The 55422-nt window shown below is 48.2% G+C and overlaps 1 protein-coding gene across 1 annotated transcript; it reads left to right on the top strand.

The window, feature by feature from the left end:
• Positions 1-12598: 12598 nt before the first annotated feature.
• On the top strand, positions 12599-44221 carry LOC144669927 (AT-rich interactive domain-containing protein 3A-like). Its single transcript, XM_078532209.1, has 6 exons — positions 12599-12668; positions 21062-21245; positions 25447-25691; positions 29736-29981; positions 42471-42560; positions 43981-44221. Exons 1-6 carry the CDS (start codon positions 12599-12601, stop codon positions 44118-44120), a joined length of 975 nt encoding a protein of 324 aa, XP_078388335.1. The 3' UTR covers positions 44121-44221.
• Positions 44222-55422: the final 11201 nt, after the last annotated feature.

The raw sequence follows: 55422 nt of genomic DNA, 5'->3' as shown, positions 1-55422 counted from the left end.
CACCCACAGTGCTTTTAGGAAAGGAGTTCCTGGATTTTGACCCAGTGACAATAAAGGATCGGTGATATATTTCCAAGTCAGGATGGTGAGAGACTTGAAGGGAAGCTTCCAGGTGGTGGTGTTCCCATCTACCTGCTGCCCTTGTCCTTCTAGATGGTAGTGGTTGTGGGTTAAGAAGGTGCTGTCAAAGGAGCCTTGGTGAATTCCTGCAGTGCATCTTGTAGATGGTACACACTGCTGCTACTGTGCGTCGGTGTGGAAGGAGTGAATGTTTGTGGATGTGGTGCCAATCAAGCGGGCTGCTTTGTCCTGGATGGTGTCAAGCTTCTTGAGTGTTGTGGGAGCTGCACTCATCCAGGCAATTGGGAGGTATTCCATCACACTCCTGACTTGTGCCTTGTAGATGGTGGACAGGCTTTGGGGAGTCAGGAGATGAGTTACTCGTTGCACGATTCCTAGCCTCTGATTTGCTCTTGTAGCCACAGCATTTGTATGGCTAGTCCAGTTCAGTTTTTGGTCAATGGTAACCCCCAGGATGTTGATAGTGGGGATTCAGTGGTGGTAATGCCACGGAAAGTCAAGGGACAATAGTTGGATTCTCTCCTGTTGGACATGGTCATTGCCTGACACTTGTGTGGCATGAATGTAGATTCCTGTTTTCTACTTCCCTCCCTTCTTAAATAGAGGGGTTATGTTTGCTACTTTCCAGTCTAATGGAACCTTTCTAGAATTTCTAGAACCTTTCTGGCGAATTTTGAAAAATTAACTCCAACGCATCTATTCATTAGCCACCTCTTTTAAGATCCTCGGGTGAAGTCCACCCGGACCCGGAGACTTGTCAGTCTCCGTAGCTCCATCAGTTTGCTCAGCACCGCTTCCCTAGTGATTGTAATTTCACCAAGTCCCCCTCCCCCTGCACAGAATTTATATATTCCTTTCTCCAGATAGGCTTGACTCTGCAGGCAGGGGTTATGCCTCTGGTGCCTTTCCTGAATAGGCGTTTTTCATTTGTAAGTATTGCTTCGCTGTTTGACTGTCAAAGGCATCACAGATGAGCCAATGAGTGCACGTTTTCCTTAAGTGTTGGTGGTCATAATGTTAAAGCCCCCAGTCCAAAGAAGTGAGCACACAGTCCAGGCTGATACCTCTAAAGTGGCACTGAGCCAGGGCTGCACCGCTAGTGGTGCCACCTTTCAGATGAGGTCCTGTCTAACCTCCCAGCATCGCATGGCATGATTTTGAAGAAGGGCAGGGGATTCCACCCTGATGCCCAGGGCACTATTTGCCCCTCAACCAATCCAAGCAAAAGCAGATTATCTGGCCATTATCACAATGCTGTGTGTGGGATCTTACTTTGTGCAAATTGGCTGCTGCCTTTCCTACAATACAACAGTGACTGTACTTCAAAAGGTACTTCATTGGCTGTGAAGCACTTGGGGACATCCTGAGGCTGCAAAAAAGCACTATACAGATGCAACTCAAAATCATTGAAAGGTAGAGCACAGAAGGAGGCCACTTGGCCCTTCATGCCTGTGCTGGCCTTTTGAAAGAGCAATCCAATTAGTGTCACTCCCCTGGTCTTTCCCTGGAATTCTTTTCCCCTCCTTTTCAATGTATATACCCGATACCCTTTTGAAAAGTTACAATGGAAGCTCAGGCAGTGAGTTCCACATTATAAGATGAAATTCTTTCCTTCTGCCACATCGGTTGGGTGTTGCAAGACTTCCGATATATGGCTTGTTGCCCCCTACGTGTTTGATGGCGCCCAAATCTCTTCCATTTGGAATGGATTCTATCTCATTTTCCCACTAACACTGGGTGACCATCACAAGAGCCTACTTGGGAGCCAATGACTAAATATTCAGGGAACCCGACTAACCCTGATTTATTTTGACACTGTCAGGATGACTCCTGTTCAAAGTAATTACCAAGCGGTTTGGTGTTTCGGGAATTCTCGGGTTTCGCTGTACGTTCCCGTTTTAATTTCCCGGCGTCTGTGTTGGAGGGGAGAGCAGAGGAGATCTCCCACTGAAACGAAAACAGTGCTTCACTCTATCACACTTCCTCTGTTATAATCTGGACAATACACAGCGCAAAGAGAGGATACCACAGGGACAAAGGACTTTGATCTCCCCCTCTGCACTTCTAATGATATTCCGTGATCCCAGTGAGGGTTATTTACGTCTGAACCAAGTCTGGAGAAGGGGCTTCCTGGACATGTCATGTGTGATTTGGAAAAGTGAAGGGATTTAATGGTGACTGCTTCTCCTTCTAATGAGGACATTCGTGGTTATAATATTTAAGGGGGTAATCATCGTACCAAAGAAGCCTTTTAAAGGTAAATTTGGCCATCCTGCCCTTCCCATAAGGAGCCATGCTCAAGTGGAGTGTGACGTGGGGAGTTCAATATGACACTGCCTCTCCCCGCTACCCCCCAGGTCAACTTAGCATTATCTTTCATCTGCCCCCTGCCCTTATTCAACTAGGCGCTTTCAGGACGACCCAGAGTGCTTTGCAACAAATTTTTTGGAGTGTAACCGCTCCTGTACTGTGGGCGACCAATTGCGCACAGCAAGCTCCCACAAACAGCAAGGAGGTCGTGATATAAAAACAGAAGGTGTTGGAAATACTCAGCAGGTCTGCGGAGGGAATGGGAGAAGAGTCGTATTGGAATTCAAATGTTGACTCTGTTCATCCCTCCACGGACACTGCCAGACCTGCTGAGTTTTTCCAGCACTTGCTGTTTATATTTCAGATTCCCAGCATCTGCAGCATTTTGCTTTTATTTTAAGGAGGTAATGACATGATCAGGCAATCTGTTTTTTTAATGATGCCGGTTGTGGGTTAAGCATTGGCCCAGGACACAGGGGGAGAACTCCCTTGGTCTTCATCGGAATAGTGCCATGGGATATTTCACGTCCACCTGTCAGCTGTGGCCCAGTTGGCTGCACTCTTGCCTCTGAGTCACAAGGTTCTGGGTTCAAGTCCCGCTCCAGGACTCGAACGCAAAAATCAAAGCTGACGCTCCAAGTGCAGTACTGATTGAATGCTGCACTGTTAGAGGTGCCATCTTTCAGATGAGCTGCTAAACTGTGTGTCCCTTCTGACCCCTCAGGTAGACGTAAAAGATCCCATGGCACTATTGTGAAGAAGGGCAGGGGATTCTTCCCTGGCGTCCTGGCCGATATTTATACCTCAATCAGCATCACGAAAACAGATTATCTGGTTATTATCACATTGCTGTTTGTGGGATCTTGCTGTGTGCCCATTTGGCTGCCATATTTCCTACATTCCAACAGTGTCAGCACTTCAAAATGTCCTTCACTGGTTGTAAAGTTTTGAGACATCTACTGGTGGTGAAAGGCGCTAGGTAAATTAAGCCTTTCTTTGCTTCTTTTGCTGAGGGGCAGACGGGGCCTCGGATGGAGGTCTCATCCAGAAGGCGGCACCTCCGACAATGCAGTACTCCCTCAGCACTGCACTGGGCCTCAGCGTGGATTCTGTGCTCAAGCCTCTGAAGTGGGACTTGAACTCACAACCTCCTGGCTCAGAGGGAGAGTGCCACTGTGGCTTCTCTGGAACAGTCCCAAACAATTAGAGCCTCTAACTCGATGCCTGCCATCCACTGTATTTTGCATCTATTCTGTACTAATGAAGCCTATCGATTGCAAACGCTCTTGTTGCAACAGGGAATGGATTTGTATTCGGCCTGGGTCAAAGTTCAAGGCGGTGGACAGTTTAATTGAGGGATGCTTGTCATTTGTATCTTCGTAGGATGCTGAGCTGTGTTGTCACCCGAACTGGATGGTTATCAGCATGATAAGCTAGTGTTAATATTTAATCGGAAGCGGCATTTCTCTGACGTTATTGTGATGCTCCTTTAAAGATAACTCGTCCGCACAACAACATTCAGAAGCCAAATTCATTTTGTGAAACTCTTAGAAACTTTTCATCTTGATAAGCGGTTATAGCAATGCAAGCGTTTGTTAACTTAATTCGGTGGATTGATGTGCTGGATCCCATATGAAGCTGGCTCAGGTGATCGCCAACCAGATCACGTCCAGCAGTCTTTGATGCAGCAACGTAAACGCGATTTAAAAATCCACAAGAAGGACAGTAACTTGCGTTTACGCCACGTGTAGTAAAATGTTCCCAGGTGTTTCCACAGGGTTGGAATTGTAAAGAATTTGACGCTGAGCCGCACAAGGAGATATTAGGACAGGCAGCCAAAAACTTGATCAGAGAGAGAGAGAGGTTTTTTAAGAAGCAACTTGAAGGAGGAGAGAGGTGGAGAGTTTGAGGGAGGGAATTTCAGAACTTAGGGCCCAGGCAGCTGAAGGCACGGCCACCAGGGGTGGTGGTGCAATTTAAACTGGGGATGCTCAACAGGCCAGAATTACAGAAGCGGAGGGACCTCGGAGAGTTGTAGGGCTGGAGGAGGCGACAGAGACAGGGAGGGGCGAGGCCATCGACAAACAGCATTTTCGGGGTCATTGTGGGGGAGCCTCCTCCTAGACTCCGTGTTATTTTGTACCAAGCTGAGGCATTGCGCAGGGCTTTTAAAGGGTGCACGGTGATTATTAACAGTGAGGATATTGCCACTTTAATTTCTCCTCCTTCCGCACGCCAGAGGGAGTGCTGCATGGGCAGAGGTGCCATCTTTCGGTGAGGTGTTAAACCAAGGGCCTCGTCTGCCACCTCAGCTCAATGTAAAAGATCCCACGGCACTGGAAGGAGGGCAGGGGAGTTATCCCTGGCGTCCTGGCCAATATTTACACTGAGCCTCCCGCCAACACAAGATGGCCACAGTGAAGGCCGCTGAAACATTTCTGTGTAGGTGCGTTGGTCCGCACATGCACAGAAAACCAGTGACACTGGCCCCCCCGGTGTACGGATTTATATAACTGCGGCCTGCGACCTTAATTACAGAGATAAAAGCAAACAGTTCTGTTGAAGGGTCATGAGGACTCGAAACGTCAACTGTGCTCTCCTCCGCCGATGCTGCCAGACCTGCTGAGTTTTTCCAGGTATTTCTGTTTTTGTTTTGTGACCTTAATGACAGGGCTGATTCTGATCTGCAGTCCTGGTTAAAAACTTTTATTTTGCTGTGTGAAATTTTGATATGGGAGAGAAATAGGATCAGGATTCGCCTTATACTCGGGACACTGATCTGAGGTTAGGATGTAATATCCGGATGAGCGGATCACCCGAGCGCTCTTCGTTTCTCCGCAGCGATCGGGCTAGACCAAACTAAAACGAAGATATCAGTTAAACGCTAAGATAAAAGATATTAAAAGATAGCCTTCGTAATTCAAGCGTCATAGGGATGTGGCAGATGTGATGGTTCAAATGATCTTCTAAACAAGCTTTGCCAAAATATTTCTAAGAAAATGATTTTTTAGCTATGTCAACGAGCGATTAGGTTCACTGTGGCATCACAGAGTAGAACATTACAACTGTACATGCATGGTGTGGGCAGCAATCGCAGCTCAATACTTATCCCTCAATCAACATCACAAAAAATATATATTATCTGGTCACTATCGCATTGCTGCTGGTGGGAACTTACCATGTGCAAATTGGCTGCCACATCTCCTACATTACAACAGTGACTGCATTTCAAAAGTACTTCATTGGCTGTACAGAGCTTTGGGAAATCCTGAGGGCGTGAAAGGCGCTTATATAAACGCGAGCTTTTCTTTCTTTCAAAGTTGCTCTTTCGCTGGAAGCACGCTCAGCTCAGCTCAGCGTCCAGCCAACCCGAGCGGGCTCTCAGTATTTACAACAGTGAACCCTGCTCCATCAGTCTCGAATTCACTAAGCACTAAGTCAGGAGATCTGGCACTGGGGTTAGGGAGCCAGCGTCTGTGGAGTAAACAGTGGGTGCCGGTTAATGGACTTAGTTTTCTTGGAAGCTCACACTTTAGTTTTAATGGAAAAATTGCCTGTCAAGCGCCAGTATCTGAACAGGATTTTCTGCACTCTCAGTAATATCACAGGAGCCTTTTCAGTACTTTCTCTTGTTTGCTTCGGAAGTGGTTGTATTCGACCTGTCACTACGGCCAGTAGTAGGTTATTCGAGAAGCAGACTAAAGCCTCCCCAAACATCACGTTCTGCCCCCAGCTATCACTAGATTGATTATCCAGCTTCACGGGGCACTTATTGATGATGTTAACAAATAATGGAAATTCTAACCTTCAAATCAAACTGTCAGACCATCTGATTAATTGCGAGTTTAACTTGTTGCTCAGTATAATGGCCTTTTCAGCTACTGGCTTTGGGTTAGCATTTGATCATTAAACACTACAATGTGAAAATTAACAAGAAATGTCTGCACACAAAAGATCTGGCCCTGCAGCATCGATCTCCTAAAGTACAATAACAACTTGCGTTTGCTTAGCACCGTTGACATAATGAAGCATCTCAAGCTGGTTAACAGTGACGTTATTAAAACAAAATTTGACACTGAGCCACATAAGTCATGTAACCAAAAGTTTATTCAAGGAGGCAGGTTTTAAGAAGTATTGTAAAGAAGGAAAGAGAGACAGAGGGGCTGAGAGGTTTTGTAAGGGGTGGGAGGGGCGGGTAGGGGGAGGAATGGGATCCCAGAACTTATCACCTATGCAGCTGAAGACAGGGCCACCAGTGTTGGAGAAATTAAAATCAGGGTGTTCGAGAGGCCCGAATTGGAGGAACACAGAAATCCCAGAAGGTTGTGGGGCTGGAGGAAGTTACAGAGATAAGGAATGATTTGAAAACAAGGAAGAGAATTCCAAAATTGAGGTGTTGCTTAACTGGGAGGCAAAGCAGGTCAGCAAGCACAGGGGTGAGAGGCGAACAGGGTTTGGTGTCAGTTCGGAAAGGGGTAGCAGAGCTTTGGGTGGCAAGTTCAAAGGGAGCATGCGTCCGGGCATCAAGTTTACACAGACCAGGATGTGGGAGGCAGGCCTGGGGTGCATGAGAACAATTAAGTTTGGAGGTAACAAAGACATGGATGAGGAACGTCCATTCAGCAAATCAAACCGTACGCCTGCAGAGTCGGTGCACCCCTGCCACCACTATTTCAGAAGCATTAATATCCACCAGTCCCACACTCAACAGAAACACAGGTCAGACAAGGGATGGTGCAGGCACCCGGATGCATGCTCCCTTTGAACGTGACTTGCTACTGGGAGTGGGAGATCAGGGAATTTAAACATATGTTCATTCCCCCTGCCCCCCCCTTCAAATACTCAATAAACCCTGTAATCCTCAAAATCCCAGCTCAGCAGATATTAATCCGGTTTGTTCCTAAAGATATCAATTGACCTCAAATCAGCTGCCATCTTTGGGCGTTGGACCATGTTACCCGCTGTACCATGAGGAGGATAAACCTTGTACCAACACTGAGTTTAACACTTGTGTCCTCTATTGCTTGGCTCATTGTCCACATTCAGTAGCTTGTGGACTTTTTTCTTGGTTGGGAAATCAGGATGGGCCAACCTCTACTTTATTCTGAGATGGGCCAGGTTGGGTGGACAATTCTCCCATGATTACTCGTAACGTGTGGCTGGTGGTTCTGCGGCAGTGTGAACTCACTGACCAGCCTTCGCAGCCCCAACCCAAACTCTAGAATCTCCTCAGCCTTTCTCCATAATCTAATCTTGGAATTCCCTCGTTCCACTCCTTCCTCTTCAAATAAAAGACAAACGTTCCGACTTCTAAACTTCATACTATTGAGATCTGTTCACCACAACTGTCTTCGTTTGTCTCCTTCCCTGAAGAAGCTGACTACTGCTGGGATGCCTGCCGTTTGAGCACTCTACCCCAAGTGGCCTTTCTTAACGTGTGAGCCTTGGCCAAGGATTCTTCAACAAGATCTTCTCACGTTTCTCCAATTCTGGCCTCTGGCGTATCCCCGATTTCCATCACTCCACCATTGGTGGCCGTTCCGTCAACTGCCTGAGCCCTAATCTCTGGAATTCCCTCCCTCAACCTCTTCATCTCTATACCTCTTTGACAAAGTCTCCAGCCCCACCTACCCTGATACCTCCTTATTCAGCTTGGAGTCAGTGCCTCGGAATACTTCACTACATTAAGGAGGCTACGTGAAAGCAAATTGTAGTTGTTGGAATGACCCAAAATCCCCTCATCAGACTCGAGAGGAGGCGTCACAGGACAACTGAGCACAAATATGAAGTTGTTTGGTTGCTGTTTGTATGTTGAACCCTTCATGAAAAATGATTTCACCTTTATAGATGTTTTAAAGAGGCTGAATGTGAGTGATCAGATACCCCAAGCTCTAGCAAACACCATTTTATTTTTAAAGTCTCGCCTTGGTTTTGTGCAAAAGGATTTATTCTCTCTCTCTCTCTCCCTCTCTCTCTTTCTCTCAAAAGAAGGGCAAAATGAGTCCAATAAAAGGAACACTGTGTCCCTGATATTGTCGCTGATGAATGGGCTCCCAAGTCCAGCAGCATTACAAAGTGTTAAACAGGGCCATCTGAGTTTGATTTTCCCCTTTGAAGGAGGGGGGTTATTAGTGTGTACCTGTATTAGATTACACACAGCCCCAAGCCAGCACCTCTCAGCCACAAGAAGCCCATGGAAATTGGTGCCAGTGTGGACGGCTTTGATTTCTTATCAGATGAAGGGAGGTTGTGGGGGGTGGGAGCGGAGGGAGAGAAAAAAGAGCCCTTTGCAATTTGGCGTGCTGGATAAATTATTCCTGACCGTTTCAAAAAAAAAGGCTGGAAGGGGATTGGACAGCTCATTTGGTATTGGGAGGTCCTATCTTGGAACTCAAGCTGGGCTTGGCTGAAAGGTCTACAACCTTTCCCCTCTGGAATTCTGCCCTACGACCCACAGCATCATTAATCATGATGTGCCAAATGACAATCATTCATCATGGAGGTGACAGGATGTGAAAACAGCAGTGAAAAGCTCAAATCACTGGTGTTAACTGAGACCACTCTCAGATCTTCAGGCTCCTGGACAGCGCTTTTTCTGCCTGTTTTTAAAATAAAAGGCACATTATTGGACTTTCTTCCTTTTTTGTTTTGAAACTGCTTCAGTTTTTTTTTCAACTTCCCCACTCCAGTTTCCGCACTTTATCTTTGCCTCATTCGTCTTTGCCATCTCTCCCCTCCACCCCACAGCTTGAGGATTGCTACTGTACAGGTCCGCAGCTGTCAGCATCCATTTAGTATCCCCCTCGCTTGTCTATTCGTCATCTGTAAGTTAGATAGCGAATGTCTCCTTTCCTCTGCTTTAAGATGCTCCCTAAAACCATCTCCTCTGACCAAGCCCCTGTCCTAATGTCTCTCTATGTGGCTCGGTATCAATTTTTGTCTGATAATGTCTCCTTTGAAGCGCTCTGGGAATGTTTCTAATTGTGTCAGAGGGGTTATATAAATGCAAGTTGTTGTTGGCAGGCCATAAGAATGCAGAGGATGTCACAGCCCCAACTTGAATATCTAATTCTGGCCCCTTGCTTACCCCTGATTTTTGACTGTTCCATCATTGGTGGCCGTGCCTTCAGTTGCTTGGGCCCTGAGCTCTGGAATTCCCTCCCTACACCTCTCTGCCTCTCTACCTCAAGCTTTTTCTTCAAGACACTGTTTAAAACCTATCCCTTTGACCAAGCTTTTGTTATCTGATGTAATAGCTCCTCATGTGACGCAGTGGAATATTTTGATTTATCATGCTCTTGCGAAGTACCTTGGGACCTTTCATTATGTTAAAGGCGCTATATAAATATAGGTTGTTGGTCTTGTTGAAATCACCCTTCCCCACCCCACCCCAATCGTGACTTGATATCCACAGATTTTCTGTAAGAGGTCAGTCAGCTGCCATTGAGAGGAAGAGTTGTAGGGAGGGAACTCCAGCGCTTAGGAGCCCGGGCCAACGAAGGCGCAGCTACCACTGGTGGAGCAATTATAACTGGAAATGCACAAGAGGCCAAAATTCGGAGGAGTGCGGATATCTCAGAGGGTTGTTGGAGACTACAGAGAGATGTAGGGGTGAGGCCGTGGAGCGATTCTCATCTTTCTGCTCTTGCGCAGCAGTATTCACCTCCACGGTGAGCATTATGTAAATACGCGTTGACTCCCAAAGGCACCCACTCAGTAACACGCTGCCCTGAGTCAGCTCCCTCAGGAGAGGAGGACGAAAACCCGGAAAGCAGCTCAATGTAAAGGAAAATAGTAATTATGTGTTTATTTTAGAGAGTGTGTTATCCAACAGATAGAGTGACATTTATCACGACAATCCTGGCATTAGCATACTCTCTTGTCCTATTTAACCCTTGTACATAGATCCTTCTTCAAGAAAAGACTAGAGCCTCCCCATCAAGATAATCGTTCTTAATGACTTGCCTACAAGGTCACACTCTGAACTTTTCATGTTTCTGTGATGATTACGTGAAGAAAGCTGAGACAGTTAAGGCTGGGATGGGCAGATTTTTTGGTCTGTCGGGGGAATCGAGGGATAGGGTGGGAAAGTGGAGTTGAGGAAGATCAGCCATGATCGTGTTGAATGGTGAAGCAGGCCCAAGGTCTACACCTGCTCCCCTTTCTTGCGTTCTCCGACGGTGGACCTCCTGAGGCATTGTTCGTGGTGAACCAAGGATAATGGTCCAATTTTGGGGCAGAAGTAAGGGGTTGATGGTCAGCTGGTCAGCCATTGATTTCCGGTTGGCAAATGGGTGGCCCCCAGCTGTTGGAAGTCAGTCGACCCACCTCAGCCGCCCCAGTAACATCGATGCAATTTTCAGTCAGGCCTGTAAATGCCCGAGTGTAAACCTCACACAACGGCCGGGATTTTCCGGCCCTGTTGTGGGTGGGACCTGCCCCGGGGCGAGGTGGCACCCCAGCGGCGAGACCGGAAGATCCCAGCGGCGGGCGGGCGCGGAAAACCCCGCCCTAGAGCTCACCCGAAATCGGACAGTTACTCCCCAGTCACCATGAACAGCACCGTAGGGTAAAGGGTTAACATCAGGGGCACCCGATACTGATGTAACTGTGGTGCAATGTCACACGGTTAAGTAACCGAGATCTGGATGAAAGCAGAAGTCGATTCTAGTGTGTAATGCTGAGATGTTCCTATAAAGCTGCAAGTGAACAAGAACCTTCCTTTCAAATAACAGCCTGTAGTAGCATTCTTAGGGTACCAAACAAACCCTAAAGAAACTCCACCCAAGACCTGGACCCAGGACGAAAAACGCCACAGGAAATCTACCGATTTAATCACTTCCTCAAACAGTCACATGAGAACCTGAGATACAGGAGGAGGTGGAGTGGACCACTCGGCCCTCGAAGCTGCTCTGTCGTTCAGCGACGCCATTCATGGCTGATCCGACTGGGGTCTTAATTCTACTTCCCTGCCTGGCCCCCAGCCCTTGGGGGGAATGTTACAGCCCTGTCCACAGCAGGGGGCGGGGCTGTAAATGCGGCGAGCTGTTCAAAAGTCCATGGATTTTGGCGGGACCGATAAAATCCCGCCGGCATAAAATTCCACCCTGGTCAACCAAAAACCCCGTCTAACCCAACCTTTAATATATTCAATGGCCCAGCCTCCGCTGCTCGCTGGGGCAGGGAATTCCAAACACTAATGACCCTCGGAGAGAGGAAATTCCTCCTCCTCTCCGTCTGAAATGGGAGACCCCTTATTTTTAAACTATGCCCTCCCCCACCCCAGTTCTAGATTCTCCCACAAGAGGAAACATCCTCCCAGCATCTCAGTCCCCTCAGAATGTCACCATGGAGACCTGAAAAAAAGAATGGGGTTCAAGTTCCGATCACAGCGCGTGGGAAAAGCATTAATAATTATCATTAGCTCGCAGGCTCAAATCTTTTCTTGGGAGTTGGGGGTGAGGCAAGGGTTAACTAGGACAGTGCTATGAAAATGGGAATGTTTCTTATGCACATTGGGGCCCTTACCTAGTTTCAGTTTTCAGGCCCAAATGTGCCCTGTGCTAATTTTTTTTTAATACGTCTTAACTTATTGCAATATAGAAAGGGCCTTTGACTCGCTGAATAGGTCAAGTTCCATTTTAACCAAGTGAATTCCTGGATTTTATTTTTCTGCCCCCTTTGCCCATGTTTACGACGCCCGTTGCCCTGCCTGGACCACGGTTGTCCACGGCGACGGGCTCCCGCGCTCAGCCAAGGGGTCGCCCTGTTTAATAGGGAGGCTCCTTTCACCATTCCTGCGGTAGGTCGCTCCAGAGTTTTCAATCACTTCCTGCCTCCTCGCATGTGGCAGCACAGATGTTTATCAGCTGCGAAAGGCTGAGGGATTTGTCCCTGATTCAACATTTGCAACAGCTCTGCCTGACAGGCCTATTACTTTCCATTCAATCTCTGTAAATTCAATCAACATTTTCAACATGACAAAGCAGCCTGGCTAATATAAACCATTGGAAGTGTGCTCCGAGACCGAGCATAATTAAATTTCCTCCCTTCCAAGTACATCTAAACCGCAAATCTGTTGACAAATTTTTTTACACCGCCGGACTAATTTTTATACTTACTTTGCGGTGACTTACGCAAGGGGCGTAGGTCACGGGCACTTTTTTTTGTGGGCGCATCATTTCCCATTGGCTGCCCACCGCGCACGATGAGAATACGGATGGGCCCTGCCACCGCACAGTGCGATCCCATCTCACCTAATGTTCTAATGGAGAAAGGTGGGAGAATGGGGTTGAGAAAATTATCAGCCCTGATTGAATGGCGGAGCAGACTCCATGGGCCGAATGGGCCTAATTTCTGCTCCTATGTCTTATGGCCTAATGCATGTACTTGACCGTTGACGACCTGAGATGACCTCTTGCCGGTCACCTTTGGTGAGGTGAGGTGCCCATGGTATGATGGCACAGCCGCGCGCAACACGACAACACGTTGGTTGAGGCTTAAGCATTTGCCGAGGACAGCAGACAGAGCTCTGCTGCTCTTCACACAGGGTCTTCTGCATCTACCTGAGAGAAAGGATGTGGCCCCACGATTTTACATCTAATCTGGACGTAGCACCTTCCACAGTGCAGCACTCCCTCAGCACCGCACTGGAGCCATCAGCCTGGAATTTTGTGCTCCTATCCTGAGGTGGGACTTGAACCTGCAACCTTCTGGGTCCAGAGGCAAGACGGCTATCCACTGAGCCACAGCTGACAAATAGCTGGTCTTCCTGTACCACCAGGAGCAGTGGGGTTTGGCCTGATGTTTGATCATGTAGGCCACAGTGGCAGTGGCCAGTCAAAGCTCACCTCTGCGTACAGACCAGCATCGAACAAGATCCTTTTCATACAAACTGGGACGCTCAAATACAACAACAACATTCATTTATATAGCACCTTTAACAAACAAATATGTCCCAAGACACGTCATGGAAGACTTATTGAACAAAGTGTGACACTTGAGCCACAAAAGAAGGCACTAGGATGGGCGACCAAATGTTTTACTGAGCGCAGTAGAGGCTAGATCATTGAATATATTCAAGGCTGAATTAGACAGATTTTTTGATTGACATGGGAGTTAAGCGTTATGGGAGACGGGCAGGAAAGCGACGTTAAGGCCAGAATCAGATTAGCCATGGTCTTATTGGATAGAGGACCAGGCTCGATGGGCCGAATGGGCTACTCCTGCTCCTATTTCTTACAATCTTATGGTTTTGATGAGCATATTGAAGGAGGAAAGAGGGAGAGGCAGCGAGGTTTAAGAATGGAATTCTAGAGCTGAGGACCCAGACAGCTGAAGGCACGGCCACGAATGTTGGAGTAATGGAAACCCGGGAGGCCAGAATTGGAGGTGTTCCGAGATCTCGGAGGGCATGGAGGAAGTTATGGAGATTGGGGGGTGGGGTGAGACCATGGAGGGATTTGAAAACAAGGCTGAGAATTTTTAAGTTGCTATGTTGCTAGACCAGGAACCAATGTAGGTGAATGAGTATAGGGTGAGCAGGCCCTGATACAAGTTAGGGTATGGGCAGCAGTGGTTTATTACAGATCGAGACACTTCACCTGAATCAATCTATTCCACCAGTGTGCTGATGTAGCCATATTAAACCAGAGCTAAAGGCAGGGCAAGCATCGAAAATCTGAAGATTATAGATTCTGGCTGGCAGTCTGTGCTGACTAGGGACTTGGCTACCTCTCCTAGCCTAAAGTTCTCCAACTGCTTTTTAAACCAAGAGCTGGGAGTTTGTTAAAGCAATGAACTGCCATGTTTCATTGATAATTGGGATTCGAGAGCACTGTAACCTGTGAGGTCACGAGAGTTCTGTGCGACATCTCTTCAGTTAATGAGGAAAATGATCATTAGCTACACTTTGTGATTAAATGTGAAGTCCTGATGTATGTGAGGTCTATAAATCAAGAAATTTAATAAGGGCAGTTTGAGTTGCAGTGTTAAACTCAGTGTGATCCTAGGCCATTGTGTATTGATCCAGGCAACTCTGAATTGTACAGTTAATATGCCGTAACTCGTGGTTTCTTGCTTCTGTATTTTTCTGCCCTCCCTTCCCTCACTTTCAGGGCTGTGACGTGCCCGCACCACAGAACCAATGTCACAAGCCGCTTGCGCTGAAAATGCACCTAATATCAGGCAGTGGCCTCTGTCCTCTGAGGCAGCACCTGCTGTGAGAATGGCGAGAACTCCCCGACCAGCCCAGTACATTCTCGTGGTCGGGTCCCGTCCACCTTGTCCCTGGACTAGTTTCGATCGACCTGCGTTTACTTAGTGCCGTCAAGCGTCCCAAGGAGCGATTATCAAACAAAATGCGACACCGAGCCTCGTACGAAGGTGTTAGGCCGCGCGACCAAAGGTTTGACCAAAGAGGAACGCTTTTTAGGATGAGAGAGAGAGAGGAGGAGAAGTTTAGGGAGGGAATTCTAGAGCCTGGGACCTCAGCAGATGAAAGTGCGGCCGCCAATGGGGGAAGGATTAAAAACCAGGGGGGGTGCTCAAGGGGCTGGAATTGGAGGAGAGTCGTAGGACTGGAGGAGTTTACAGAGACAGGGAAGGGTGAGGTGTTGGAGGGATTTGAAAACAGAGGAGAGAATGGTAAAAACAAGGTGTTGTTACAGCGGGAGCCGAGATCGTTCGTTGAGCTCTTGGCTGACAGGCGAACGGGACTTGTTGCGGGGTTAGACACAGCCGCAGCACTTTGGGCGAGTTTAAGCTTATAGGGGATGGAAGGTGGGACGCCCGAAGACGGGGGGCTGGCCAGGAGTTGGAATGGTCAAGTGTAGAGGTAACAAAGGAATGGATGAGGGTTTCAAGAGCAAATGAACTAAGGTTGGGCTGGTGCGGGAGAGGAATTTCCCAGATTTCCCCCCCACCCCAATCCCAACCCCAGAATGGCCCTGGCTTTACCCAGTTAGTCGCCTCTCTCAGGGGATCACATGGTGCTGCTTTGGTGGGGAGTGGGTCATAGTGCAGGCCTCACAAATCAACCCGGACAGGCTGGACAATCCCGTTGGCCTTTTCCTGTCAGCCATTATTTGTTCATTCCTAGTGTGGAAGGTGGCTTAGTGGGAAGAATCATACAACCTTACAGCCCAGAAGGAGGCCATTTAGCCCATCATGCCTGTGCTAGCTCATTGAAAGAGCTGTCCAATTGGTCTCACTGTACTTTCCTCATAGCCCTTTCCGTTCTTTATGAGATTTTTAAAAATTCATTCACGGGATGTAGGCTTTGCTGGCTGGGCCAGCATTTATTGCCCATCTCTGGTTGCCCTTGAGAAGGTGGTGGTGAGCCGTCTCCTTGAACCACTCCACTCCGTGTATATCCAATTCCAGAATCACAGAATTGTCACAGAACCAGGGGGCCATTTGGCCCGTCGTTGACCGTACTGGCTCTCCGAATGAGCAATACACCCGGTGCCGTTCCCCCACCTTCTCCCCTTAACCCTGCACATTCTTCCTTTTCAGGTAATAATCCAATTCCTTCTCGAATGCCTCGACTGAATCTGCCTCCCACACTCTCTCAGGCAGGGCATTCCAGATCCTAACCACTCGCTGTGTGCAAAAGTTTCTCCTCATGTCTCCAATGCTTCTTTTGCCAATCATCTTAAATCTGTGCCCCTCTCGTTCTCGATCCTCCCACCAGTGGGAACAGTTTCACCCTATCTACTCTGTTCAGGCCCCTCATGGTTTTGAAAACCTCTATCAACCTTCCCCTCAATTCTCTATTCCCCATGGATAACAGTCCAAACTTCTCCAATCTATCCACGTAACTGAAGTTCCTGATCCCTGGAGCCATTCTTGTGAATCTTTTCTGCACTCTCTCTAATGCCTTCACATCCTTCTTAAAGTGTGGCGCCCGGAACTGGACGCAATATTTCACTTGAGGCCGAACTGGCATTTTATGATAGAACCTTATTCCTTTTTGAAAGGTGCTGGTAAATGTATCTCTACGTGTGTTACTGAACTATCCAGATCAGAAGGCCCAGGGGGCGCTCGCGCATGTGTGGATAAGGACAGGCTTAGCTGTGATGCCTTCTGCAGTCAAATAGCTGAGGCACGCTCGCTGTCCAGGCCTAAGCATAAAAACTGGGCACTTGGCTCTGTCCGTGGAAGCAGCCAGAGTCCGCACTTCTTGGAAAGAAAGGAGGAAAACTAAAAATAAACTGTTAAAACAGCTCATCTCCCTCAGAGTTTATTAATTCTCTCTGAGCTTCTCTTCATGATGGGAGTGATTCGTTGGGGAGGCCTCTCTGCTTTTTCTCTCCTCGTTTAAATTTAATTTTTCACTCTGCTTTCCTTTTTATCTCCATTTCCACTTTCACATTTTCTCATCTCCTATTCTCCCTGTGTTTTCTCATTCTGTCTCTTCACAGCTGACGTGGCTGCAGTTACTGCAACACACCTGATGGGCAGACAGTTCCCTTTAGTTTTAATAGCCTGGTCTGGGGCGCTAGTTATATGTGGTATTAATAGAGAGCTTGGTTTGGGGCGCTAGTTATATGTGGTATTAATAGAGAGCTTGGTTTGGGGCGCTAGTTATGTGTGATATTAATAGGGAGCTTGGTTTGGGGCGCTAGTTATGTGTGGTTCTATTAGGGAGCCTGGTTTGGCATGCGAGTTATGTGTGGTTTTAATGTAAAAGCTTCACCACCAGTATGACTCCTGCAATAGTTCCACTTCGATGACAGTTTTATTGCGTTCTTGAAAAGAGAGAGAGTGAGAGAGAGAGAGAGATGTGTGTGGAAATATAATCCTGGCAAACACAGATTGCGATCTTCATGTCCAAAGATGTCTGAGATGAACCACCATGTCAGAGATGAGCTTCCTCATTGGAACTGACTGAGACTTTGCTGCTATTAATTTCACAGTAATTATCGTTTTCTTAGAGCGGCAGTGATTTAGTTTTCAAAATCAAGCTGTGTTTGCAGCTGTTGTGAATGAGCATCTCCAACCTTCAGAAACATTAAAATGAAGGATCAGAGTTTAAAGGGGAGGCAGTGTGGGACAGCGCAGAGCAGGATGTGTCCTGTCGACACCTGTTTAGAGAGCCCAACACCACCCATTTGCTTTATTTTTTTGAAGCTGGTAGTGTGTCCAAAAATAATCAGCAGCAACTGCACAGCTCATGTCCCTGGGATTTCTAACCCTGAGGAAGTCTAATGCTCTCCTCTTTGTTTAAAAATCAATCTGTGGCTTTCCTGTCCCTGCCCTGCCCCCTTCTTATCCGTTCCCTATCTCTGTCATGACCTCCAGCCTCACAACCCGCCCGGATCTCTCTGTTCCGCCAATGCTGGTCTCCTGCAAATCCCCAGGTTAAGTGTCCGCCGTTGACAGCCGTGCTTTCAGCTTCATGGGCCCCAAGTTCAAGACTTCCGTCCCTAACCCTCTCCGCGCCTCTCTCTCTCTCCTCCTTTAACACGCTCCTCAACACCTGCAACTTCGGCCAAACTTTTGACCACCTGCCCTGATATCTCCTTACGTGGCTCGGTCAGTTTCAAACGTAGGCTGATTTTACGTCTGTGTTGCGCCTCGGGACATTTTAATACGTTAAAGGCACTTTATAAATGCAGGTCGTTGCAGGATGAAGACAGCCCTGTACACAGCCCAGCTAGACATTTTTCCCATTCCCTCTTGTCGGCTCCTTTCAGAGTCCAAAGACTGGGAGCTGGAGTCCCCTGCCTGGCACCCAAGTGCATTTTTTGGGCTGAGTAGGGGGGTCGAGCGGGTGGTCTTGCGCCGCCGTGGGTAGCGACCCTGCCTCTAAGGCAGAAGTCTCCAGGTTCAAGTCTCACCCCAGGACTTGAAGGCTAAGGAAGGTACGTTCGTAACGTGCCAAGAGATTCCCGGTCAGTCAGTCATGTGATGGAAAGAAAGTTGGGGCCTCTATCATCACCATCCATAGCTCCAGACTACAACGTGCATGTTGCCACAGCAACTCAGACTCCCTGAGCGAACTGTAACACTCCAACGCCAGAGGCTGAATATGGGGCCTGTTTGTCTCTGAGAACAGTGCAGCTCCAAATGGAGCCACCGATGGTGCTATTTCCTCCTCTCTGAGCAAAATAAGAGCCAAAGTGTGAGAAAAATGATTTGGTCTCCTTGCAAGCTGTGCAAAATTCAACATCTCAGAGTCTCAGCCAGTGCTGGATGCGGATGGGCTGAAATGACTGAAGGCAACATGGTGCTAGTGATCAAAATCAATTTTAATGGCGTACGCCTCAACTCCTTGGCCCAGTTCTTCATAGTGGTATCGTTATCCTGCAGTGCCCTCTAACCTGTGAGGATCTGTGCCACGACCTGATGCAATTAACTGCGTTTGAGGGGCACTTTACAGATTTGAAGCTGTGGCTCACTGGGTAAACAAGCTTGTCTCCCAGTCAGAAGTTTGTGAGTTCTAGACACACCCCAGGTGGCTTGAGCACAGAGCCAAGGTTGTGAGACTCCAGTGCAGTACCGAGGGAGTGCTGCTCTGTCGCTGGTGGCATCTTTCGGATTTGACATTAAACCAAGTCTGCCCCCTCAGGCTGGAGGTAAAGATCCAGTGGAGTCACTGTGAAATAGAACAGTGAAGCTCTCCTTGGGGAACTGGGTAATGTTTGTCTCTGAAAAACCTAGAAAAATAGATGATCTCATTATTGTTTGTGGAATCTTGCTGTGTGAAGATTGACTACTGCGTTTCTAATATTACAAACCGTGACTACAGTTTTGCAATACTCCATTGGTGCTTTTGGATGTCCAGCTGTTGTGAATGATGCTAGTATAAATGCAAGCTTTTTCATTTCTCCTTGTATTTAGTACTTGCCGCCGCACTATTTCACCGTGTTGCTGAGGTGTTCTAGATTTTAGTTGGTTTTATTGGCAGCTCTCACTGGAGCTCCAGGCTTTGTTTTTCACTGAAACCAGAAACCCAAAAAAAAACACCAGCAAAGCCAAGGAAAGTCGATGAGTTGGGTCAGGAAGCAACGATGAGATGATGTCAAAGTTGAGTATTAAAGGCGTGATGATTGCCTGAGAGATGGAAGACTGCAGAAGGGATATAAGGAGTTCTGCAGCTATGAGGGCCCAAGAAAAAAGCTAGCAATGATTGAATCCTGATTTTAACATGGCGACAGCGTGAGGATGAGGAGGAATGGGTGGTACTTGTATCTCTGTGTGGATGACACTGTTTCACTATATCGTATCTGTTAACAGACTTTTCTGTTGTGAATTTTAATGATTGATTTTCCTCAGAGCAATGCAGAGATGACACGAGATTCTAAATGTGCAACAGGTTTTATCTGTTTTTAAAATATCTTTGCAATCACACAATGTCTGCACTCGTGCTTATCCCAGTTCTAGCTTCTAGTAGCTTCCGTGGTGTCTGTTTACTTTGCTCTGAGTCAACACCCAGGCTTAACCAATCAAGCACAGTGAGGATTGAGCGGTTACCAAACTCGCATAATCAAACATGAAATATTTGAACAATTAATCATTGCACATTCTTAATTTTTTATAAATATAATAATTAAAATACGACGTAGTTGGTTAAATTATGATGTCAGTTTTCAGAAACTTGGTTTGTATTCCCTGAGTATAGAAGATTGAGGGGTGACCTGATGGAGATGTAAAAAACATTAAAGGGGTTCGATAAAGCAGATACAGTGAAACTGTTCCCTCCAGTGGGGGAATTAAGAACACAGGGAGGTAATCTTAAAATTAGAGGTTAGGCCATTTAGGATTGAAATCAGGGAAAGCTTATTCACATAAAAGATGCTCCGTCAGTCGAGACTGAGATCGATAGATTTTGTTAGGTCGGCTTTCAAGTGATTTGGAACAAAGGCAGGAAAATGGAGTTGAAGCACTGGTCAGCCATAATCTTGCTCAATGACAGAGTATGCTCAAAGGGCTGAATGCCCATCTTTCCCCTTTTATATTCCTAATGCTTCATACGTGATTTTCCCCTTTGATTCTTAAAGCTGATTGTCAAAGCATTTTCTAAGAACCAGTCCGAGTTCGTGTTTACTTAACGGAGTGAGACCCCATGATGACCTGTTCAACCCATCTACTGCCCGCCCTCCAGCTCAGTGCCCCACACGGAGGTGCCCTTCCTGAACAAGATCTGCCCGCAGAAATCCTTTGGATCGAGGAATGGGCAACACGGGAAGTCACTAACTAACAGGTTCCTTGTGACAGACCCCACCTGTTGAATGACAGGCTTTGAACTGCCATGGTGACAGTGGCCCTTAGAACAGGTTCAGGTCAGGCCAAGGCCCCTGTGCAGCCAACCTCCCACCACTGGGGCCTCAGTACAAACCCCTTATGTAAAGACACAAACAATGCTGTACATGGAGACTAAGTGGTGGACTAATAACCTTAAACTCAGCAAATGAGGAGGCTACCACTTGGCTTTGGGGATTTGCCTTCACTAAATAAATAAATAACAGAGTGAGAGCAGATAAACATTGTTGAAAACTGTGGAAGCCCTTTCATTCCTTTCCTCCTTAATTCTTCATGCCGTTAAAACCGGAGCTTGTCACCTCCTAACAAGGTGAGAGAGAAACATGCCCTCTGTTCAGACTAGGGTAGGGATTGGGGAGACATTATTCCTGATGGAAACGCTTCTGCCTCTTTTGTGTTACAGGAACGCCAGTGAACCGGATTCCCATAATGGCAAAGCAAGTGTTAGACTTGTACATGTTGTATAAGCTCGTCACAGAGAAGGGCGGACTAGTGGAAGTTATCAATAAGAAGATTTGGCGAGAAATCACTAAAGGCCTCAACTTACCTACCTCAATTACCAGCGCAGCCTTTACACTCAGGACTCAGTAAGTAGCAGCCATTGTGTTAGACCACAGCCAACCCTGCCGGTGTGGGATTTTCAGTCACATGCTACCTGTTGGATGAGTCCCCTTCAACCAAAGACAGAGTGACCAGCTGGATCTGTCACGTGGCCATAGGGGGGCAGTTGAGACAAGGGCAGCAGGCACAAGGGAGCAACATCAGCTCCAAGTTCCTCTTGCCAAGCGGCACATCATCCCAACTTGCATATGCATTGGCCTTCATAGAAACTGGGACAAAATCCTGGAACTCCCTAACAGCACTGTGGGAGTGCCTTCACCCTGAAGGACAGCAGCACATTCAAGAAGGCAGCTCACCACCTCCCTCTCAAGGGCAACTTGGGATAGGCTATAAAGGTTGACTTTGCTTGCAACGCTCATGTCCCAATCATTTTTTTAAGTGGTTTCTAGAAAGAGAAATGTTGAGAATTGAGCATCCACCAGCAGACAACGGTGGAAGGTTGGAGTGTGTGAAATGGATAGGCTCCAACCTGTGACTCCTGCCCAACACAGGGGAACTGGGCTTGTTAATGAAACTTCCATTCTCTCATATGGTGCATGTTCTTGACTTAAAAAGAAGGGGTTTTTATTTCTGAGAAACCATTCAAGGGGTGATTCCATGAGCCAGCACTTCCACTGAGGGAGTGACATTCACAGTGAGTGTTTAACAGGCCCCCAACAAGAAGGTAGCATCTTGAAGAGAAGAGGGAAGAAATCAGCCAATGGGAAGGCATGCAGGAGATCAAAAGAGAGGATACGCAGGAGATTTACAAGGTTGTTGCCAGGACTGGAAAATTGCGGCTATGGAGAAAGGTTGGAGAGGCTGGGGGTGTTCTCCTTGGAACAGAGGAGGCTGAGGGGAGATTTGACTAAGATGTACAAAATTGTGAGGGACCTGGATGGAGTTTTTAAAAATTCATTCACGGGATGTGGGCGTCACTGGCTAGGCCAGCATTTATTGCCCATCCCTAATTGTCCTTGTTCAGAGGGCAGTTAAGAGTCAACCACATTGCTGTGGGTCTGGAATCACATGTAGGCCAGACCAGGTAAGGACGGCAGATTTCCTTCCTTAAAGGGCATCAGTGAACCAGATGGGTTTTTACAATAATTGATATTGGTTTCATGGTCATCATTTTTAATTCCAGATTTTTATTGATTTAAATTCCACCATCTGCCTTGGCAGGATTTGAACCCAGGTCCACAGAGCTTTCCTCCAGTGAAGCTCAACGCAAACTGGAGGAACAGCACCTCATCTTCCGACTAGGCATTTTACAGCCTTCCGGACTGAATATTGAGTTCAACAATTTTAGATCATGAACTCTCTCCTCCATCCCCACCCCCTTTCCGATCCCCCCCTTTTTTTCCCAAAAATTTATATAGATTTTTCTTTTCCCACCTATTTCCATTATTTTTAAATGTATTTCCATCCATTGTTTTATCTCTACCTTTTAGCCTTTTTTGATTCCTTTACCACACCCCACCCCCACTAGGGCTATCTGTACCTTGCTTGTCCTGCTTTCTACCCTTAATTAGCACATTCCTCAGATAATATCACCACCTTCAACACCTCCTTGTCCTTTTGTCTGTGATATCTTTTGGTTATCTCCACCTATCACTGGCCCTCTATCCAGCTCTACTTGATAACCCCCCCTTAAACCAGCTTATATTTCACCTCTCTTCTATTTTTACTTAGTTCTGTTGAAGGGTCATTCGAACTCGAAACATTAACTGTGTTCCTCTCCGCAGATGCTGCCAGACCTGCTGAGTTTTTCCAGGTATTTTTGTTTTTGTTTTGGATTTCCAGCATCCGCAGTTTTTTTGCTTTTACCACAGAGCTTTCCCTGGGTCTTTGGATTACTAGTTGAGTGGCAATACCACTCCACTGGGATAGGAAGGGCCTATTTACTTTAGCAGAGCAGTCAGTGACTAGGGGGCATAGATTTAAAGTGATTTGTAGACAGATTAAAGGAGAGGTTGCCCAGGGTGGGGTATGTAGGGGTCTGGAATTCATTGCCTGAAAGAGGCAGAAACCCTCAACTCAATTAAAAGGTGTCTGGATGTGCACCTCAAGTGCCGTAACCTGCAGGACTATGGACCAAATGCTGGAAAGTGGGATTAGGGTGGGTGGCCTGTTTTTCAGCCAGCGCAGACATAAAAACATATGGAATAGAAGCAGAAATAGGCCATTCGGCCCCTCGAGCCTGCTCCGCCATTCAATAAGATCATGGCTGATCTGTTTATGTTTCGAGTTCCACATTCCCACCTATCCCTGATAGGCTTTGATTCCCTTGCCTAACAAGAATCTATCTACCTCTGCCTTAAAAATTTCCAGTGATCACCTTGGGGCGGTGGCAGGGTGGTATTGTCACTGAGTCCCAGGGTAATGCTCCGGGGACCCGGGTTCAAATCCTGCCACAGCAGATGGTGAAATTTGAATTCAATAAAAATCTGGAATTAAAAGTCTGATGATGACCATGAAACCATTGCCGATTGTCAGTAAAAACCCATCTGGTTCGCTAATGCCCTTTAAGGAAAGAAAATCTGATGTCCTTACCTGTATGTGATTCCAGACCCACAACAGTGTGGTTGACTCTTAAAATGCACTCTACACAAGGGTAATTAGGGAGGGGCAATAAATGCTGGCCTAGCCAGTGATGCCCACATCCCATGAATGAATTTTAGCAAAGTCACACAACCCTCAGAGAAAGGAATTCCCCTCATCTCTGCCCCATAAGGTTTACCCCTAATTTTAAAACAGTGCCCCCCTAGTTCTGGACTCACACACAAGAGTTCCACCTCCACCTTGTCTGTGCCGTAAATTTTCTATGATTCAAAGACAATTGTGATACATTTTTCCATTCCCTAATTGGCCGTGTTTTTTTTGGGGGGTTTTCTACCTCTGCCAGGAAATGACCTGGCTATGGGAGGGAGGTGAGGAGTGTCCGGTCATGATGATGCTGCAGATATAGTGAGTTTCGGGGAAGATTTTGATGGACCAACCAGCCTTACCATGGCTAAAAGCAAAATACTGCGGATGCTGGAAATCTGAAATAAAAACGGAAAATGCTGGGGAAAAAATACTCAGCAGGTCTGGCAGCATCTGTGGAGAGAGAAACAGAGTTAACGTTTCGAGTCCGTACGACTCTTCTTCAGAGCTAAACAGAAGTGGAAATGTGATGAATTACCTGGACTGTTATTTTCAGCTGTCCGTATAGTTGAGGGGGTTTGAGGTGAGGGGACACAGATAAGAGATAACATATTGTCATCAGAGAACCGGAAAAATTAATTTTACACAGAGGGTGGGGAATCCATGATGTGCGGTCCCAGAGATTATGCCCACATTTCCAAATTGGTAAGGTAGGGCAAGAAAGGGGTGTGGGGAGCAGCACCGGGACTAGTGGAGGATAAACACCAACATGGAAGTGGTTGGGCCAAACTGTCCGTTTCCCTGGAAAAACTCAGCAGGTCTGGCAGCATCGGCGGAGAAGAAAAGAATTGACGTTTCGAGTCCTCATGACCCTTCAGCAGAACCAGTTCTGTTGAAGGGTCATGAGGACTCGAAACGTCAACTGTGCTCCTCTCCGCCGATGCTGCCAGACCTGCTGAGTTTTTCCAGGTATTTCTGTTTCTGTTTTTGTTTTGGATTTCCAGCATCCGCAGTTCTTTGCTTTTACTTCTGTTTCCCTGTTGTAAGTAATACTTGCGCATTCAGATAACCAACTGAGATGAGTGCATTTCAATGCTTTAGCCTTTGTACGTGTTTGACCTTAGTACATAACCTCGAGGCTATGGCGGTGCCCCAGAGATGATCCAGAGACCGCAAACCACAGTTTCGGCACTTTGCCCTTAAGTCATGGGAAATTGGCAGCATGCTGACTGAGTCTCGCTGCTCTTGTGGGCTCTCTGCCAATGTAGATCCAGTTTTATTTTATTATGCCTTGGGCATTGATGGCATGGCTGGTGTTTATTGCCTGTCCAGAATTGCCCAGAATAGCTGGTTGGGCCACTTCAGAGGGCAGTTAAGAGCCAATCGCATTGGAAGTATTAATATCACACTCTTTGTATCCTTTGTCTGCCACCTATATTGGCAAAGGGGTGAGCTACTGTGTATTATTGATTACAAAGTACGGTGTAACGGTAGCTCAGTGTGCAGAAGGCCATATAACATGTGTCCTTTGTCCATCTGCAGATACATGAAATACCTCTACCCTTATGAATGTGAAAAGCAATCACTTAGCTCACCCACAGAGCTCCAGGCAGCGATTGACAGCAACAGGCGGGAGGGCAGGAGACCCAGCTACAGCTCGGCTCTCTTTGGCTACACTCCGAGCTCAACAACCACCCTTCTATCCCCTGCCAAGGTCCATCTGTCATCGATGAATGTTCCTACCTCCAATGGTACCCACCTCTCACCAGGGCTGCTCATCAAAAAAGGTAAGTGACATTTCATGACCTAGTGATCTCTTCCCACGTTTAGATCACTCCCGCAATGGGTCAGTTGCACCTAAAGCCAGCCCTTGAGAGACTTGGCTCCCCTATCATTCTAACCTCCTCCAGCCCTACATCCCGATCTCCCCCAATTCTAGCATCTTACACATCTGCACATTTCATCGCTGCACAATTGGTGGCCATGTCAGCAGCTGCCTGAGGCCCAAGCTCTAGAGTGGCCTCTCTAAATCTCTCTGTTCCTCCATCTGTTTCTGCACCTCTCTCTCCTCCTTTAAGATTCTTCTTAAAACCTACCAAGTTTTTGGTCGCCTGTCCCAATATTTCCTTGGTGTCGAATTTTGTCTGCTTCATGCTCCAGTGAAGCACCTTGGAGTATTTTGTGATGTTAAAGGTGCTACAAAAATATAAGTCATGTTGTTGTTGAATAGTCGCTATTGAAGTCCCACTGTCCTTTTATCTTTCATGTTTACAGTTATCCATGAATTGGGTCATTTGGGGCTTTAATGAATGTTTCATGTGCCTTTCGAGTTGAGTTGAGGAATTGGATTGGGTCATGTCTTGTGAAGTTGCCCAGGGTCCTCCAGGTCAGGGTCCTTCAACCTCAGGGCAGAGTTGGTTAGCTGCTTCTTCGAGGTCACGTTGGATTGGATCTTCAGCAGCACTGGAGTTGTGACTCTGTTATCCACCACTCCGAGCTGTGAGGACAGGGACTCCTCCACGGTAACTCCACAGTGGTATTAACTCTTATTAAGGAAAGACAGGTTTGCATTTATATAATATTTACACCTTTCATAATGTCACAAAGCACTTGACCAATGAAGTATTTTTTGAGGTCTGGTAGCTGTTGTAACGTAAGGAACGCAGCGACCAATTTGCGCACAGCAAGCTCCCGCAAACTTTTTGTGATGTTGGTTAAGGGATAAATGTTGACCCAGGACAAGGGGGGAGAACTCCCCCGGCTCTTCTTTGAAGTAAATGACACGGGATGTCCACTCGAGAGGACAGACGGGGGCCTCTGTTTAACATCTCATCTGAAAGACAGCCCCTCTGACGGCATAGCACTCCTTCAGTAGAGCCCTGAATATTACACTCAAGCCTTTGGAGTGGAATCCAAACCCATAACCTCTGACTCAAAGGTGAGCATGTTAACAGAGCTAGACTGCAGACTTTAGGGCTGATGCCACGAGGAATGTAGTTCCTGACTTGCAGATATTTGGAATAAAATCAGCACCAAAGCTTTCCTGTCATGTCCAGCTCCGAGATGCGGTATTGTAATCTTTCGCAATCACTCTGTTCTAATTATTATTGTCTGCTGTTCCATTTGTGTGTGTTATTCTAGTCTTGGTTCATAAAATCCACTGCCCTCAGCAGTCTGCAGAACATTTATCTACATCGGAATAAAGTGCATTTTTAAAGAAAAGGGCATGAAGGAATGTACCCTGTTCTGTGGAAATGTTAGGAATGTATCCATTGACCCTTGAGTGAAGGTGCTGGTATATTGTCTATGAGTGGTTCTGGAGTCGGTGTAATAACATCGAGGTAAATAAGAGGAAGAGAGTGTCATGGGTAGCACTGAACCAATCAGACCGGAGCATTCCAGGCATTACTGACTGAGCCAATCAGACTAGAGGGTTCTATATGATACTGAGCCAATCAGACTGGAAGACTCCAGGTGAAAAATAAGCCAATCAGACTGGAAAATTTCAGTGAAAATAAGCCGATCAGACTGGAGAATTCCAGGTCAAAATGAGCCAGTCAGACTAGAGCGTCCCAGATGTACTGAGTCACGTGAGGTTGGAGGTGAGGTAGGGGTTTGGCGGGGTAGGGGAGGGGTTAGTAGTTTTCCTAGCCCTACACATGGGCACAGCGGATTCCCTGCTGCAGGGAACAGAATACACTGGGCAGGGGTGGAGTGTGTATGGCTGTTGAAGAACCTGTCACGTTTTCCGGTGGATGGTTGGTGTGCAGGGCTCCGGTGGTCCACCACCTGTGCACCTCCCGTCAGCCCTTCACAATGCTTTCTGAAAGTGCCGGGCACTATCAACCCTGCAGGGTATAAATCCAGCGATCCCAGGGATTTCCCATTCGGCAAGTGAGGTTCAAATCCCCCTCACTTTCTTCCTCTGGCTTGGTTCCTATCCAAAACGTATTTTTCATATCTGGTCTGAGTGGGTTTCGCAAGTATTTGCAGATCAATTCCAGCTGTACTTTTCTTTGATCTTTCTGATAATCCCCTTAATTCCCCTTTTGTCTCCTATTTATCTTCGGTTATTTTAGAGCCTTTTTATCTGATCAAATGCATTGGTCCTTTTAACCCTGGTTACAGACGAGATAAATGTCTGTAACAGAGCAGGGATAGGTCCATTAAGCTTTGTTTAAGAAAAGAGTAGAGCACAGAGGAGGCCATTCGGTCCATCAAGTCTGCATTGGCTCTTTTGAAGGGTAACCCAGAAAGTCCCACTCCCCCTGCTCTTTTCCTGTATTCCTACAGCTTTTGATCCTTCAAGTATTTATCCAATTCCCCTTTCGGAAGCTAATATGGAATCTATTTCCACCACCCTATCAAGAAGTGGGTTCTAGATCACGACAGCTCACTGTATTAGAAGCTTTCCTCGCACAGTGGCAGCAGTGTGTACCATCTACAAGATGCACTGCAGGAGCTCACCAAGACTCCTTCGACAGCACCTTCCAAACCCACGACCACTACCATCTAGAAGGACAAGGGCAGCAGACACATGGGGACACCACCACCTGGAAGTTCCCCTCCAAGCCACTCACTATCCTGACTTGGAAATATATCGCCGTTCCTTCACTGTCGCTGGGTCAAAGTCCTGGAACTCCCTCCCTAACAGCACTGTGGGTGTACCTACACCACATGGACTGCAGCAGTTCAAGAAGGCAGCTCACCACCACCTTCTCAAGCTAAACAGACAGAAATCTGGATATGAGGATAGTAGGAGAAAATGGCATTGAGGTAAAACGATCAGCCATGATCTGTTTGAATATCAGAACGGGCTTGATGGGCTGAATGGCCTACTCCTGCTCCTATGTTCTTATGTTCCTGTAGACGCAGAATAAAACTCTGCCTGTCGAGGTTAGGAGGTGCATGCTTGTAATGTGTAATTCTGTAACTAAATAAACGTTGCCTGCAGTTCTACCCTTCACCAACAGGCTGTCTGGAGTGGAACAGCAACTCCCAATCCTGCTCAGTGTCTGCTGTGCTAGAACGAGGTCTAATTTGACTGTGATTCTTCCTCTGGGTAGAGAGCCAACCTCCTCAGAATGCCTCGAAATTAAATTGCTTTCAAATCCTTCCATGGACCTGCCTATCTCTGTAACCTCCTCTGGCCCTACAACCCTCTGAGATCTGTGCGCTCCTCCAACTCTGGTGTCTTCCTAAGCCCTTCACTCCACCTCCAACTGTCCGGGCCCTAAACTTTGGAATTCCTTCCCTCGACCCGTCCACCTCTCTAACTCACCAATGATCATGGCTGATCATCCAACTCAATAGCCTGCTCCCGCTTTCTCCCCATACCCTTTGATCCCTTTCGCCCCAAGAGCTATATCTAACTCCTTCTTGAAAGCATACAATGTTTTGGCCTCAGCTACTTTCTGTGGTAGCGAATTCCACAGGCTCACCACTCTCTGGGTGAAGAAGTTTCTCCTCATCTCAGTCCTAAATGGTCTACCCCGTATCCTCAGACTGTGACCCCTGGTTCTGGACTCCCCCACCATCGGGAACATCCTTCCTGCGTCTACCCTGTTAGAATTTTATAGGTTTCTATGAGATCCCCCTCCCTCATTCTTCTGAATATAATCCTAACCGACTCAATCTCTCCTCATATGTCAGTCCTGCCATCCCAGGTATCAGTCGGGTAAACCTTGGCCGCCCTCCCTCAATAGCAAGTAGAGAGTGACACCCGCGGAGCCAGGGCTGATAACCGAATGCCGCTGTGTGGATTGAGGGCGGATTGCCGTTTATCCCGAATTCCGTACCGCCCTGACTCTTACCCGTTTATTTTCCTCCAGAGGATGCAGCCTGCTCTTTGACGCCCGGCCGAATCCACATCCCGTTGGCCCAGGGCGGTCACCATCCCTCTGCCCAGGCCGTCACCCTGGAGCAGCTGAGGGAGAAGCTGGAGAGCGGGGAGCCGCCCGAGAAGAGGATGGCCCGGTTTGCCGAGGGCCAACAGCGCCTGATGCAGCAGGCCCTGCAGCAGAACCTCTTCGCCATGGCAACCCACGTGCCCATGAGCATCAAAATCAACGGGAAAGGTGAGGCCTGATTGGGAAGTGGTGCCGGGCGCTCCCCTCCCCCCCGGCCCCTTGGGGGGTGGGGGAGACAGTGGTCTCGTGGTGATCTCACTGGAGGGTTGGGGGGGGGGGGGTGGCCAGGCTGATGCTCTGGGGACGCGGGTTCAAATCCCACGACAGCAGCTGGTCGGGGTTTAAATTCCATTTATCATTTAAAATTCATTTGATAAATCCAGAATTCAAAGCTCGTCTCTGTAATGGTGACCGTGACAACTAACCGTGTTAAAAACTTATCTGGCTCACTCAGGAAACCTGCCGCCCTCACCCGGTCTGGCCTACATGTGACTCCAGGCCCACAGCAACGTGGTTGATCTCTTAACTGCCCCTCCAAAATGGCCGAGCGAGACATTCAGCTCAAGGGCGATAAATGCTGGACTTCCCAGCGACACACACACAAAAACGCCCCAGGGATGTGGCAGTCAATTTTCCCACTGCCCCTTCTCCAAATTGTGCCCCCACCCCCCACAAAAAAAATGTTACCCCCCCACACTGCACGCCCCCCCCCAAATTATTGCCCACACCTTGCACTATACTGAATCAAGTGTTGTGTTTGGTGTCCTGTGCCGATTGATATTGACGTAATTCCTCTCTAACCTTTGCCTGAAAGTGGCCTGACCCCAGGACCTTGGCCTGGTCAGTCTCGACCATGACCACAGGCAAGCTTTTCGACCACCGAGACCCATTTCCTCACTCCCTCCGCTCATCCATCAAATTAGCAACTTAGATGGAGGTGTTTTGGTTAAAATTCTCCCCTTCCCCCGAGTGTCCGTAAGATATTCAGCCGTGGGCAGCCTTACCACTGAGCTGAGTTCTATATCTCTCCAACGTCCCTTTGACTGCAGGGGTCACTGTGCTGCAAGCAGGAGCAGAATGTTCCCCGTTAAACACTTGTTCTCCTCCAGCCCCGACAGACATCAGTTAAATCAGTTACACACGGGGGAAATAGAGGTTTCAGTCTGGAACGGTATCTTTTTAAAAATTCATTTATGGGATGTGGGTGCCGTTGGCTAGGCCAGCATTTATTGCCCGTCCCTAATTGCCCTTGATTGTGTGTGTCTGAGTCTCTATATGCATGGCTCTTCATGTCTCTGTGTACATGTCTCTGCGTTTGGGTGTCTACGTGTGCATGTTGTGTGCTTTTGGCCAGGGCAAGACCAGAAATTCCCACCAAAAAAGTCAATGGGCTTTTTGCTGGATCAACAAATTTTCAGTCCCACCTGCGATGGGTCCTGCCTTCTGCATGCGTGTCTACACGTATGTCTCTGTACATGTGTTATGTGTGACTCTGTGTGTTTCTGAGTTGTGTATGTTTTGTGTGTGTGTGTGGTGTGTGTGTGTTATGTCTGTGTTTGTGTGAGCATGTGTTGTGTAATGTATGTGTGTGGGTGTGTGTTGTGTGTGTGCATTTGTGTGGGGGGGTGTGTGTGTCTGAGTACATGTGTGTGCGTTGTGTCATGGGTGTGTGTTGTGGGTGTGTGTGTTGTGGATGTGTGTCTGAGTGCATGTGTGGCGTGTGTGTATGTTGGTGTGCGCCTGTGTGTGTGCTGTGTTGTGTGTGTGCACATGCGTGTCTGTGTGTGTGTGTGTATCTGAGTGCACCTGTGTGTGTGTGTTGTGTTGTGGGTGGGTGTGTGCTGTGTTGTGTGTGTGCGCTGTGTGTGTGTGTTTGTGTGTGTATGTGTGTGTGCGTATGCATGTAAACATGCGCATGTGTGTGTTCTGTATTTGCAGGCCCTGTGCTGGAGTATTAGATGCCCTAGGTGAACCTTCAGCCTTGCACCCCCGCCTCACCCCTCCACAATTAACCTGTGAAAATGAATATTGTGCATTTGTGCAAATAAAAATTGTGCATTTATAGTTCCGGATTGATTTTACATGAGAAAGGGGAACATTGTGATACTGATTGCGAATTCTCATTGTTCTACACTTTCCACAGGATATGCACTAGAAGGAACATGATAATGTGTGATATGACTCACATGATGTAATACTGTGTGTTCCTGCAACAGTTACCAGATAATTTTATGATCAATTTACACAATAAATAATCATTACGATAGATTAAATTACTTTCTTTGATATTATTTACAGGCTCACAGTTTTGGAAGTCATTTAGATGTTCAGATTTGTAAAACTGTCACAAACCGAATGAGGAGTGTAATAGGAAATTTTAGGAAAGACTCAGTGTAAATACATGGAAATTGATATGTATGTCAGTGGATGTATATCAGGAAACCCAGACCTTTCATTCCCACTGCTAAAGCCGGTTTGTTTACTTACGTAGTTTCATGAATAGTTCTTTCAGTTTTTTGCCAACACCCCCCAAATTCTGCCCCTCTAGGCGACCACCTAGTTTGCTGAATGGTTCCACCGGTCCCTGTGTGAGGGATCTGGGTTTTCTTTCTACCTGCCCAGCTTTAAGTAGCTGTGCCACCCTGCCAACTCCCTCCCAGTCACAGGTTTCCTCTTCTGCAGCTCCCTGATCCTGGTCCGACTCCCATTCTTGCTTTGTCCGAGCCCAGACAGGAGAAGGGGAGCGATCTAGAACCTGCTCTCCGGGGTAGGGAACCTGAGGAGCACAGCGTGCGGGAGAGAGAGAGACATGGAGAGTGGGGGAGAGAGAGAGAGATATGGAGAGTGGGGGAGAGAGAGAGACATGGAGAGTGGGGGAGAGAGAGAGAGAGACATGGAGAGTGCGGGAGAGAGAGAGAGAGAGAGAGGCATGGGGAGTGGGGGAGAGAGAGCGAGAGAGACATGGAGAGTGGGGGAGAGAGAGAGAGACATGGAGAGTGGAGGAGAGAGAGAGAGAGAGACATGGAGAGTGGGGCGGAGAGAGAGAGAGAGACATGGAGAGTGGGGGAGAGAGAGAGAGAGACATGAAGAGTGGGAGAGAGAGAGAGACATGGAGAGTGGGGGAAAGAGAGAGAGAGAGACATGGAGAGTGGGGGAAAGAGAGAGAGAGAGACATGGAGAGTGGAGGAGAGAGAGAGAGACATGGAGAGTGGAGGAGAGAGAGAGAGACATGGAGAGTGGGAGAGAGAGAGAGACATGGAGAGTGGAGGAGAGAGAGAGAGACATGGAGAGTGGGGCGGAGAGAGAGAGACATGGAGAGTGGGGGAGAGAGAGAGAGAGACATGGAGAGAGAGAGAGAGACATGGAGAGAGAGAGAGAGACATGGAGAGAGAGAGAGAGACATGGAGAGTGGGGGAGAGAGAGAGAGACATGGAGAGTGGGAGAGAGAGAGAGAGACATGGAGAGTGGGGGAAAGAGAGAGAGAGAGAGACATGGAGAGTGGGGCAGAGAGAGAGAGAGAGAGAGACATGGAGAGTGGGGGAGAGAGAGAGAGAAAGAGAGAGACATGGAGAGTGGGGGAGAGAGAGCGAGAGAGAGTCATGGAGAGTGGGGGAGAGAGAGAGAGAGAGAGAGACATGGAGAGTGGGGGAGAGAGAGAGAGAGAGAGACATGGAGAGTGGGAGAGAGAGAGACATGGAGAGTGGGAGAGAGAGAGACATGGAGAGTGGGAGAGAGAGAGACATGGAGAGTGGGAGAGAGAGAGACATGGAGAGTGGGAGAGAGAGAGACATGGAGAGTGGGAGAGAGAGAGACATGGAGAGTGGGGGAGAGAGAGAGAGACATGGAGAGTGGGAGAGAGAGAGACATGGAGAGTGGGAGAGAGAGAGACATGGAGAGTGGGAGAGAGAGAGACATGGAGAGTGGGAGAGAGAGAGACATGGAGAGTGGGAGAGAGAGAGACATGGAGAGTGGGAGAGAGAGAGACATGGAGAGTGGGAGAGAGAGAGACATGGAGAGTGGGAGAGAGAGAGACATGGAGAGTGGGAGAGAGAGAGAGACATGGAGAGTGGGAGAGAGAGAGAGACATGGAGAGTGGGAGAGAGAGAGACATGGAGAGTGGGAGAGAGAGAGACATGGAGAGTGGGGGAGAGTGGGAGAGAGAGAGACATGGAGAGTGGGAGAGAGAGAGACATGGAGAGTGGGAGAGAGAGAGACATGGAGAGTGGGAGAGAGAGAGACATGGAGAGTGGGAGAGAGAGAGACATGGAGAGTGGGAGAGAGAGAGACATGGAGAGTGGGAGAGAGAGAGACATGGAGAGTGGGGGAGAGAGAGAGAGACATGGAGAGTGGGAGAGAGAGAGACATGGAGAGTGGGAGAGAGAGAGACATGGAGAGTGGGAGAGAGAGAGACATGGAGAGTGGGAGAGAGAGAGACATGGAGAGTGGGAGAGAGAGAGACATGGAGAGTGGGAGAGAGAGAGACATGGAGAGTGGGAGAGAGAGAGACATGGAGAGTGGGAGAGAGAGAGAGACATGGAGAGTGGGAGAGAGAGAGAGACATGGAGAGTGGGAGAGAGAGAGACATGGAGAGTGGGAGAGAGAGAGACATGGAGAGTGGGGGAGAGAGAGAGAGAGAGACATGGAGAGTGGGGGAGAGAGAGAGAGAGAGCAACATTGAGATGGGGAGATAAAGAGAGACATTGGTGGGGAGAGAGTGACATTGGTGGAGAGAAAGAGACATTGGTGGGGAGAGAGTGACATTGGTGGAGAGAAAGAGACATTGGTGGGGCAGAGAAAGGACATTGAGTGAGGGAAATAGCAGAAGACGAGAGACATTGAGAGGGGGAGGGAAAGAAAAACACAGTGATAGAGAGATACATTGAGAGGAGGAGGGAGAGAGACAGATACGGAGAGGGAGAGGGGCGAGAGAGGGAGAGAAAGAGAGACATTGGGAGACAGAAGAGAGATAGCGAGCAAGAGAGATATGGCAAGAAACACTGAGTGTTGGGGAGAGAGAAACCAGCAGACGAAGTTTGCAAGAGGTGTGCAGAAGCATTAAGCATGTAGGGGATGGAGAAAGGAAGGAATATTGGAAGGAGTGAGATAAGGAATGAAGATATGGAGATGGATACAGAGAGAGAGTGTATGTGAAATAGAGAGGAACCAAGCAGAGTGAGAGTGGGGAACAAATGGTTACAGGAAACAGAGGTAGGATTCGTCGAACCCCAGGAGACTAACTGGGGTTAATAGAGATGGTTTCTCATAGAGACTATCAGTAAAGGGTAAACAGACCCTTTGTGTCCTGGCCACAGGGAGAGGAAGGCCCCTGGTGAGGTGGGCAATCAGTGAGTGGGGAGTCAGTCACATGTCCTTACAGAAGAACAATCTTTATTAACACGCGGCATTTAGAAGATAAAGGAATTGGGCCCCATTTCGACGGATATTTGATATAATCTGAGTGACAGTTAGTTCTATGATTCAGCATAAAGCGGATTAAAGCAGAAGGTTATTCAGTGTACCCTCACCGTCGCAGTGCTCATACTCACTGCATTGCAGCAGGCTCCAATCTCTGGATGAAATGGTGACAGCCAGTGAACACGGTAGGTCTTAAACCCAAGTCTGTTGGCTTTGCGAACGGACCGGGGCTTCCCATCCCTTATACTATCCGAGAGTGGGACAAATTGTTCCCAAGAACCAGCACAGGCTCGATGGGCTGAATGGCCTCTTTTCTTTTGGCAGTTTCACTTCTGTGATAAATTAGAATTTTAAGCAAAGGGACAACTTTAAACGGCCTGTGAGAACCGACAGCGTTCTGGTGGGGGTGGGGGGGTAAGAGGGGTGGGGCGGGAATGGAGGAAAGAATGCCAGCCGGCTAATGCGGGCATTAGTAGGGAGCTTCTGGGCACTAAGGCCTGTCAGGAAGGGGAGGGGTGGCTGGGGAATTCGGGGAGCCTGTGTAGGAGGGGTCCAGAACGCAGAGGAGCCTCACCTTGTCCTTGTGTCCGCATCTATCCACACTCTTGAATTCCACCCCCCCGCCTATCTGCCCCTCCCCCGCCAACATTTCCGCACCGTCTCTGTAACCTCCTCCAGCCCTACAAACCTCCGAGCTCTGTGCGCCCCTCTAACTCTGCTCCCTTTCACATCCCCAATTTCCATCGCTCCACCACCAGCAGCCATACCTTCATCTCCCTGGGCCCTAAATTCTGGAATTCCCTCCCTTAACCTCGCCCCTCTCTCTCTCTCTCTCTCTCTCCTCCTTTAAGATCCTCCTTCACACCTGCCTGTCCTGATATCTTTTACCTGGTTCCGTGTCGGGTTTTATTTGAGAACGTTCCTGTGAAGCTCCTCGGGAGGTTTCACTACGTTAAGATGTGCCATATGTAGACGGGCCCCAGCCAAACCTTTCCTTAACTTACCTTTAGCCAGCCTCACTGACCGGCTTAACCAGCGAGGTCGTAGAGTCATGACAGTGCACGAGACCAATCAGCCCATCGAGTCAATGCTGGCTCTTTGTAGAGCAGATCATCTCCACTTCCGCCACTCTTGTAGGCAGCCAATTCCAGGTCATGACCACTCACTGCATAAAAAAGCTCTCCTCACATTTCTCCCTTGCACCTCTCCCCCAAAACCTTAAACCTGTGTCCCTAAGTCCATCCGCTACTGGGAACACCGTCTCTCAGTCTAGCCTCTCTTATTCATTCATGGGATGCAGGCGTCACTGGCTGGGCCAGTGTTTATTGCCCATTCCTAATTGCCCCTTGAGAAGGTGGTGGTGAGCTGCCTTCTTGAACTGCTACAGCCCCCACAGTGCTGTTAGGGAGGGAAACCTGGATCTAAACCGAGGGTCCACACAGGAGCCGGTTAAAGTTCCATTGCAGCCACATTTACATCAGAGGAGCCCTGATTGGGATTGATTGGTTAGGCTTCTGCCAATGGCTGTAAAATTGGATTCGATAAATGTGGTCAATTATCGGTTAGCGACAAGAAAGAAAGGCATCTTGGGATGTTGCACCAGGTTAAAGGGGCTATGTTAATGCATTTTTTTGTTGTTGTGCAAGTCACCTAATGGGGAAGTTGTAACCTCGCAATGTTCCTGGCCAAAGTCCAAAGATTTCCTTTTAATTGTCTTATTACAGCTGTAATTTAATGACCTTTTTATCAGCCCAGAATGTACTTAGTGCCGTTTATCAGACTGATCGCAGCGGCTGCATAAACTGAAGAAGCAGAAAGATTTCCCGAGTGACTCCCACAAGATCATAAGAAATAGGAGCAGGAGTAGGCCGCTCGGCCCATCGAGCCTGCTCTGCCATTCAATAGGATCACTGCTGATCTGATTGTAGCCTTAATTCCACTTTCCTGTCCCTCAGCGCTTAACTCCTTTTCCGATTAAAAACCTATCTAACTCAGCCTTGAATACACTGAATGACCCAGCCTGCTCTGCTCACCAGGGAGGAGAATTCCACAGACTAACCGCCCTCTTCAGTGAAGAAATTTCCCCTCATCTCCATCTGAAGACCTCTTATTTTTAAGCTGTGCCTCAGGAAAACTGGGTGGTGCACTCTTCGGTCCACTATTGGCTGTGGCTCAGTGCATGGATCGTGCTGTCCCCTGAGTCTGTGGGTTGTGGGTTCGAGTCCTGCCCCAGAAACCTGTGCACAATACCGCAGGCTGACACTCCGGTGCAGCACTGGGTGCTACACTGTTGAAGGTGCTGTCTTTTGGATGAGATGTTGAAGCAATGCCTTGCTGTCCTCACATGGCACTATTTGGGAGAAGGGCAGGGGAGCTCTCCCCAGTGTTCTGGTCAATATTTGTCCCTCAACCATTTGTCACAGAAACAGATTATCCGGTCATTATCACAATGCTGTGTGTGGGATCTTACTTTGTGCAAATTGGCTGCTGTGCTTCCTACATAACAAAGTGGCTGCACTTCAAAAGTACTTCAATCTCCATAATGTGCTTCAGGACATCCTGTGGTTGTGAGAGGTGCTATAGAAATGCAAGTCTCTCTTCCTAATTTATTTGCCTGCCCCAACAATTCCCTCCCCTCCCAATGATACAAAGACTAGGAGACACAGATTTTTTTTTATCACTCTTTTGTGGGATGTGGGTGTCGCTGGCTGGGCCAGTGTTTATTACCCATCCCTAATTGCCCTTGAGAAGGTGGTGGTGAGCTGCCTTCTTGAGCCGCTGCAGCCCATGTGGTGTAGGTACACCCACAGTGCTGTTAGGGAGGGAGTTCCAGGTTTTTGACCCAGCGACAGTGAAGGAACGGCCGATATATTTCCAAGTCAGGATGGTGAGTGGCTTGGAGGGGAACTTCCAGGTGATGGTGTTCCCATCTATCTGCTGCCCTTGTCCTTCTAGATGGTAGTGGTCGTGTGTTTGCAAGGTGCTGTCTAAGGAGCCTCGGTGAGTTGCCTTGGTGATACACGCTGTCGGTGGTGGAGGGAGCGAGTGGTTGTGGATGTGGTGCCAATCAAGCGGGGCTGCTTTATCCTCGATGGTATTAAACTTCTCGAGTGTTGTGGGAGCTGCACTCATCCAGGCAAGTAGAGAGTGTTCCATTACACTCCTGACTTGTGCCTTGTAGATGATGGACAGGCTTTGGGGAGTCAGGAGGTGAGTTACTCACCATAGGATTCCCAGCCTTTGACCTGCTCTTGTAGCCACAGTATTTATATGGCTAGTCCAGTTCAGTTTCTGGTCAATTGCAACTCCCAGGAAGTTGATAGTGGGAGATTCAGCGATGGTAATGCCATTGAATGTCAAGTGGAGATGGGTGGATTCTCTCTTGTTAGAGATGGTCATTGCCTGGTAACCAGCCATTGGCTGAACAGGAAACATGCAAGCTCTCTGCTGCTGGGGTAAGTAGCTTTAAACTCTTCCCCAAGCTCCAAACTGCTGTTTTCTCCATTCCCCCACTCCCAGGTTGTGGGCATCTCTGGCAAGGCTGGCATTTACTGCCCATCCCGACATTGCCATGTGAAGGTAGTCGAGTGGTTTACTAAACCCCCTTCAGAGGGGAGTCAGCCACATTGATGCGAGATTGTAGTCACGTGCAGGCTCAGACAGGCAGGTTTCCATCCTTAAAGAAGCTACAGAGTCATTATGGCCCAGGAGGAGGCTATTCGGCCCATCGAGTCCATGCTGGCTCTCTGTAGAGAAATCCAATCAGTCCCATTCCCCTGCTCTATCCCCGTGGCCCTGCAAGTTTATTCCCCTCAATTTCCCTTTGAAATCATTGATCATCTTCCACCCACCTCGTGGGCAGCGAGTTCCAGGTCATCACCGCTCACCGTGTGAAAATGTTCTTACTCACATCCCCCCCCCAGCTGCCCAAAACCTTAAATTTGTGTCTCCCCAGACCTTGTACCATCAGCTAATGGCAACAGCTATTCTTTGTCTACCTTATCTAAACCTGTCATCATCTTGTACACCTCGATCACCGCTAAATGTCTTTATGGGGCGGTGGGAGATGGTGGTGTGGTGTAACCTCACCGGATCCCTAACCCAGAGGTACAGGCTGATGCTCTGGAGACTTGGGCCTGAATCTCACCACAGCAACTGGTGGATTTTAAATTCGATCACGAAAATCTGTAACATAAAGCTGATGATAACATGACAGCTATCATCGATTGCCATAAAAACCCCATCTGGTTCACCAATGCCCTTTAGGGAAGGAAATCTGTCCGGCCTACACGCGAATCCAGTCCATGTTGACTCTTAACTGCCCTCTGAAATGGCCTAGTAAAGTTCAGGGGCAATTAGGGATACTGGCCTTGCCCTCATGCCCTGAAAGAGCGGGGAAAAAAAAACCTCCCCTCAACCTCTTTTGCTCCAAGGAGAACAATCCCAGCTTCTCCGAACTAACCTAGAGCCAAGAGCCATCCTGATGAACCTCCTCCCTCAAAGTGGGTGCTGAGCAGAATCGGACTCAATGCTCTGAACCAGCCTGGGGTTTTTAATCGACAGTTTCGAAGCCTCACACCGTTTTGTTCCGAGCTTATATTTTTGCCTCTAAAATAACTCTCTAGCTGAATTCAAATTCTCAAACCGCATGGTGAGATTGGAACTGACCTTCCCTAAATTACTAGTCCCAGTCCCTGGAGCAAGACTGAGGTAACGTAACCAATACACGGCCATATTAGTGCCCGAGCTCGCTGGCTGGAGGTAATATTTTAAATGGGAGAGAATGTGTGCGCCATATTCTGGGCCTCTGGAATACTAGCCCAGTGACAGTACCACTGAGTCCAGGTTGGGCGGGTTTGATGAATCGTACTGGGTTTATCGGGTGGTGCCTGGCTGCTGGGTGGGACACTGAACCACCCCCCCACCTCCCCCCATCAGGGTGCCCAACTCAACCCCCATCCCAGAATGATCACCTCCAAACTGGGCCCCAACCCCGGAGGGGAATCAGCCCCTGACTCTCGATATCTGTCGAGTTCCGCTGGGTGGGCTTGTGTGTCCGGTGACAGGAACTAAAGCCACACACGGTTAGGACCACAGGAGCAGAAATTAGGCCATTCGGCCCATCGAGTCTGCTCCGCCATTCAATCATGGCTGGTAAGTTTCTCAACCCCATTCTCTTAACTAGCTCATGAACCATCGCCCAGTGACCACAGGGAGTGTGACGAACATTCCAGGCCTTATAATATCCGACAGCAAGTTACGACGTTATTTATTGTTTTTCCCCCCTGTGACGTTGCTGATCTGTATTGGGACAGGGTTCCAGGTATTGATCAGAACTTCCTGCTCCATTAAATCATTTAACTCTGACCCCTCCATTCCGAGCCCTCCCCCCAACCCCACCGCCTTTCGACAGCATTCACTCCTCTCCCCACCGCCCCCCCCCCGCTGTCCTCATCCAGCTCCGGCCCCTTGAGCACCCTCGCTCTTCACCGCCCCACCACCACAGGCGGCCGTGCCTTCAGCTGCCTGGACCCAAAAGCTCTGGGATTCCCTCCCTAAACCCCTCCAGCTAGCTCCCCTCCTCCTTTGGAGATGCTCCCTCTGCGACCGAGCATTTTGAGAGGTTTTTAGGGCTGTAAAGCCCCTGTGTTAATGTACAAGTTGTTGCCGTGGTGCTGTCTTTCGTGGCAGCGAAGGGACCCATCCTGTGGGGACTGACCCGGTTCAGATCGAGTTGTGACAGGATCGGTGTTGCTGCGGCTGGAGTGAGGCTTTGGTGCCACCCTGTGGTTAGTTAATGAAGTTCTTTAACATCTCATTCCTGGACCATCCAGATCATTCGGTGTGACTTATCTAGAAATTGCCAAAGAGATTGACTCCCTAGATCTTATTTCGTCTGCTAGACACTGTTGCACGATGATTTGACTTACTTTTGAACAATGTTCTTTACTCTTGAGCTTGCTAAGGACAACATTCCCTGTTGGAGGTGAGCTGAACAGGGCCATGAAAGATTCCAGCTCCAATCTCTGCTTTGTGCTGAGTGAGTTGGGGCTGTTCAACTGATGCCAGCCTCTGTGGGCTGCCCAGGAGGGAATCAACCAAAATTCCCACTTTGGATTACATCCAGCATTCCCTGTTGGATATGTGTGCCTGTGGGATATGTGTGGGTGTAATGTGTGTGTGGTGTGTGTATGTACATGTGCGTCTATCCATGTGCTTAGGGTTTGTGCGTACATTGAGTGAGGAGAGGACCAAGCTCTGTGATGCCTGTAGTGGTCGATTAACCTAGTGGTGCTGACCCCCGGAGATGGCTGAGGTGCCCTTCAACCGGAGATTGCTGCGATTTGAGTGCTGATAATATAAAACTGCATCTGTTAAAGCCTTATCCTCAACACGGAGTATTTGCTGTGCGGAATAGTCACGTGTCCCATTGGAGCTGTCGGGACTGGTTCCTGAGACTGGGGCACAATGTTGGGACAGAGTTAGGGGCACAGTTGCTCTGCATGTCTTTTTTATTTGTTCATGGGATGGGAGCATTGTTAGCCAGACCAGCATTTATTGCCCATCCCTAATTGCCCCTTGAGAAGGTGGTGGTGAGCTGCCTTCTTGAACCGCTGCAGTCCATGTGGTGTAGGTACACCCACAGTGCTGTTAGGGAGGGAGTTCCGGGATTTTGACCCAGCGACAGTGAAGGAACGGCCGATATATTTCCAAGTCAGGTTGGTGAGTGACTTGGAGGGGAACTTCCAGGTGGCGGTGTTCCCATCTATCTGCTGCCCTTGTCCTTCTAGATGGTAGTGGTCGTGGGTTTGGAAGGTGCTGTCGAAGGAGCCTTGGTGAGTTGCTGCAGTGCATCTTGTAGATGGTACACACACTGCTGCTACTGTGTGTTGGTGGTGGAGGGAGTGAAGGTTTCAGTTGCAGGATGGGGTGCCCCTTCTGACCATGTTTGAATTGCTTGACACTGCCACTGGTGCACCAAAATGAAAAGACTTTGGTATTTGTTGAGTCTGAAATTCCCACACACGGATAGTATAAAGTTCCTTTTCAATTGATCACTTTGCCTTTACGTTAGTCACGCTTCAGCAAGTAAACATGAACCAGTGTTTGCCATCCCATAATGGCCGACACTCATGAGACATGTCTGCTCATCTCTTGTGTCTCTGCTTTATCCCTCACCCCACCCCCACCCCATCCCACTCACCCCCACCCTCCCCCCACTTCCCTTTTGTTTCTCTCTAGATGATCGACAGGAACTTGCATTGAACTTGTCAACAAATGGTATCAGCAGCATTAATATGTCCGTTGAGATTAATGGCACCCTCTATACAGGTAAGGAGCTAACTCCTTTTATCCATAGCCTGGCAGGTCAAAGGTCAGAGGTGACAAAGTAGAGCGGTCAGGTGCACCTAATTAAGTGCCTGATACGGAACAAGCTCGACCAGCCAAGCAGATCTGTGGAGTTTGGGTTTCTAAATGAATCTCTGCGGTTTGATCTCTTTACCGTTCTAACGTGCTTTGTCAGAGCATTTATTGTGGACACGTTTTACACTTGACAGGTTTCCCAATGTCTTGGCAGAATCCCACCTCCCCAGCCCCGGATACCTGTCCGCCTTTTATTTGGGGAGGCGGGAGTGGGACCGATAGTTTTGGTGATGCCCCACCGCACGAGCACCTGCGGGTGCGCCCGCTGGGATCACACATTCCACCCCCCCCGGTGAGATTCGGCTGGGCTTTATTTCCTTGCCCTGTCTCGATGCCCCTTTTGCTCCCATTGCCGCCTGTCAGACTGGCAGCTGCTGCTTCTGCCCATCCATAGACCCATCAGAAGTGATAGAACCGACTTAAAGTACGACTTTCACACCAGCAGCGGAACGGCGACGAGAAGCGTGCGGACTGCCGGCGAGGGGGCGATGGTAACAAGCGCAAAGCTGCTCCCATCACCCCCTCAGTGCCAGGAGCTGTGTATTGGTGAATGCCCTACACTGGGGCTCCCCGCTGGCTCACCCTGAGCTCTGGAAAAAAATCACCGATTGTAAAAGAAACAAACCACTTCGGGTCCTGACTGCCAGTTTGCTAAAGTTTACTGGCTTTGCCCAGGAGGGAGCATTCTCTCAACCCCTCTCTTGACTCAGCTGGTCGAATGCATTGACGCAAGATTAACAGAGAGCCAGGGGCAGAATTCCCACTGGTGGACCGGATGTACAAATAGGGTTGTCAGAAGAGTCGGAATTGTGTCGGCCACGTCTCAGCGGGTAGCTCACTCGCTTCTGAGTCAGGAGGGTTGTGGGTTCAAGCCCCACTCCGGAGACTAGAGCGTGTAATCTAATCCAACCATCCCCACCCTCAGCCCCACCACTGCCAGTGCAGCACTGAGGGAGCGCTGCACTGTTGGAGGTGCCGCCTTTCAGATGAGACGTTCAACCAGCGGTGTCTGCCGTCTCAGGTGGGTGTAAAAATAACCCAAGGTTCTGTACAGAGAGGAGCAGGGAAGTTATTCCCTCCCTCTGCCAACATCAGTTTGCTGTTTGTGGGAGTTTGCTGTGTGCAAATTGGCTGCTGTTTACATTAGAGCAGTGGTTACCTTTCATTAAGTGTTTCATTGGCTGTAAAAGCACTTTGGAACACCCTGAGATCATGAAAGGCGCTATATAAATGCAAGTTATCTCGTTCTTTTAGTTAGAACTTGTGCTCCCTTGTGGTTTAAAGCAAACGAAAAAAGAAAACCTCCTTATTCTTTGTCCCTGCACAGGCGTGCTGTTTGCTCAGAGACCAGCTGTGCATGTGATCGCAGGACCCAGCAGCAGCACCTCTGGTTCACGGAGCACCTCCAGTCCTACCTCCGTCAAGGGCCCCACCTCCGCCGAGCCCTCCACCAGCGGCTCCCCCTGAAGGCGGCTCTTCCGCCGCGGCGTCAGCAAATGGACTCGTCCCGATTTGTATTTTTCTAGAATAAGGGCAGGGAATAAAAGAGGGAAAAAAAAATTGCAGGAAGGAAAGAAAAAAGAAAGAGAAAAGGATTGCACAGATCTTTTCAGCTCAAGGAACCTACGTGACAATTCATTTTAGAATGTTTAGCCGATCTCTTGTGGTGTTGCACAGGGAGAAGTCAAAACCGAGTCTTGTCTTCAGGTTAAAAGGGGGCAGAGGTTAACAAGACCTGGCTGTGCAGATGTAACTCTCTCCCCATTTTATGTACAGTTCTTATTTTTATATATCCATTATGCATTTATACATCCACATTTATAATGGGAACTGCACTGTGTGAGTTTGTTACTCTTCAGTTACGCCCTTCTGCCAGTGGCGGTGCTGCAGTGCCCCCCCCCTGCTGGTGGGAGGGGTGAAATTACAATGTGACATGTTTACATGGGTCATCCCCATTATAAAGATGGCCATAGGGATTAATAATGGAAACAGCTGACAGGAAGTGCATGCTAACACAAGATTTTTTTTTAATATATTATATAAATATGCAGCCGATTATATGTGTGATTTAATTTGACTTTACCTTAAAGTGACAGTGTCCCTTTTGTTGGCTTCTGACAGCTATTCGAAGGTCAGAAGGGGGGGAAGTCCAGAGTAAGATTGTGGCCTCGTTATTTATGGCTATTCTTCATTTCGGTAGTAACAATCAGCAACTTCTTCAGACTACAATCAGGAATAGCTCCAAAAATGAAAAGTTTTCATTAAAATTTCATTCATTAATTCACAGAGAGCCACAGTGAAGTATGAATGGTGAAGCCCTTGTATTAGGGAAAATGGGTTCTTACCTCCATCTCTGCCTGGGCTATGAGTCCATGGGCATTGCTTCCCCCCTCCAATCATGTTAGCCTAGATACCGAGTGTCAGCAGACTCTTCCACCATACTAGCCATCACACCAGGACCTAATCCTTGCTCACACTCTTTAGGTGTCTGCCGTGGGCCAATGGGTAGCTCTTTTCCCTCTGCAGGTTGTGGGTTCGGGTCCCACCCCAGAGACCTGGGCGCCAATCCCAGGCTGTAACTCACAGTGCAGTACTGAGGGAGTGCTACACTGCCCGTGGTGCCATTGGCTCGATTGAGACATTAAACCGAATCCTCTCAGGTGGCCACTGTTGTGAAAAAGAGCAAGGGGGGGGGTTCTTCCCCCAGTGTCCTGGCCCATGTTTATCCCTCAACCAACATCACAAGAAGAGATTATCTGTTCACTATCCCACTGCTGTTTGTGGGAGCTCCCTGTGCACAAATTGGCTGCAGCATTTCAAAAATTACTTCATTGGTTGGGAAGCACTTGGGATTGGGACGCCCTGCAGCAGTGATAGGTGCTATATAAATCCAAGTCTTTCTTTCTCACCCATATGTCCACTATGAGTTACTAGACAGCGATCAGGAGGAGAGGAGCCACTCGGGCTGATTGCCTCATAGACAGCCCATGGTGAGGGGGATGGATGCTGATGCTAAGTGTAGCTGAGAATGTCAAGCCCACTGCAGGGCCCAGATTGAACATGGGGGTGAGGTGCTCTTAACCTTTGATCCTACAGGGGAGCCATAGTTTTGTCCTTGTTTATTTTTGGAGGGTTGGAGGAGGGGCCGGGAAAGTGAACAACATTAAAACAAAAGCACTGTGTGTGCACAGCGCGCCCACATTATGGGTACCACTGCTGGATGTACACAGGGGAGTGCACAGCGCTCCCAGGTAGATAGTGTACCATGGGGAAGCACTAATGATACAAGCCCTTTCCCCCTTTCCATGACATGGCACTTATATTATAGACAGGGATATAACAGTTATATTATTTTTAAAAGTCATGTTTTGTGGCCACTTGGTTTAGCCTCTATCACTCCAAAGGGCAAATTGTCCTGTGAACTGTCTAGATTAGAGAGAGAGGCTGAGAGCAGCAGTGTGATAGGGCAGCCGTTCTGACGCTCCTCACAACAGGTTGTCAGGCAGCCAACGTTGGGAGGACCCCAAGAGTCACTTTGCGTCAGCTGCCGAAGGCGGATTGGTTGACACGTTAAGGGTCGTGGCGGCAAAGGCGTGAAGAAAGTGTCGCCCATCGAATCCAGGCTGGAAGCAAAAAGCAGAAAAAGATCAATTCAAGTCAGTACCAGTTGTATATTAAACTCCCCTCCTCCGTGCTAAGAAGCCTCAAGTGGGTCGGCCTCTGTGAAGGGCCACATCCATAGTTTCCACCAATTGCTGCTGTTTGGATGAACTCTGACCTAATGTTACCTCACACCACCCCCCACCCCCCCTCTCCTCTGAAGGACCCCAACAGGGACCAGCAATGTGGCGTCAGTGGAAAAGCCAGAATAGGAAATGTCACCGAGTGTTGGATTCCAAATGAGGTGGTCCCAACCCTTAGAGCAGTCATCTGGTGCAACCCCTACCACCCACCCCAGTCCCGGCCCCACCACCCCATCCCCACCCCCACCACCCCATCCCCACCCCCCAGCCCCCACCCCCCATCCCCACCCCCCAGCCCCAGCCCCAGCCCCCGCCCCCGCCCCAGGGACCCTGTAGATTTAATTTGACATAGGGTTGAGCTACAGGAATCCTCCCAACAGAGTTGCCAACAGAAGGGATACGGTCTCACGAGAGGGATTACTCCCAACCAATTCATTGGACCTGTCTCAGTCTACTGCAAATGAGATAAACCATCTGGTGGTTAACTCCTGGGAAAGTGCCCATGGTTGCACAGGTTACATACAGGTGTTTATAGTGAGCTGATCTTCGAGTGAGTGGGGCTGAGCTCGGTTTGTGTGCGTGTGAGTGTGTTTGGAGACTTTATCACATGACTTCCTGCTGCCAACTAGAGATGGCCTCCTGCTATTGGCCATCAGTCCATCCAGAGGCAGTGCCCCCACCTTTTCTAGACTGATTGGAATGCACACAGACTCTTTGGATTACCTGCTTGGATGATTCTTCACTGTCTGTCAAAAAGCCTTTTCCCTCCCCCTCCCATATTTTTCTGACTAATGAGCTGAAGCATTCAAAGGAAGACGTGCAATGCTTTCTCAGGCCTGTACTTTTCTCCTGGGTTTTGCTCACTGCAGTGTCTTGGAGATGAACCTTCCAATTCCTGGAGGTTCCAGGCCAATCCTGGAGGAGTTGACAACCTTAGTTTCTGCATGAGAGAAATCGAAGCTATCTCGAGGCTACGCGCTGGTTCTATAAAGGACCCTACCCTCGCGTTGTGCTCACTATGGCAACAGGCCTTGCACCAGAGACCTGGTTTTCCCGCCACCCATGGGGAACCTCATTGGCTGGCCTGAGTACAAGGAGGCAGCAGGAGCAACGGTGACTCCCCTGTTATTGAATACAACGGGCGATAAGTCCTGAGCAACACAGGCCACAGTTTCCTGACCATCAGACATCATGTTAGTTCCAGGCCCCTTTCATGTGGAACTGGGCAAGCTGCCCTGAAAAAATGCCTCACAAAGTCTGTATGAGGGAGAGGGGGGGGTGCGGGGGGGTATTTGCTTTGACACAACCCTTGTCAAAACTCCACCGTAGCAATCGATCCTCTTAAAATACCCTCTCCTTTTTGCTTGAGTTTCGGCTGTGGCTCAGCAACCTCGCCTCCGAGTCCCAAGGTCCTGAGTTCAAATCCCACTCGGGGACTTGAGCGCCAAGCTCCAGGCTGTCGCTCCAGTGCTGCACTGGGGGAGTGCTGCCCGGTTGGAGGTGCCATCTTTCTGGCTCAGGTTGAAGTTTGGGTGGATGTAAAGATCCCATGACGCTATTTGGAAGAAGAGCAGGGGAGTTCTCCCCAGTGCCCTGGGCAATAATTATCCCCCAATCAACATCACAAAAAAAAATTATTCGGTCATAATCGCTGCATGTGGGAGCTTGCTGTGTGCAAATTGACGGCCATGTTTCCTACATTACAACAGTGACTATACTTCAAAACTACTTCATTGGCTGTAAAATGCTTTCGATCTGGTGGTCATGAAAGGCGCTACAGAAATGCAAGTCTTTTTTTTCCTCCAATACCTTTTTCCCTTCGCACATTTCCTGGGAGCATTGGCAGCATCATCAGAGGAATGAGGTTCAGGGAACTGAAGTCCCATTAGCAGCTGGACAGTCACTCAACACACGGCCAAACCAACTCCTCCAATGGTGCAGCCAGTCTCAGTGACAGTGACCCTGTCACGGGAAGGTAGTGCTGAAGGGTTGGTTGGGGGGGTGCGGGATGGGGGGGGAGAGGTGTGAGGGCGAAGTAGAGTTGGCCTGTACTTTGCGGGTGGGGAGGGGTTTCATATGTCCATTCGGAGATAACTGAATATCTCCTCCTTTGGAATTCTCTACTTCAGGGAGCTGAGGGGCCTATTGTCCTCCAAAAAGCTGAACTGGAGTCAATCTTTGCACAGTTTGATATTTATTTACAGAGCTACACATTACGAGCATGCATCTCCTAACCCTACAACCAATTTCAGTCTCTCTTGATTTAGAGGGGGCTCACTTGTATACCCAATTAATGCCCACATCTGTACCTAAACACCTAAGTGTCTACTATATAATGTCTGATGGGTAAATTCCATTCATAGCTGTAATTTGCTTCTGCTCCAGTAAGGGACTAATTTCAAGTTTGTATGTTTGTATAAAACCAGGAATATTAAATCAGCAACCCATTTTCAGTCCCTCCCAATCTCTATTTCATAAAATCCTAGCACAGGAACAGGCCCTTCGGCCCACGCTCCACACAAGCCTCTTCCAACCTGCGACATCTCACCCCATCAACACCTCCTTCTATCGGAACACAGGAGCAAGAGTAGGCCATTCAGCCCCACAATGAAGCAATAGATGGATTTGCCTGTGTCCATTCAGGAATGTTGCCAGAGTAACCCCTTACCAACCGTCTCCATGGTGACAGAGCAGCCTGACTGCTCCCCCATTCCACACAGCTTACGTGCCAATCACTCAGTCGATACCGAATTTTATAATACTCGTCCTGAGTGAGCGTGTGTGTGTGTGCGTGCGAATTTTTCTGCATTCTCCTAATCAGCCTTATTCCTCGCCTTTGACCTTCAACCACTTTACCAGGAGGAGGGCAAAAAGCCTGTGAGCAAGGCCTCTGATTTACACTTTTCATGGGATGTTGGCAGGCGTTGGGGGAGGGGGAGAATGGGAGGGAGTCACAGAATTCGAGCTACCCTAAAACATCCCAGAACATCGCGTAACAAGAAGAGAATTTGTCTTATTCAGTGACTATTGGTTCCCGCCTACAAGATATTCCTCTTGGCCCTTTGTTTACCTGTTGTAATTCCTCACAACTACAATTCAGTGAGTGTAACTTGTTCCCCTCGCCCCCCCCACACCCCACCCCCACTCAAGCATCGTTTTTTAGCGTGTTTCTTTTTCTTTTGCCTCAATTATTTTCCCCTTCCCCTTTTCTCCCCTCCCCCTTTCCCCTAAGGTCGTGACCTGGGTTGAGGGACAGTTTGAGTGGCCTCCAATGATACCTTGCCTAATGAACTACTCTTCATGCCCTAGTCCAGGCATTGAATGCTGATGGTCTAGAGAAGTATGGGGAGTGAGAGGAGGGGAGGTTAAGGCGCATGTTGCCAACCAAGCCCAGCATCCATCAATGAATCACAAGCGATTAGGAGGCCTGACTGCATCTCCCCCTCCCGATCCCAGGCTAATTGTGGTGCTTCTACTCACCAGCCTTGCTGTGATATTGGAAAATGAAGGTGCAGCCCACTTGGTTAGCAGGGCTCTCTCTAAGTCCTACCTTGACACCTCTCTTACAAAGACAGTCCCAACCAATTCCCCGAGGCCTCTGAAAATGCATCGAACCGCTTGGTGGCACAGGGCCAGGAAGAATTAAAATGCGCATCAGGGATGGTCTCCTCAGCTCCTGTTGCTCACGGTTGAGAAACAACCTGTACCTCTAAACAGCGCCACTCCCTCATACAAAATGGTTGCTCCCCGAAGTGTGTGCACTACCCCACCCCCCCCTTTGAAGAGGACAGTTCCATTAGGAAGCCACGTGCACTTGAGCATCAGCATTCAACCAATGAGGCCCCTTCCCCTCCCTATCTTGCCATTTCCAATTCGCCTCCAAGCACTTCAAGTGAGCTTGAAGCATCGAGTATTTTGAGAACACTGGATTAAAACGTGCCAGTGTCCCAACTCGTCTCCAGCAAGTCCATTTTCATTTGTATAGTTTAGGTGTCCTTTTTTTTTTACATATATCAAGTTTTAAATGAATGGGTAGGCCAATGGAAATGGAGATGTCTCTGTTCAGTCACACGATGATTTTTATATCTTTCCAAGTGAGCCCCTGTGGAAATGTTTGCCTGGTAAGTGTGTTTTTCCGCTATTTTGCGTTTCACCTTTTCCTGTTGCTGTTTAGTTTCAAGGATGAACATAACTATACAAGCCGGGTTTGTCTAAAACAGAGCTCCAAAATGACAACACTTGTGAAAGGTTGTACTCAAGTATTGATGGGTGAGATAGGGCCAACTTTGGCTGGGATTTCCCACCTTGTGAAGCTGGGCTGCCTTAAAAAATGTTCACCTCTGCTCTCTGATAGAATACGCATCAGTGGGTTAAGGGACGAGATAACAGCGCAGGAATTAAATAATAGGGGGTGGTGGTTCAGGGATATTAAGGCGTCACCCTTTGCAGTGAGATTGAGTTGGAGGGTCTGTTGTAGGGTACCTGTGAACGCAGTGGATCAGTGAGCCTTGCTCCTGGTTACCAAACCAAGTCAAAAAGGTCCCCCCTCCAACCACCCCATTCGCCGAGTCTAAGAAGGTTAAATGTCACTAACTGGACAAAGGCTGCAATTGAATTTCAGCAGCCTTTACTACACTAATTAAATATCCTCTTGTACAACCGTATTTGTAAGATCATAAAATTGTGACGCAATCCGCATTTTGAGAGCGGGGGAAGATGGCGCTTCGGCACTGGGGAGGGGCCCTAAGGCGTCGGGAATTGGGTGCAACACCTGCCCTTGTTCTCATCCGGACTTTTAACCTTTGACCTCACGAGGCTATTTTGGCAACTTGAGGCACCGTTTCCACAAGGGAATTGTCACCAACTGGGAATGCTCTCTCTTTCGGTTGAAGTAAATAAATAAAATAATTGTCAGTTCTGTGCAGCGGCACAATTATATCCAGGTCCCTGTGCTTAAAAGATGGAAACAGAAATACCTCAGGCTTTTTTCTGTGTCTCTTCACATAGATAGATATATATATATATATATATATATATATATACCTCAAACCGTCAATTACTGTTGTACTTTTTAATGCTGGCAAGTTTATGACAATTAACCATTTCCCAAACTGTTAACACCAAAGAGGAGGTTTTATGAAGAACTGCTCAAACTCTCTAGCGTATTACATGCTCCACCCCAAACCCCCCAAAAAAAATGAAAATGATTAAATGCCTCCAAAGATTTTGAGATTGTGCGTTTTTGCCCCTCCGTTTCATGTCGTGTTGAGTTGCAGACGTGGGGGGCTGAGGACTTGTCTTCAAATAAATATTGATATCCTTGCATTTGCATGTAGAAGCTGCCAAAAAAATAAATAAAAGGTGGCGTGTGGGGCCACCGAAGTCCCACTGGTGGGTTCCCTTTGTAGGGGGTGAAGGTGGGGGAGCACCAAAGAGATTTGCTTATATATTGCATGTTGACTGTCACTGACCGCACTGTACACCACTTTTTGCTGTCAGTTCAAGACCAGCGAGCATTAAGGCCCCCCCCAAAAAAAAAAGGTCAGCCTTAGGCTTAAGGGCCGCAGACTGAGGGAGTCACCGCCCATGTTTTAATCGGTGTTTTTTTTCCCCGAGTGGATTCGTGCATTATCTACCACTCATGTAAACTTGGGGGCTGCCCCTGGCCCGGGAGTGCGGCATCGCCAACTCTGGATGGCTCGGGGAATCGTAGGGCGGAATTTTACGGCCCTGTCACGGTTGGGGGCGGGGCCGCAAAAGGCGGCGAGCCGTTCAAAAGCCCCATTGGCTTCGGCAGGAGCGCAAGACCCCGCCAGTGGGAGGGGCCGTAAAATCCCACCCGTTGATTTGTTGCGGCGCGGCAGGAGGCTATTTGGCCCATCGTGTCTGCGCCGGCTTCTCCAAAAGAGCCAACTGGCCGGGTGCCATTGCCCTACCTTAGTCCCCCTTGTAACCCGTGCACGCTCTCCCTCCCCTCCTTACGGACGTTCCCTCCCCCAGCTGCTGGATGGGCACAAAGGAATGGGGTTTGAACAGGTATAATAAAGCACCAATTATTTGAAAGCAGTTGGATGGACCTGCTTGCTCTGAGTATATTGCTTCAGCAGGAAGGTATTTTAAATGACCAGAGTTGCTCGTGACCTTTCAACTGAGTTCCCAGAATTCAGTAGCCTCTCAGCATGGGGCTCGTCAAAGGTCTGCCCACTTATTGAGCTCGTTAAGCACAAATTCTTCAGCCCGAGTGTTTAGTATCAGCAGGGACAAAAGCTAGATAGAAATGTTAATTGAACAATTTTTCATAAGAGGGACCCAGTCCCCCCACTCCCTCTTAAAGCTTAATTCAGCATGTTGTCCGTTATCTCCAGGGCTAAAGTCATATAAAAGGTGGAGCATCAGCAAAGGCAGAGGAACAGGCTGGTACCTGAGGCCCAGCTGAAGAATTTTAACAGCCCTTGTGCAATTCTAGATTAAGCAGCCATAATTTTGAAAGGCTAACCCGATGTGTGGCCTTCAACCGAGACAAGCCCAGAGACTCGATTAGCTTTAGAAGTAATTTCTTCTGATGACTGCAATGAAAATTAGGTTATGTCTCACCTTGATAGATTACCGTTCACTAATGAGGGGACCATTTGCTAACCACATTGTCAGGTCCTCTGTTGTGCAAACTAGGGGGGTGGGCAATGATTGTCCTCACATTTCAAGAACAAGTATGAAATCTACAGACAGTGTCAGTGCCTTGTTGAATTTGCACTGTACATGACTGCTTCCCCAAGGAGAACAGCCCCTTGAAGTCTTAACACAATGAGACTCTTGCACACTGCAACTCGCATGTCATTGGCAGCTGCTGAATTGTATCTTCCAATTCACAGACATGATATAATCTATGGGATGTTTCACAACGTCCAACAGGCTATATCGGACTTTGCAGAACGGCTTGTTAAGTTTAAATATTCAACCGTTATCAGCTTGGAGGATGTCACAGAGTGAAACCCATTGAACTGCCCTAATTCATTAAAGCCTGATCTTATCAGCAGATTATGGTGGAAGGAGCAAGTCATTCAGCAATGAAACAAGGGGCCAGGACTGGGGTGTTGACCCTGGAGACTACAATGAGTAGTTGGCTGTCTTCAGCATTCTTGTTTTCTACGGGGTGGGCGGGGGGAAGCTGGGGTGGTGAGGAGGATGGGAAAGACCATTTTAATGTTTAAATGTGATTCATGTGACAAGCAATGCAATAGGGAAAGAACAGGGAGTAGTGGGGACCAACTGGATAGTTTACAAAGACCCAGCACACCCACGATGGGCTGAATTGCCTCTTGTGTTATGTAATCTGAAGAACATCCATTGCTTTGGGCTGCCTTGACATTGCCCAGGGCCCAGATTTTGGTCTCTCTCTCCAATAAACTCACAGCAAAAAAAATAAATGCCGTTAAGCTGCAAGACCACAGTGAGTTGCAACAGCCCACAGGGACAACGCCAAGGTAGACCACGGAAGCGGTCATTTGGTGATGCTGGGTTTTGGGTTTGAGGGACCTGTAGATCAGAGGAGCCATGCCATTCTGTCTGGGATACCTTTCAATGAGGAGTGGTTAACACTGAAACCTGATTGGATGGTGGTAGTTGAACCAAAATGGTGGGGTGGGGTGGGGTGGTGGGGGGTGTTTTATAGGTGTCAGTGCCGACAGCAAAACTAGCAGGTGTACAGTGCGTCATTGAACTAACATTAATGTAAGCGCAATTATTCAGGGAGCACTTCAAAACGTGTATTAACCAACTGGTGCCAGGTTCCAGTGTGACCCGGTCAAAGTTCAACGGTTATCTTAAGGTACTCAGGGGCAGAGAGCAAAAAAAAAAGTTAAGCGACAGTGAATGACCCTTCTGCTAGTTTCAGCATGATTTTATTTTTAAGTGTTACAATTTACTATGTTTCATTTTTTAACTTTACGAAGTAAAAGACGAAAGTTTTATAGCTACCTCTTACAACTCTTTATCATGTTCAGAGATTTTAAAATATTTTTTAATTTAAAAAAAGTGGGACTTGACAAAATAAATAAGCCAAAATTGTTTTTGGTTGTTGCCATTACATCATGTACACAATTAAAGCAACACGAAAGCAATATAAGATCCGAGGATTAATCAACAAAGATTTGGAATGTAGTCTGGCCACACACTAACATACTGAAAGTCTTTTTTATTAATTTTTATTCTTTGTGAGTGTTGACTATTGTGTCTATATTATGTATTGACTGGCAAATAGACTAGATGACATCAATACCTCAAATTATGCTACTTATGATATTTCTGTATATTTTGGTCGTCTCTCTTTGACATTCACGTGAATGTTTTTTATCCAAATAAACTTTTACTGCTCCCAGGCGTGTGTGTTTTTATTGTACCTTTTTTAATTATGCAATAACTGAATTGTGATAATTGTCACTCTACAAATTGCACAAGGTGGTGATTGAGGTGAATAGTGTTGATGCATTTAAGGGAAAGCTAGATAAACACACGAGGGACAAAGGAATTGAAGGATACGTTGAACAGGGTGTCAGAAGGCTTGTGTAGAGCGTAAATGCCAGCATTGGACTAGTTGGGCTGAATGGCCTGTTTCTATGCCATAGATTCGACAGGCAGGATTTTTGGTTTTGGATCAGGACCCTGACATCAGCATCAAATGCAGGTCTCAACCCCATCTCACAAGACATCAACTTTGCCTGGATTGGCCATTTAACAGACAGTGGACACGCTCGCTATCCAATCAAAGATGGCGGGTAGGCTTGGGAAGCTGGTGCGCCACTTGTAGGTAAGGGAGAGAGAGTACCTCCACCTTGAAGTGCCCTCTCAGCACTTTGAACGCAGTTGAATTGAAAAATGGGGCACAGCAGCTGGGAAACCCTCCGCGGGGTGACCTGGGGCTGCAGCTATGGTTAGGTTGGTGTTCGGGGTTGGCTCAAAATGATCCTGAATTGCCCACCTCCACGTGCCCCACCCCCTCTCACCCAGTCTGCCGCCCAGAGCCACTTCCC

The sequence above is a fragment of the Cetorhinus maximus genome, chromosome 30 (assembly GCF_964194155.1).
Source record: "Cetorhinus maximus chromosome 30, sCetMax3.hap1.1, whole genome shotgun sequence".
NCBI lineage: Eukaryota > Metazoa > Chordata > Chondrichthyes > Lamniformes > Cetorhinidae > Cetorhinus > Cetorhinus maximus.
The sequence above is the reverse complement of the archived record's forward strand: the minus strand, read 5'-3'. Positions and strand labels throughout refer to the sequence as shown.

Bases quoted from the DNA above. Each gene is read 5' to 3' on its own strand.
- LOC144669927 (XM_078532209.1), top strand. From the start codon at position 12,599: ATGAGAATACGGATGGGCCCTGCCACCGCACAGTGCGATCCCATCTCA. The intron at 12,669-21,061 runs GTGGGAGAATGG...TTTGTGTTACAG, and splicing joins TAATGTTCTAATGGAGAAAG to GAACGCCAGTGAACCGGATT. The intron at 25,692-29,735 runs GTAAGTGACATT...ATTTTCCTCCAG, and splicing joins AGGGCTGCTCATCAAAAAAG to AGGATGCAGCCTGCTCTTTG.